This window comes from Thamnophis elegans, chromosome 3 (genome assembly GCF_009769535.1).
Source record: "Thamnophis elegans isolate rThaEle1 chromosome 3, rThaEle1.pri, whole genome shotgun sequence".
Lineage (NCBI taxonomy): Eukaryota > Metazoa > Chordata > Lepidosauria > Squamata > Colubridae > Thamnophis > Thamnophis elegans.
In genome coordinates, this window is record NC_045543.1 from 60,754,445 (window position 1) to 60,826,533 (window position 72,089).

The 72,089-nt window shown below is 42.4% G+C and overlaps 1 protein-coding gene across 1 annotated transcript; it reads right to left on the minus strand.

Moving 5' to 3' along the window:
- Positions 1–17,863: 17,863 nt before the first annotated feature.
- Positions 17,864–18,763, minus strand: LOC116506171 (tetraspanin-3-like). The gene has a single exon (XM_032213823.1). The coding sequence runs from the start codon at positions 18,761–18,763 to the stop codon at positions 17,864–17,866; it is 900 nt and encodes a 299-aa protein (XP_032069714.1).
- Between the last annotated feature and the right edge of the window lie 53,326 nt (positions 18,764–72,089).

A 72,089-nucleotide genomic window follows, 5' to 3' on the forward strand; every position in this document is an offset into this window, starting at 1 on the left:
CCTGACGACAGGCAAACAAACTTAAAAGGAACTCTCTTTATCAGTTCTTGGCTCAAACTGGCTGCGAGCCCAAAAATAACATAAATAAATTCTCTGACTAGATAACAGAATGCAAAACAAAAACTCTTACAAGCAATACACTTCTCCAAGTGTCTTCTTGAATCAGGGTTACAGAAAACAAAGCACTTTTCCAAGTGTATCTTACATAAACCACGACTGATGATCAATCAATGTTGAACGAACCAAGGAACGTTGACTCCTGCAACTAGGGCATGGCACCATCCGTCCTTTAATCCCCAGAATATGCCTCTAACGAGCCCCAGCTGCATAATTAATCTTGTATCCCGAAAAGACTCACAGAAGACTGCTGCTGAGTCACAACAGGTTGCTAAACATTTTTGCCAGTCTTGCTGGCAGTAAGTGCCACCTGTAGAACATTTTGTATAGATTTTCTTTATAAGAAGAGCCACAGTCAATTTATAATTCCTATCCCATAATCCTGTAAATCTGTCATTCTTATGCTTATAGAGCACAATTGACATCTTGCTATTTAAGCAAAAGCAGAATGCAAATTAAGAATCTTGTGATAATAAAATCTTCAGCAGATAAACAATGGAACTCCCAGAAACTCTTAACTTTCTTCTGAACAAGCATCTAATGGAATCAAAATGATTGCTTAATTTTTAAGACCAAGGCCATATTTTGGTGATGTATGCACCTTCTACTTTAATTGAGATGCCAAGATAATAATACTTGGCTTCCCAAGCTTCCAATAAGCAAATCTCATTTTTCCCTCCCTGCATTAAAATCTCTAGTCTTAAAAATGTTTTATTCAGAAAAACCTTCTCCAAAAGGAGCCTCTCCTTTGAGTTTCTGTGTGAATTACTATTGTAAATGTATTTCTCGGAATTGTCACATATGCATTATTCTTAGAGGGAACGTATCTGCTGAGTTTCTGCATGAAAAATTACTGAGAGATTGTTTTACATTGATACAGCTTCTCAGTCAAATTACAACGTGAACCAGCTGGAAATATGTAAAAGCAGAACAGTAAAAGGCAGGAGACATTCTATTCTTTATAGTCTGGCTTCATTAGACTTTTGCTTTGTTATCTCTCTTTTTTCACATCATGTTCTAACAATTCTCTGCAATGTAATGGTCTTCCATCCTTAAATATCAACAACACTAATATGTAACCGCACAGAATGCAAGCAAGACCCAATGTCCTCCTCTTGGAAAGATTGTTACTTCAGGGTGAGCTTCTTGATCTGTAAGAGATTTTCTCTTATCCACTCTTATTTTGTTTAATAGTAATGTTTTCATCCATTTCCCCCAAAAACATTTTTTGGTGCCGTATTTTAATGCCAGACTTTAAATAAAACCTCGTGCAGGCAGGGTAGTGTTCTTGAGTGGCTAGAGCATCAAATTCTTGTGTCATTAGAACTCATTAACTTTTCTGAATGTCTGAGGTTAACCTTACCCTTAAAACATGAATATAATGATTGGATATGCCATGGTGCAGGAGGCCAACTAGGCCACGTTCACCATGGCCATGCTCACCCAGCAACTGGGCAGAGAACCCCTTGGTAAAATTTTTGAAGCCCACCACTGGAATCAACCTTATTACAGCCTTCCAGTATTTTGTGACAGCTGCACACATCATGGTAGCCACTTTGTGAACAGGACAGTCCTTATCCTCAATTGCAGTTTTCTGCCTGAGCTTGGATGACATGCTCTGAAGATTAGTCTCAAAGTTGCTTACTAACTTAGCAAGACTATGTCTTGATAATGTTCAGAGAAATGTCTTAGGGAACAGAGAGAAATGCTACTATTCTGGCACTCTTAATAGATGTTCAAATCCTGCCAGTTGTTGGAAATTGCTGGCAGAAATCTTAACTAACAAAAGTATATCTTGCCAATAGCTCATACCCCAGTTACCTTAAAGTTAGATTATTGCGTTGTTGCTCATTAAGGACTTATTCTTGACAAGCATCTGGAAATAGAATTTGGAAGGGAGCAAAGCCATTAGATTGCTATTGGAGCTTGGCATTTTGATCATGTTTTTTTCTTATTTTAATTAAAACATACTGGATGCATTTTAACTGTGGGCTGACTTCAACTCAACACTCTGCTGTCAATTTTTCAAAAAGCTTTTCCCAATCTGGATACCCTACTGAGTACATAACAATTATGATAAAGTCTGTATAACTGAGAGGGACACAGGTTTGGAAGATTGCTTAAAGCAGGGGTCTCCAACCTCAGTAACTTTAAGACTTCAACTCCCAGAGTTCAAGTCCACAAGTCTTAAAGTTGCCAATCTTGGAGCTTCCTGGTTTAAAGCCACATTCATTTTGGGATTGTCTTGGCTTCTTTAAAACATCAGGTTTTTCCACCTGATTTTTCTCATGTGTTTTCAATATCTAATAAGTCAGTATTTCAAATCTTTAGGCCTGATCAAGCTGGACAGCCAGGTGTGGGTAATTTGTGAAATAATGCCCACTTTGGGGAACATTGTGCCAACTGAGATTTGTCAAGCTCCATCAGTATATTGTTTGACCTGGCATGTAAACCATGGCTTTTATAAATTTAATTCCAAGCTGCACAACTCTTGGTTATTAACCTTCTCTCAGACCTATTTCTGATGAGAACATATAAAAAGAAATCTTTCATCCAGTACACCTGAACGTCAGTAGATTCAATGTGGTGATGGACACTCCCTTGAGTCATTTTTTAAAAAGAGATGAAACAAATTCACAGAAAAGCTCTGACACCTCAGTCACAACTATTAAAGGGAAATGAAATCAAACATCATATTCCAGAAGTGTCTAGTTGCCTTCTGTTGAAAGGGGAAAAAATATATCAGAAGATGGATTCTTACTCCAGGCCAGAGTCCTGTTGTGATCTTAGCTTGGTGTTTGGCAAAATATGGTTCTGTCATTTAATATCCACCTATATTAAACCATACAGGTAGTCCTTGACTTATGACCACAATTGAGCCCAAAGTTTCTGCTACTAAATGAGATATTTGTTATGTACGTTTTGCCCCATTTTATGATCTTCCTTGACACATCTCATTGTTAAATGAATCACTGCTGTTAAGTTAGTAGCATGGTTGTTAAGTGAATCTGGCTTTCCCTTGACTTGTCAGAAGGTTGCAAAAGGTGATAATATGTCCCCCCAGGATACTGCAACTGTCATAAATATGAGTCAGTTGCCAAGCAGCTGAATTTTGATTATGTGACCATGGGGATATCACAACAATTATGTGAAAAATGGTCATGTCACTTTTTCCAGTGCCATTGTGACTATGAACAGTCACTAAATGAACTGTTGTAAGTGGAGGATTATGTGTATTGTATCATTTTACTCACCTCTCTCTCGGGTTTCTCTTAGTCCCTATTAATCCATTTCCCATTTTTCACTGCAAAACCCCATTGATTCATCTTAATCCTCCTGCTCCCCTCTTCCTCCTCCTTCTCCTCCTCCATAACCATTCCACATTAAAACCTCATCCATCATTGTTTTGTCTCCAGCTTTTTAATCAGTCCTGTGTGCATATTGGTTTGAGCATGTGGCAGTTTAATTACCCTCTTGAATACACGAAACACATCTTTGTCATATCTGCTTATATCTGAAGAGAGTGCCTTGCTATAATGCTAATTAAAGTGGGATGATGACAATTTCTCTCCATACTCAAATTATACCCCATCTGTCTTGTCCCGTGTTCCCTCTTTGGATTAATCAAGAGTTGGGAAGGGTTGTTTCCTTGGAGTTTTACCTAATGCAGGTGGGAAGATTTAATTTTAATGAAGTTGCAGGTAAAAGAGGAGGAGGAAGAATAAAAATCACGTATGCCATGTTAAAGGAAATTTTAAAAGCTTTCTTGTTATTTTTTTCTAATCTATCTGGCTATCTATCTTTACCCTGATTTCATGGGTCATAGTTTCTGAAAGCAACATAAAACAGCAGGCAATTCTTTTACCGCTGCTTACATCCATCCTTTCTAATGAAACAGCAAGCGCTTACAAGCTATTGGGGACCTACCGGTATTTATCATAAACAAAGCATCTCCAGAACACTGGCTTTTAGGCACTTACAGTATTATTAAAGGACAAGCCAGTGCCTGAACCAATAAAGAAAAGTTTTAAAGAGGAGGAAAAGAAAACCTGACATTCTTTTTAATGGACCAGACCTCCCATTCCCTTATTTTGGTTTTAGATCCAGGGATCCACTTGGAAGAGATGATCTTTTATTTTGCATCCTTGTTCCATTGAGGCTGGAGCTACATACTTACCTAATCCTCTGAGAGATAATTTGCTTCCACAGGTGGCAGCACTTGATTGAGTTTAATCTGTATCAGAAGCTAAACAGGGCTTGTTTTGGTTAGTACTCCTCTGATGGAAGGCTGCCAGGAAACTAGAAATTCTAGGTTAGACAGGGAAAGAGCTTAAATTACCATACAGATTAAAGTGCTTAAAGTTACTTAGTTTATTTGTGATGATCTATGTCGGCAACAAATTGAAAGTTTTATTTTATTTATAATGTTCAATGTTCAATGTTTATTACACTTGTATGCCGCCCTATTCCCGAGGGACTCAGGGCGGCTAACAAACAAGGTGGGAGGGGGGGAATACAACAACAAACAGAGTCAAAAACTAATACAAAAAACAAATTAAAACAATGCAACAGTCGCAACAATTCAATTCAATTCATAAATAATAGCAATAGCAATAGCAATAGCAGTTAGATTATATACCGCTTCATAGGGCTTTCAGCCCTCTCTAAGCAGTTTACAGAGTCAGCATATCGCCCCCACAGTCTGGGTCCTCATTTCACCCAACTCGGAAGGATGGAAGGCTGAGTCAACCTTGAGCCGGTGAGATTAGAACCACTGAACTGCAGATAACAGTCAGCTGAAGTGGCCTGCAGTACTGCACCCTAACCACTGTGCCACCTCGGCTCTCTACTTTTGGGGATGGTTTATTTGGAAGTCTTTTTGATAGTCCCTTGAATGGTGAAAGGTGACATATAGTAAGAAATATTTTAGATCAGTTCTTAGCACTAAACCAGTCTTGTTATAAATGGTTTTAGGGCTCTAGTGTGAAACATCCTTGTGGTTTCTAAACAAAGTTTATGGCTCATTGTGATATATGAACCCAGCTGGCAGGACTTATATAACAAAGCATTAAACAATAGCTTAGTGTGATAATGTGAAAGCCAACAGTTAAGTGTTTTTCAAACCTGACAACGTTAAGATATGTAGGCTTCAACTCCCAGAATTCACTAGTCAATCATCTGCCTTGAAGTTGCCAACTCTGAGAAACACTACAACATTTGCTTATTCAGTGGACCATGTTATATAATTATGCCGAGCACAATTTGACCTTGAAGACAATCTATTATGTATTTGATATTTTAGAATTTCACAATAAAATGTTTGATTCATCTAAACTTTAAGGATAATATTAGGAACTTTAACTGGGTTTCTGCTCTTTAGACATGTTGTCATTACTAGTAGAATAAAGGTGCCAAAGGTGTGATTTAGGGGTTCCATGTAGTTCACCAGCATCCATTTTGTGTCTTCTAAGGACTCCTAAAATGTGGTGGGGGGAGGGAGAGATGTATTGAAGAGATAGAAGTTACATTTTCTGAAGCTCAATCTTTTACATCTTTACTCAAAAATATGTTCTAATAAATTTAATGAGCAAGTTTATGGTCATTTACTTGAGAGTAAATTATATTTATTTATATTTATTTAGTGGAGTTGACATATAAAGTATGGATATAATAGTGCTTTATAAGAGGAAACTAATATGTAAAGTGATTGTTATTCATATAATAATGGTTAGTGAATAGCATATTATGGTGATAAAGAGCACCAAACATAGTTATGTTTCTTTACTAGAAACATAACTATGTTCAAGGAACTGAGGTTGAAAATTGGTGCAAGGTATGATCTATAATGGTTACGACTAGATTCCTTTTGCTTCCATTCACACAGAGATTCATATGTTAATATAACTTCATGCACCTAGAGAATACATTACCACTTATTTCAATACATTATGTCACATACACTTATTAGCGTAACTTCCCAAGGCATAGAATTTGTATACTGTTTTTACAACATAAAAATTTATAGTAGAAACAGGAATTTATAAATCATTATTTCAAATATTTCTTTCAACAATGATATAAAATGCTGTATTTGATCAAACAAGCCTAGGATTCAAGTTTTTTCACAGCCAAAAAACATGCATTTTCTGACTCAAAAGGATTACCTCAAATAGATTAACTTGTAGAATGTGTCCAAAGTCCAGGAGCCCTGGCTCCCATGGGATTGCCATTTGAGAAAGTTGTGGCCATTTCCGTGCTACCACACTGCAATAGTCAGTCCCAGTCAGCTGCAGTCATGTGATCATCATTTCCAATGCCCCCTGCCAGCTTCCTAGAAAGAAAAGTCAATGGGGAAGCCAGCAGTAAGTCAGAAGTCATTCCCACTCCCACTGCTATGTTTACTCACCCATGGACATCCTGTTTCTCTGTTTAGATAAATATCCCTGAAGTGATAGAGAAACTATCTATTGCTTCTCTAAAAAGAGAACAGAATAGGTTTAAATTTGGTGGGATGGGAAACCCACTGACACTCCCGCAAATAAAAATAGGAAGTGGACTGAATTTGGCTGGAAGTTGCATGGAAAGCAATTCCCACAATGTCCCCCTAGATGGTTGTAGCTTAGTTTTACAACTAAGGAAACTGGCATTTTTATTATGTGGGCACCTATTATAAACAAATGACAATAGAAATACATTGTGCTGAATAAATTCATTCCAGGGGAAGAAGCACTGATTTAGACTCATCAACTGCTGGGTGAAGATTTTGATTTCATGTTTAGGGCAGAGGATAATGATTTTAAAATTTGCCCAAGGAAAAGCCGCTGGCTGTTGAACTCACTGAGATATAGTTCTAGAATTGCAGTAATTTTTCACCAACGTTCTTCATAGACAAGGCTTCATCTCTAGTTTTCACTTTATCATTTCTCCAAATTGAGTATTAATGAATACATTCTTTTTCATCAGCTAAACATAATTAATGGATGCTGGAAGATCACAGATTGCATAGCTGCCAGCTACCTAGGTACAGTCATAGTTTTTGGCAGCTGATTCAGTCTGAAAAAGATTCTCTGGAAAAATTTTGGACTTCTGCCTTGATACCATTTGGACATTGGACTGGCTGCAACAGTAGTTTCATAGCAGCAGCAGGAGGAACAGGGAAAAACACTCCTTATTTAAGAAAACATAAGCAGTGATGCATTGACCCTTCTTCCTTTGACTAGGGATGCCATCATTCAATTTGGTGTTGATGCCAGAAAATAGAAACCTGTTGTTGCCCAGCAGGAGCCGTTGGAGCTGCCACCAGACTCCGACAGTGAGGGGCCCTATGAGTTGGCTTTGGAGAATGTGGAGGACCCTGGACAGGGTTCCGACTCCGAGCAGGGCGCAGAGAGGCTGGTTGGCCACAAGGAGGCTCCTGAGCCTTGGACAAGTGGGGAGGAGACAAGGGAGTGGGGAGGAGACAAGGGATGTGATCCGGATATCAGCAGTGGGGAGGAGCCTAGAAGCCTGGCGTAAGGAACAGTTACGCAGTTACAGGAGGTAATTGCACTCAGCTGGTAGTAATTAGGCTCCTCTCCAGATTCTAAAAGGAATGCTTGTGCACACGCCCCTTTTGCAGAAATCAACGCATTAGCTAATGTTGGAGAACAGTATTGTTAGCTTGGCAGGCTGGATTGCTGCCAAGGCTTCTCTATGTTGGATTGCTGCCAAGGCTTATCTGTGCTGGTTTGTTGCCAAGGGCCTGCCTGTCTGTTAATAAATTCCGTAAAGTATCTTTGGCTTGGAGTGTTTTGGTGTGAGACGAGGGGGGTCAGAACAGAAACCAATGTAAATTGAAGAGAGGATGGGATAAGGGAATGGCCAACACTACAATATACTGTAGAGCTGCTGGCGGTGGCCTAGAGGTGGAGCCAGAGGTGGGTTGCAAATTTTTTTACTACCAGTTCGGGCACACTCACACATGACACTTCTGCACATGCGCAGAAGCATCTGGCAGATGGGCAGAGCCTCCTACCGCTGCTACTACTGGTTCAGCCAATCCGGGCCGAACTGGCAGCAACCCACCTCTGGGTGGAGCTCTCGCCTCACAATCAGGAGGCTGTGAGTTCTATCCTAGGTAGAGGCAGATATTTCTCTCTCTGGGCACAATGAGTATATATCTGCTGAATGTAATCCCACATTGGCGACGGAAAGGGCATCCGGCCAGTAAACACCCAGCTCTATTCAGTTGCCCAGACTGTCCCTCAAGGGATTATTGGGACATTAAAAAGATGATGATGTGGCTGCAGTGATGTTTTCCAGAATATGATGCTGATTAGTAGTAGAGAAGTAAAGCTAAGGATTTTTGTTTTTAGACAGAAATTACTGCTTTGGACCTGGGCTTTTCTGATACAGAATTGTGGTTTTTTATTCTCATAATATTGTTGTTGCTTTATACCTAAACAAATTTAAGCAAAAACATCAGAAAACATATTTCATGAATTTTTTACATGCCCACCAAACATAATAAATGCTCCTTCTTGTTAGTTACGTAACATAACATAAAGTTGAAGAACTTTTTACACTTTTATAAAATGATGCTCATTGATTTTTCTGGTGACATGTGCCAATGATACACCATTTTATAAAAAACACTCTTTAAGTATGACATAGTCTAAATTTCAGTCCTTTCAGCCACATTCTCCCACTGATTCATGTATATATTAAAACTGAATTTTTAGCACCCTTGGCATACATTCTTTCACTTGTTCCTGTTTCATATTTCAATAAGAATATATACATTTTAGCAATAACATGATCCTCACTTGTACATAGTTCCATTAAAAATTGAGCCTTGCATTGTTCAAAACCTAAATTTATCTACTTTAAATCTTTCTAATAATAAGTGTACGTACAAAAACCATCAACAAGGAGTCTGAATTCTAAGTGTTGATTAGCTCTTAATATAATAATTGGAATTTCTGCAGAGATTGGTTCCCCCCGCCCCAATTTGTTCTTAACTGCAGAAATGCTCTTTGTGGCAAGTGACAGTTTCACTAAATTTGGTAGGCAGCATCTCTATTCATTACTTGGATATTTGTGGGATTTCAGCTTGGGGAAGATTCCCCCCCCCCCACACACACACATTGTCAACCACTGTTTCAGTCTAGTTACAGATGCTTTGCTTGGGGGGGGGTCTTGGGAAAGAGAATCTGTGTGGCAGACAGTGGGAACATAAATGATCAAACGTGCTTGACAGGTTGTTGAATAGTTTCAATAGCTCATTAAAACAAGCAAACCAACTCCCATTTATTTGAACTTTTGAAAAATGCTTTGCTAGCTGATAAGAGAAATGAGCTCTAAATTCAAAAAACAATACATGTGTGGGAATAAATATCCATTTGGGTTCAGTTCCAAGTGGGAAGAAAGACACTGGAAACATGGAGGCTGCTTGGAAAGATGGTTTAATAGTGGACAGGACCACATGGGTTTTTTGGTCCTGGGCAAAGAAAAAAAACACATAGGTGGGGGAGAGAGAGATTTATAACCTCTCTTGGGTCCCGCTTTGGTGCTTCCTGTTCCTGTGTAAGAAATGTATTCTGATTGGTTGTCAGACTCCCGTGAGACCATGCAGGGGTAACTTTGTAGTATCTTGACTCCCAAGCTTGGTTGAATCTTGCTGGGTGATGTAATCTCCCTAGGTGCCATGTGGTGAGTTCTGTGGTTAGATTGGTAGAAGACTAATCCTACCTTTGTTGGATCTTGGTCATTTGCTTATGAATAGACCTAGCTATTTCTTTATCTCTTAAGTGCTGACATCTGCTGTGGGCTATTGAGGAAGGAGGGTCTATTAAGAGTGAGTCTGCTTCTTGCCTAAAAAATCATGTTTCTCCATTTCTCATCCAGGGAAATATAATATTCTGCCTTTTTAATGTTCGCTAGAATATTTCATTCTTCTAGGAGAGAGGTGAGTGCTTACTTCCTACACATGAGACAGGTCAACCTTGCATGTCTGGTAGAAAGTAGATATTGCTTGGTTCATTATTCCAAGGTAGAAACACTTCCTAAGAGATTTGGGTGAATATATTTTTTAATAAAAGCAGCGTATCGGATTAGAAATTCAGAACAAATGAAATTGTTTCCATCTGATAAACAGGCATTATGAAAACCCTGCAACCATCTTCTGCACTCCCTTAAAAAAGAAAGAAATGTTGTTGGCCCTCCAGAAAGGACTTTAGTGGAATGTGCACACCATGGTGAGGTATATGGCTATCTATTTTTCTCCTTTCCTCATTAGCATATAATATTATCATGTTCTTAATCTTCATTCGGTATTCAAAAGGACAAAAAGCCCATTGTATTCCAAAGGCATTGGAGTCAAAAACCTAAAAACAAACAGAACTCACATCACATCGATAACAAATATTTATTTGAACATTTGAAAACTGTTTTACTGGTGAATAGTAAAATGTGATGAATTGAGTCATTTAAAAATATTAAATATGAGAGGCAGATGATTGTTCTTTAGATAGTGCTATTTATGTGATGGCTCCTTCACACATTTAAGTGAGTCACTTGAAATTGTACTCTCTATATTCAATTACTCCATTCCTCCCTCCCTCCCTCCCTCCCTCCCTACCTACCTACCTACCTACACACACACACACACATATATACACATACATACACATACATACATATACATATACATACACACACACACACACACACACACACACACACACGCATATTGCCAGAAACATAATACACCATGTGCATGTGTACTTCAATAACTTAATAAGGTCTTAAATTTATGTAGCAAGGAAGAATTGCCAGCAGTTGGCAGCATCCACATTTGATTAATAATAATAAAGTTGATAGCTATGTCAGTGGAGGCATTTTTGATTCTTACTCATTCCAGTGTTTGATAGAGACTTTAGTTTTGTAATGTTGCCTATCATGGTCAATTGTGCAAGGGGACATATTAATTAGAAGGGTAGGGCAGTGCGGCTCATTTAATAAATAGCAATAGCACTTAAGACTTATGCTGCTCCATAGTGCTTTACAGCCCTCTCTAAGTGGTTCCCAGAGTCAGCATATTGCCCCCAACAATTTATATCCTTATTTAACCAACCTTGGAAGCATGGAAGGCTGAATCAATCTGGAGCCTCTCGGGATTGAACTCCAGGCAGTGGCCAGAGTTAGCTTACAATAGTCTGCAATATTGCATTCTAACCACTGTGCCACTAAAGCTCATGATGGTGTAAATACCCTACAGTAGACACCATATACAGGTGGTCCTTGAGTTATGACCACAATTAAGCCCAAATTTATCTTGCTAAATGAGAAATTTATTGAGTCTTACTCCATTTTACAACTTTTCTTGCCACATTTGTTAAGTGAATCCATGCAGTTGTTAAACTAGTAACATGGTTGTTAAGTGAATCTGGTTTCCCCATTGATTTTGCTTGTCAGAAGGTCGCAAAAGGGGATCACGTGACCCTGGGACACTGCAATCATCATAAATGTGGGTCAGTTGTCAAACATCAGAATGTAAATCACATGGGGATGCTGCAACAACAGTCATTAGTTTGAAAAATGGTCAAAAGTCACTTTTTTCAGTAAAACCTGTAACTTTGTCACTAAGTGAAGTGTTATAAGTCAAGGACTACCTGTATTTGCTTCAAGAGGCCTATAGCAGTGGCATGTGTGCTTGAGGCATGCCTGTGCAGTGCTAAAAAAGGAACATTCTGAAGGCTTCCAAGTCTACAAAGGTAAGTAGAACAGCAATGCGGGAGGATCTGCTGTGCCACACGATTTAAATTAGCTAGAAAGCAGGGAATCAGATGATTCTAGCTAATATAAATCGTGCGGCACAGCTGATCACTGGAAATACCGATTTGGCCAAACTGGTAGCATTTTTTACTACCGGTTTGGGCGAACCAGTCTGAACTGGTAGCATTTCGCCCCTGGCTTATAACATACAGAATTGCTCATGGAACAGTGTGGATTAATGCAACTCCTATTGTACCTGCTGTTCCATTTCTTGTTCTATATACAATGTGGTACAAATCAATGTTTCCTTTTACTTACAATACAATACAATAGCAGAGTTGGAAGGGACCTTGGAGGTCTTCTAGTCCAACCCCCTGCCTAGGCAGGAAACTCTATACCATTTCAGACAAATGGCTATCTAACATCTTCTTAAAGACATCTGGTGTTGGGGCATTCACAACTTCTGGGGGCAAGCTATTCCACTGATTAATTGTTCTAACTGTCAGGAAATTTCTCCTCAGTTCTAAGTTGCTTCTCTCCTTGATTAGTTTCCACCCATTGCTTCTTGTTCTGCCCTCAGGTGCTTTGGAAAATAGTTTGACTCCCTCTTCTTTGTGGCAACCCCTGAGATATTGGAACACTGCTATCATGTCTCCCCTAGTCCTTCTTTCTATTAAACTAGACATACCCAGTTCCTGCAACCGTTCTTCATATGTTTTACTCTCCAGTCCCCTAATCATCTTTGTTGCTCTTCTCTGCACTCTTTCTAGAGTCTCCACATCTTTTCTACATCGTGGTGACCAAAACTGAATGCAGTATTCCAAGTGCTTGATTATCTTTTCCAGAATCTTTCCTAGTATTGAGGTCAGGCTGATAGGTCTGTGGTTTCCTGGATCCGTTTTTTCCCCTTTTTTTGAAGATGGGAACCACATCAGCTCTTTTCCAGTCCTCTGGTAGTTCCCTGGTGCTCCAGGATCTCTGAAAGATATAGTTCAGTGGTTCTGAGATCTCATCTGGCAGTTCCTTCAGAACCCTGGGGTTTAATCCGTCCGGTCCTGGTGATTTGAACTCATCTAGGGTAGACAGGTGGTTACTTACCATTTTCTTCCCTATTTCAACTTATGTTCCTAATCTGATTTTTATGGTGCTGTTTTTGATAGGTTGGACTTTTTTATCCCTTTGTGTAAAGACAGATGCAAAACATGAGTTAAATATAGTAGTTCTGCTTTCTCCCTGTTGCTTGTCACCTTCCTGCCACTTTCTCCCAGCAATGGACCAATTGTTTCCTTAACTTTTTTCTTGTTTTTAATATGTTGGAAGAAGCTTTTTTTGTTATTTTTTACTTTTGTGGCAAGCCTTTCTTCACTGTGAGCTTTCCTTACTTCATTCACTAATATGAATAAACTTTAAATCAAAGTATTTTGATTACATATTTAGATCAATGTAAGAACAGAAACCATAAGAGTTTAATTGTTAGCCTGGAAGGTCAGTTTAATATAGTGGCTTAAATCCCTGCCTGATTTCTTCTTGCTTTTCAAAAGTGATTTGGTGGCGGTTTTCTTTCTTTTCTACTTTTCTTTCAGAGAGAGATAGAAAAACAGGCATCAAAGTCCTTTTAATTAACATACACACACAAACTTCACAAATTCAGCAGCAAAGAAAGCAGAATTTCTGGCTAATCTCCCTGAGAAGCTGCCTCAATAATCCCAGATAAGAAATTGACAGATGTACGGCCCTAGCAAAGGAAAAAAAAAAGAATAGCTGCTGTTAGAATTTCTGGCTCTGTCATTAGGAAAAGCACTTGTTGGCAAGCTTTAAAAGATCAAATACACCCAGAAGTCTTCTGGAAATAAGCGTTTCTTTTCACGCTCTAATGTAATTAGCTACCACCCACACAAAAACCCCTTTAATTAAAAAGAAATATTTCAGAAGCATATTAGCAAGATGGCTCTCCTTGTGCACCGATTGTCCCTATTTATCAATAGCAAACCATGCAACCCTTTGAGGGTGATGTTTGTGGGAGACGGGGCTGAGAACTGCTATTACTCTGTTAAGGTCTTTCTTGATTTCATTTTCTGACTGATATCGAGCAATAGAGAAAGCTGCCTGTTCCACTTTGCATCTTTGGTCATCATAGCTAATCTACAGCGTCTTCCAACTATAATTATGCTACAATAATAGCAATAGCAATGAAAGGGCTCAGTGGGTAAGACGCTGAGCTTGTCAATCAGAAAGGTTGGCAATTCAGCGGTTCAAATCCCTAGTGCCGTGTAACAGAGTGAGCTCCCATTACTTGTCCCAGCTTCTGCCAACCTAGCAGTTCGAAAGCATGTAAAAATGCAAATAGAAAAACCACCTTTGGTGGGAAGATGTTCTGTGCACCTTTGGCATCTAGTTATACTGGCCACATGACCACGGAGACGTCTTCGGACTGCACTGGCTCTTCAGCTTTGAAATGGATATTATCACTGCCCCCTAGAGTCAGAAACTACTAGCACATATGTGAGAGGGGAACCTTTACCTTAATAGCAATGAGGACAGACCGTATGTTGCTTAGTGATGGCTGGGTAATGCTATGAAGATGCCACAGGTAATCCTCAACTTACGAGTTCTTTTAGTGACCATTCAAAGTTATGGCAGTGAAAAATAAGGGATTTACAATCACGTTTCACACTTACGACCCTTGTAGTATCCCCATGCTCGTGTGATCAAAATTCAGATGCTTGGCAACTGGTTCATACTTATGACCCTTGCTGTGTCCCAAGGTCATGTGATCCCTTTTTGCAACCTTTTCACAAGCAAAATCAATGGGGAAGTCAGATTCACTGAATAGCCATGTTATTAATTTAACAACTGCATGGACTCACTTAACAACTGTAGCAAATGTGGCTAAACTCACTTAACAAATATCTCACTTAACCAAAATTTAGGGCTTAATTTCAGTCGTAAGTCAAGGACGACGACTGAGTTAGTTCTAAGTGAGATACTAGGAATTGTAGTCCAGTTACACTTAGAGAGGATACAGAATCTCATTTCTGGTCTATCCAAAGATTCCTAGTAGAGATCTTTCTAAGCTGCATCTAAGATGCTAAGGATTGAATTTAAGTCTTTTCTTCACACTCCTCTTCTTCCCCCATATATCTTTTTAAAAGTAGTTTGTTGTTAACAATGGATTCATTTACAAGGCTTTTAAACCACACAAATCAAAGCCAAAAAGTGTACCTTTATGATGTTAGATTAGAATCAAAATTAAACATAGCACTACAACAGTTAAATACATAGGAAAAAAGAAACAAATGTGTGTGCATGTATAGAGACAGAGAATTCCACATTCAATGGACATATATTAAAACATCATTCTTCATCAGATTAAATAGTCATTGCGTTCAAGCACCACAGCCTGATAGAACAACTGCATTTTAATGGACTTTCTAGAAGTCAGAAGGAACCATTCTGATATTCAGGGGCAAACTGTTCAGAGGAGAAGGCTGCAACTAAAAATTTAAACTTCTGAGGTCCCTGCGGTTTTTGAAAGAAGGATCCCATCCTACTCAATCCTTTCATAAGGGCTGAGGTTACTAGGAGAAGACAATCCAGCAGATATTTAAGCTTTGGACTTCGATGGGCTTTAAAGATAGCAACCACCACTTGGAATCCAAGTAATAGCTAGGTATTACATGGTTATGCAATAGCACATCCTTATGTGCTTAAACTGCTGCATTCTGAATGAGGTATTGCTTCCTAAGGCTGGATGAAAGCAGCCCCAAACAGAGTATCACAATAATTTAGTTGAGAGGTGACAAGGCATTTGTGCCAACTAGCCATTAGGGTTACTTGCAATCTTCTTCATAACCCCAATGGAAAATCTTGGATGTTTTGTGTCCTCGTAATTCAAGCTACATGTAAAGCAAGTATCATGAAATGGCATTTGAAAGCCATCAATTATCCTGAAAGCGTTGCCCAATTTGAGGTAAGAGTAAACATCTTATTATGCTTACTTAAAGGCTGAAAAGCAGTGTAGGCACTTAAAAATAAATGGAAAGGAAACTATTACGGCTGCTTTATTAATAAATTGCTTTAGAAGCCAATTCAGGGCAGCCATTGCACTGTAAATGATGCAGAAATTGCCCTGATTTTCATTGGTTATAAACATTGGAAGGGCATTATGCTTGGTGTTATCTTCTGTTCTTTCTATAAAGACAGGGAATTATCTTTTTTTTTAATTGCATGTCAGAGGCTAGGACAACATAAAATTAAGAATTGAAGACTTCCAATCCCATGTGCCCCTACTGTATTCAAGCATGCATGTAGAGATCATAAAGAGAGACAATATTCCTTGATGTAAAAATAGACCTGTTCACACTCATCAGAACATTTCATATTTGTTTCAGGACCAGGACATTTTTTGATTCCCAAATACATGTGATTTCAAACGAGAACGTCCCAACCTTGTAATATTCGGTGACTTCCCAAAATGCTGGCCAAAATTATTTTAAAAAGGGTTGTTTTGTTTATTTGGTGCCCCTTCCCTTCCTTTCTCCCTCCACTAGTGGTATCCACCTGGACTAACGGGTCTCTGGTCTCCAGATTGGAAAACTTTCTCCTAGGGGCATTTGACTGGCTACTGTTGGAGGCAGTATATTCAGGTAGAGGTAGCATTATTGAGTGTTTCTCAACCTCCAAACTTTACAATATTTGGATTTCAACTCCCCAAATTCCTCAGCCAGCATTCTCCGTGCCCCAGCATACTGGTTGAGGAATTCTGGGAGGTGAAATCCAAATGTCGTTAATTTGCTGAGGATGAGAAAATCTAATCTATCAGTGCCTAGGACAGCATGGAAATGCATTATGTAAATTAGATCACACATAACCAATATCCAATTGGGAATGCCTGCTGTGGTGTGTATGTGTGTGGTGTGGAGAGAGAGGGGAAGGGAGGGAGGGAGAAAGAGACACAGCTCTTCTTCATCCCTTGATGAAAAATTCTGGAGAACACAAAATCTTTTCCTTTTTGGAGGTCACATTTTAATGGTCTAAATCAGGAAACTTGATAACTTGTGGACTTCAACTCCCAGAATTCCCCAGCCAGCCTTCTTTGCAAGATTGATGTCAACCTACCCAGGTATACCAGTTAAAAAGCACACCCAGAAGAAGCCTGCTGTACTTTAAGTCTGCATAACTTCCCAGAGACTGGTGGGAGGAGCTGCTTGTTGTAAGTAGGGAAGACTGAGAGGGAGTGCAGAGGACAACCATTTGTTGGAAGTGGTGTAGGGTTTCCTGCTTAAGCAAGGGGTTGGACTAGAAGACCTCCAAGGTCCCTTCCAACTCTGTTATTCTATTCTAACTCCCAGCCTGCCCTCCACTCCTTCATCTTCAAAATCACACTGATCTGCTGACAATGCAAACCCCAACCCAAATAATTATATTGCAATTGACTCTTATGCCACAGAGCCACATATTGAGAATTCAGTGCTTCCTATTTCGTACTCTGAATAATCTCTTATAATCTGTGCTTTTCTTCTCACCATTTTCATTCTTGAATTCTCTTGAGGGGGGGAGTTCCCCCTCCTTCTGCCTCTTTTTTTTCACTTGCCAAGTGTATGATGTACTCCATGATCCTACAAAAAGTAATTATTCTGTTTTTTCTTCTTCAGACCTCAACCTCTTGAAGGGCCTTTGAGATGTTAAATTCCTACCATTATTTCATTAATGCCAACTATCCCATACTTCCTGAACACCACAACCAGTGAAATATCAAAGACTTAATGGTCACATACACTATATAATAAACACTACTTTTCCAGTACAGTATTTGCAATTACTTAATTTTAATTTTTATATTAACTTTTAAAAATTGTATCTAAGCACACCACTTATACACAAAGGAAACTGTGTTCTTTAAGACATCAAGAGGGAAAATTTTATATAACCCAATTTTAAAAGGAGTGTGTAAAACCACCAGAAATACAGTAAGTAGAGCCAGTGTGGCCCTTTAAGAAAAAGCAGAAGAATCCATAATGTGAAAGTCTTGGGCTGGGGGTGCCTTCATTAGTATTCCATTGCTGATAGCAGCTAATATTTCCAGGCAAATGGCCAGCACACAACACCAATCCATATACTGTGTGATAAACCTCAGCCTTTTCTGTAGCTTCATAAGACATCCTTCCTTGAAGAGTTTCTCTGATTGGTTTAGGTCACCATTGCAATCCAAGAAAGTCTCTTTGCAACAGCTTTCTGGAACAAGGACGTGTCCATTCTGGAGATACTTTGGGAGCCCTTCTGTCCAGTCAGTGTAATTGTAGATCCCACAACACTTTAATTGTTTGTGGATGGCGTTCACCATCTCAGTGCTGCAATGATGTGGAGAACTCCCGTTGTATTGGTGGAAAAAGTGACCCAGACTGCTTTTCAGTTGGTAGCATGCTTTAGCAGAGTAGACTTGGGTCATGGCGACCGAGGAAGTTTCCAGACAGAACAGGACCAGCAGCAAATACATTAGAATTCCTTGACTATAATGAGAATTTCTCACAGGGTTGTAGACTGCCAACAACCCAGCTAGTAAAAGCAAAGCAGCGGTCAGGATAGCCAGCCAGCCCGGCAGAGGGAAGAATTGATTTGGAAAGAAGGCTCCATAGTTTTTGTAGGTAAGGATCACAAATATTCCTCCAAACAGTAAGAACAAGGAAGTTCCCCAAAGAAAGAAACCAACGAAAGTCAGAACAACTTTAGGTAAGGCTCTGTCCCAGGGCTCAGTGGCAAGTATCAAGAAAGGATTGAAATTGAGATTATGCCAAATCCTTCTGATTTTACAACATTGCATTATAATTCCATGTACATTATTCCTTTCCTTTTTCCTCTCTACCTCGCTCCCTCCTTCCAGAAATACCTCCATCTTTAGGCAGGTGCAGATAGATCCAACCTTGATCCCCAGTGAGGATCAGCCTCTTTTCTTTATAGTTTTGCAGTCCCCATCCTGCAAAGCTTATGGACTCAGTGCTAATTAGATATATACCTCACATAAAACATGGTTAGTCCAGTCAGTTTCTTGAATATACCCTAACTGTGATTCTTTTATAAACCACCTTAGCTGGGTTTACAAAGCCTTCTCATTTCTATTTTTTCCCTTTTTAATCCCCCTGCCTTTCATTTAAATGGTGAATTAAAGGAGAATTTGGCACATGGTTGAACTGCACCAGCAAAAAGCCTAAGAACCATAGGATATTTAATGGAAGATAAAAACACATGTTGTAGTTATTGCCCTTTTGTTTTCAGGATGCAACAAGGAACAACAAAAGGAAAGTTGGATTTATCTGACAGTTGTTTATTAGACACACTTGCATTTTGGGTGAGCAGGTCTTTTCCTGAAAAATACAGGATGTGTGACATGTCCCAGTGAAAGTAGATTACTAAATGTTCTGCAACTGGCTTGCCTTGTAAAATTGGCAGTGGATTAAACCAAGCAAACAGACCTGCCTAACTCCATTCTTATGCATGGAACAGAAGATGGCTGTGCAAATCTTAGCAGGTAAGGACTATAACAGGGTAGATTTGTAAAACTCACTGAATCACAGTAACTACACTGGCCTACCATATTTTATGACGCCCAGCCCTTAGAATGAGTTTACAGTTCAGTCTGTTGCAAAAACTTAAATTACATCTGCAAACTGTAGTTAAGTTTGTTAATAAATTCTGAGAAGAGTTAAGATTGTACAGTTTTAAGACAGGCTCTCAGCTTGTTGATAGTTAGAATATTCTGAAGCAGTTAGTTTATAGCTCATTCGCCTATATAACACTAACTGTATTGTTATTATTTGCTTTCTGGATTTATATGCCATCTTCCTGTTGGATTACCCATGATATCTTGTTATTTAAAACAGTCTGCATACTAAAATATAAAATCCCTTAATAAATACTAGAAAATTAAAATAGGAATAAAAATATCCCATTAAAGATTGTTTCAGCCAAATTTAAGTGGCATTTAATGGGTAGGGTAGTTCATTAATTCAATAAGTACATATCTGAATTTTCTACATGAAGATAAGATTTTATGCTTTTAATAGCAAAATCTCATATCTGTTGGAGTTTCCCAAAGTCATTTAAATCACATCTCCACAAATTCTATCTAAAAGTATGCGGTAATGAATTCAAATATACTTTTTCTTTTAAAAAGTAGCTTGAAAAGGATGGCACGCATGACGTGGCACACAGCATTCTCTCTGTGGGCACGCAAGTTCAGATCCACTGCTCATGCGCTTGTGCCTCCCACTGGCCATCTGGTTTTCAGGTCTCTGCCACGCATGCATGGTGGTGGTTTGGGGCATTTTTCCAAGCTCTTAACATATTTTTGTAATATGGTGACCAAAATTGGATGCAGTATTCCAGGTGTGGTCTTACTAAGGATTTACAAAGTGGCACTGATACTTCTCATGATTTTGATTCTATGCCTCTGTTTAGGCAACCAAGGATTGTATTAACTTTTTTCCACTGCTGCCGCACACTGCTCACTCATGTTTAAGTGATTGTCTGCTAGGACTCCAAGGTCCCTCTCACAGTTACCATTTTTGATCCAGGTTTCTCCTCATCTTTACTTATTCCTTTGATTTTTCCTGCCTAAGTGTAAAAGATTTACTCTGCATGTCCTCAACCTGCATGTCCTCAACCACTTTGTGATAATAGGGAAGGTATATATTAAGAAGAAAAGCAATCAGGCTTTGCCGCAGTTGTTATATTTTCATTTACTGAAACAGGACAACTAAGCTGCGAGTCAGAAACAGGTAGAAAAAGAGCCCCAGGTTTATTGGCAAGTCTTCTCTTTGGGGAAATAATTATATTGTGTTTATTTTCCCCATTTCTCTCTCCTCATAAAACTTAATGAGATATTAACATTTGAGTTACAGCTGTCTTTATAGTTTATTCTATAAGTTCTAAAAGGTATTTGATGACTAAGACAGCCTCCAGAGACATTTTACAGCCCCTCACAGCTCTTCTGGTAAGGACTCTGCTGCTTTCTCTTTCTGAATAGCACAGGATAATTTTGACACATTATCAAGGTGCCTGTCTTTCTAAATATTTTCCTGATACATAATTCACTCAGTTCTGATTCTCCGCACTTGTGTGAAACCAAGAGGTGGGGCGAGAGGAGGAGAGCATACAATTAAATTATTGTGCTTCTTCACTGAAAGAGTGAGAAGAAAAGAATCCTGAAGATCCAACAGAACCTATGTCTTGCAGTGATCACAAAATTGGTGTCCATTTATGAAATTCTGCAGATGCACTTGTGTGAACTATCACAGTTTTCTTCACTCTTCTGTCATGCACCAGTGTTCTTATCTAGCCAAGTTCTCAATTCTTAAAGATGATTCATTAAAATTGTACTACAGTAATTCAAGTTCCTGAACTACCATCTGCATCTTCCTGCATTGACTGCAGCTCCTCTAATTCATAATTGGTGGCCATTTGGTTGGGACTGATAAGAACTTGTATCTAGTGATCTTTTATCCCAACTTTAGTGGAAGGAGCACAGGGAAATGGCTGTGCTATATGTGTTTTGAATTTGGAATCTTAATGTCAGCTTTTAGACGTGATAGCAAAGATGTCTTTCATAGTTACTTGAGACTAGGAATATCGAGTCCTTGTCAGAAGAAATAACACTGGATTAAAATGAAAAAAAAATGGTTGAATTGAATATATAGCAGTTTTCTGTATTCCAATGGTCAGTTTCATCCAAAGATCATGATAATCTAATTTCAGATTAAGTAGGCCCTGTAATGGAGCTGTACTAGTGTATCACAAAGCAAGGGGTTTCCTCTTCCTTTCTCTTTTCTCTGCTCTGCTTTTTCTTAATGATATTAGTTCTCTTTCATCTGCTACCTAAGGAAAAACAGTATTCTCTTCAGCCTCCTTCCCATTTATTTATTTAAAATACTCCTTTGTACTTATTTATGTACTTTCTTGATTAATTGCATGCATTTTGTTGTATTGATGCTGTTGTGAGCTGCCCAAAATTTGTTGGAGTCAAGTGACATCCAAATTGAATCAATCAATCTATCAGTCAGTCCATCAATCAAATAATTTATATGGCCAGCTATCTAACCAATGAAACCCTAGGAGCATCATGAGGCTGATACAGCATGGGTTGCACAGGTAAACCCACCAGTGGCTGGCCAGGTTAGGTGGTCTTAATAGAATGGACCTTATAGATTCATTTTAGTTTGGCCTTTTACTCCAGTGCCCTGGAGTCCCAAAGTTGACGTTTAACTTCCTCATATTACAAATAGGGCTGAACAGTGTGGCAAGACTCTGTAAAGGAGGGGCACAGGAAGCCAGACGTGGGGGAGAGATACAACAGAGAAGTTGCAGAAAACTGTTGGTATGAATATCTGCTTTTGTATTTTTCCAAGATGTACTTCCCTGTTCTGAACAGGGGTTTTTACGTTTTGTATGAATACGCCTCTTTAAACGCCCTCTGATTGATGAAGTTTGATTAAAGGTATAAAATCACTGCCCTGGGCGTAGCCAGGCCAGTTCAGATTTTGGTGTGTGAACATGCTGAACTCGATGCATCCAATAAACCTGTTTCTCTTCCTTCGTGGTCTCAAGTCCTGATCTTTCGTAAGTAGATTACAAACCACAATCTGCTGCAACATTTTTGGCGAGCCAGCCAGGAGCTGAGGGGTCTTTGGGACCCTCTGGAACGTCCACCCCGATGTCAGAGCTCATCTTGTCAGGGGGAACCTCCCTGGCGCCAACGGACCCGTTTGATCCGAGGGACTTCCCAGCGACAGAGGGCTCTGGCAGCAGCGTTTGGCGATTCCAAGAACCACCAGAGAAGGACCAGAGACCAGGCATCTAAAAGGCATCTAAAAGGCTGGCCAGCATCGCAGGAGGGAAGCCAAGTACATGAGGCAAGTACTGTGGGAACCCTATTTAGACCCGGACTCCTTGTTGAGCCGGAGGTGAGGCCTGATCTCCCTCACTAGGTGAAAGGTTTTGGGGAGGATTGTCTAGTGTATGTGTGTGTGTGATTGAGGGGGGGCTACTGCATTTCCCTACGATAGCCGTGTCCATCCGGTATCCTGGGTCAGAAGCCTGTGTGGGGTGATTGCTAAATCCTTGTTGTCTGGTACCCTGGAAGGAGTTGGGGGGGGCAGCAGTGTTCCCTTGACCCCTTACAATGTATGTTAAATCATTTTAAAGAAGGATATGTGACTCAGGACTATGGCATTGAGTGAAGCAGGCATGAGCTTAAAAAGTTTTGTGAATCTGAATGGCCCACTTTTGGTTTTGGGAGGCCTAACAAAGGCAATTTTTGATCCCAACCTAGCTTTGAATGTCCATAGGTTAGTGTTTGATCCTGATTAAACAGGATCCGTATATTGACGTGTAGTACAATTTGTTGAGGAGACAGCTTGGCTAAAAAACAAATGCAAAAGACCAACAGTATATTCTTATGGCTGTTCGGGTTGCACACCCCAAATGTCCCAAGCAGAGACCACCAATCCTAGCTAGTGCCCCAGAAGACTTGCCAGAACAGGAAGAGGATCACCACGACCCTCACCACGACCATGCCAAAGGGGGGCTACACCTAGTAGCTCAAGAGACTTGAGGGCATCAACAAGCCGAGCATCTGTGGAGTGGATAGAGTGAGGGCTGGACGGTGTGACCTCTATGATGTCAGAAGAAAGTCCTGTCAGAGAGACAGAGGATGGGGACCCTCTGAGCTCACCAGAATTTTGGGAGAAGAAGGAAGAGGAGATAGAGCAGTCTGAAGAGAGGGAGAAGATTAGAATTGCAGTGTCTAACATTCTAAAACCTGATGTTCCTGCTCACACCAATCTGGCTGACTTTACTGAGCAACGCTTCCCTTCAAGGGACCCGAGATGGAGCCCCTATGACCCCCACCAGTTGACTCTGCTATGTAACCATCAACAGTTAATTGTAAGGGCTGTCTGGCTGGAAGGGAAGCCAGCCACTAAAATGTCTAAACTCTGCCGAAAGCCCCGAGGTTTTTATTTATGGTAACCACTAATCTTCCTGAAAATATTCGGATGCTAGCTATGGCCTTTATTTCTCAGTCATCCGACACAAGCTGTAGAAGCTGGAAGGGGCACTGGGGAAGCCCCTCAAGGAGCTTATGGAAGTAGCTAGAAAAACTCTCGTCAATAGAGACTTGTTGGAGGAGAAGAAAAAAAAATCAAAAGATGCAGAAAAAAAGCAGAAGTGCTCGCGGCAGCAATTAGGGAGGGGAACAGGGCCCCACCCTTGGGACGGAACCGATGTGCCATCTGTTACGAACATGGCCACTGGGGAGGGGAGTGCCTCAACTGGGACTGGGCTCCACCCCCTGAGGAAAGGGAAGATGACCGCCCTAGGATGCCAAGGGATCCCCCCTACCAAGCTGCCCCAGGAGACGTGAATCTCACAGGAGGCCCTTCAATGGCATGCAGAGGAAAATGGTTTTCAGTCATTGATTCAAAAGATGCTTTCTTGTTTGCCTTCGAATGCCCAGTCAAAGGCAGAAAGCAGCAATATGCTTGGACACGTTTGCATCAAGGCTTTGAAAAAACTCCCCCACCTTATTTGGAGCTGCATTAGCCATGGATTTGAAACTTTTAGACATTGCCTCACCTGATGTGGTTTTGCAAGATGTAGCTGACTTGTTGGTCACAGGCCAGACAGAGGAAGCTTGTCATGCCACTGCAGCAGCCCTACTGCTCCTGCTATGAGGCCTCTCGGAACAAAGCCCAATTAGTCCAATTGGAAGTTAAATATTTGGGCTACAACATCCAGCAGGGACAAAGAACTTTGGGCCATGAGAGGAAGGAAGCCATTTGCCAATTGCCGGCCCCACGAAATAGGAAGGAATTAAGGAGCTTTTTGGGGGCAGCAGAATTTTGTCGCATTTGGATTCTCAATTTCGCATTGTTAGCAAAGCCACTCTATGAAGCTACCAAGAGGACCGGAAAAGGAGCCCTTGAGGTGGGAAGAAGAGGAACAGAACAGCTTTTTGGAATTGAAGCATGCTGTGACTCAGGCTCCTAGTTTTCTGACTTGACAGCCTTTTCAGTTGTTTGTGGACATTAAGCAGAATATGGCCATTGGGATACTGACCCAACAGTTGGGAACATGGTATCGTCCGGTTGCATATTTGTCCAAACAGCTGGATCCGGTGGCCAAAGGGTGGCCAGCCTGTCTCAAGGCTGTGACAGGAACTGCCCTACTTACCCAGGAAGCCAATAAGCTCACCTTTGGACAGCAATTAAATATCTACACCCCCCATGCTCTTCGAGCTGTCCTAGACCAGAAAGGTCATTTGTGGCTTACCAATCCACGAATGTTGAAGTATCAGGGGCTTATCACACATAACCCCCTCATCAAACTTGTTCAGTCATATGCTTTGAATCCAGCAACCCTGTGGCCTGAACCAGACTCTGAAATTACTCATGATTGTTTGCAAACCATTGAAGAAACCTATGCCAGTCACCCAGATTTGAAGGATAAACCCCCATCGCACAAAGATGCAACTCTTTGTACAGATGGAACCAGCTTTCTACATGAGGGCGTGCGAAAAGCAGCTTATGCTGTAGTCACCCGTGATGATGTGTGGGAAGCCATGCCCCTACCACCGGAAACCAGTGCCCACTTGGCAGAACTACATGCCCTCACAAGGCTTTGGAATTGGCATGAGATCTACGAGTCAACATTTACACAGAGTCCAAATAGGCCTTCCTAACCGTCCAAGTCCATGGAGTTTTAGGAAAGAGCTCTTCACAGGAAAGAGGCCTCATCACAGCTGGGGAAAAGGACATCAAATATGGCCCAAATTGTGCATTTGTTGGACAGTGTATGGGCCCCCAAACAAGTTGCCATTATGCATGTATGGGTCATCAGAAAGGGGTTTCAACAACTGAAAGAGGAAACAACAAAGTTGATCAAGTTGCCAGAGCAGCAGCCTTGGATCCCCCTTCTCTATAAGCCACATGCCTCACTCAGCCCCAGGAAGAACAACCCCCATTGTATAGTCACTCAGGAACCCAGCAAGCTGAAGCAATAGGGGTGGAACTACTAGATGGGTGGTGGGTTCTGCCGGACACAAAGGTGTTTGTTTCCCAGCAGTTGGCATGGGATGCTGTCTCCTCCCTGCATAAGCATTTGCACTTAGGAAAAACGGCTTTGAAATAAAGCCTTGGCTCAGGGAGGTCTATATCAACAATTTTTCTAGCCTGGCAGCTGCTGTTTGCTCTCAATGTCAGGTATGTGCTGCTAATAACCCTCCGTCAAGGCCCAGTTCAGGTGGGAGAGTCAAGAGGGCAGATCACACCATAGAGGATAAGTTGGCCAAAATTTGTCAGGAAACTCATCTCAAATGGCCGGATGATGCCCACAGCATGGCGTTGCTGGCAAAGAGGTGCACTCTCACCGAGGAGTTGGGTGTCTCGCCATTTGAATTGTTGTATGGGAGGGTTCCTAATTGCGTGGCCCACAGGTGTTGCCCAACCCCAAGTTACAGACATGGTGAAGCTCAAACAGTTGCCAGCCCTGAATGCCATAGTCCACCAATTGCAAAAATATGTTTTGTCTTGTCGTTCTCATGAAATTGTAACTCCAGTCCACAACTTCCACCCAGGACAAGAAGTCTGGGTGAAGGACTGGTAGAAGGAACTATTGGGCCCCAAATGGTGGGGGCCGTATACTGTTGTTGTTTTTTCTCCCCTTGTTGTTAAGGTAACTGAAATTAGGCCTTGGATTCACTGGACCCGTTTGAAATTGGCTGCGAAAGCTTACTGGAAGGCCTCCAGTGACCCTGCCAAGCCTCTATACCTCACGTTTTGGAAACACCAGGAGGAACGCCACCTCTTCTGCGGACACACGGGAAGCTGTCGCTCTACGAACAGGTGGTGAAGAACCAACGCCCTCTGCAGGTGTCGCTCCAGGTGCCGTCGACACCCATCGCACAGGCAACGTATCGCGTCTACCATGGACACTCCGCCCCGTCCAATGCCCAGGCACAACCATGAAGACTGACTAGCGCCTACGCCGAGCTGCGTGCATTAGGAGAGGCCTGATGCCGGCAGTTCTGATCGTGGTTTTTCTCCTATTCATTTCTATTCTCATTTACTCTCTTTATCTCTATCAGGCAATCTTGGCCAGAGCAAAGGGTGAGGCCCAACAAATGGAAGCTAGGCCCCTCACCTCTATAAATGACTCCCCTGCACAGGTAACTTCTGAGCCAATGCTAGAAGAAATGGGTTCAGGGCCTTTCCCCCTTTGGCAAGACTGCTTTTATCAGGGTGAACAGGGACTGCATTTTGTGTATAATGAACGCTGGTTATTAAATTGCCATCCGGAGGAGGGGCTATCCCCCTGTTCAGAGGAGACAGGGAACTATTGGCAGTGTTGCATGAACCCCAATGTCACAACTTGGGCACCAAACAAATGATACACTTTGACCATTAGGTGCCATCGAAAAAAGCCCATTCAGAGACCCTTCCCAGACCCCTTTCCAGAAAGGACAAGGGCTCAGGTGAAGTGGGCCCCCCTTGATTTCAGTCTGAAAATGGAATATGACATAACTTATGACCAGATTCCCATAATAGTGGAGATAACTTGTCAGCTTATTGGGGATATAGGGAATCAGTGGTTTCTACAATGGTGGTCAGAGGATGAAAATCTGTCAAGCATGGATGCACAAGACCTGAGTAAGTACTGGCAGATAGGTGTAACACGTAACCATAGTGCTAAAGCCAGTCGCCTGGAGGTCTGGATAACCCAATCCAACTACTTGGAAACATATCAATGCCATGCGGGGACACTTGACAAGAACCTCAGCAGAACAGCTATAGCCACCCTAAACACACAGGGAAAGGGAATGGTGGTTCTGGAGCCACTCCTACAACAGGGTAGGAACCCCCGTCCCACACGCACCCCTCAGGAGGGTGGGAGGGGCAGCCCCAAGGGAAGGAAAAGGGAGCCCCAAGGGAACCCAGGGCCACAAGGGAGGCCATTACCCCCTCTCCATTGGAATGCACTCAATGCCTGCAGGATCCACAGAAGGACAAAAGGGGAAAAAAAGCCACAAAACCCCATCTAGCACTTGGGAAGCCCCGGAGAACATGTATTGGATTCGTGGCACATTGGCCTACGAAGTCCTCCCTGTGTTCTTGGATGGATAAAACTTTCGTTCTTTCTGTTGGCCATCCAATCACGACAGGTGTTAGGGGTCCTGGTGTATGACTCAGTAGGCCCCATCCGTCAGAAGAGGAAGGTGGACACAGCCTTCTCTAACTTTCCTTGTAAGGAACTGGCTGAATACGAGAAATCCGACATGTGGAATTCAGAGAGAATCGTATGCACCTATGGGAGGGCCACTAGGGCAGAGGATGGGTCTTGGGGTTACCGCACCCCAATCTACATGATCAACTGGATCATGCATTTGCAGGCAGTATTGGACTTGGCTGGGGAGAGGATTGATAAATCTTTGAATATCCTCTCCAGTGCCACTGGCAAACTCTGTACTGCAGTGTACCAAAATCGATTGGTTCTTGATTACCTCCACGCAAGGGAAGGAGGGTCTGTGGGAAGTTCAACTTGTTTAATTGCTGCCTTCACATTGATGAGACTGAACGTGTCATTAAGCAGCTCACCACAGAAATAAGGCAACTCACTCATGTCCCAGGGCAGGAATGGAAAGGTTTTGATTTAACCTCCACTTCTAACTCCTGGTTCCCGAAATTGCCAGGGTTTCGCCCCTCTTGATGGAGAAATGGGCCACTGCAAAGGTCCTGGCCCTGGTGGGACGCTCAGAAGAAGGACGCTCGAGCACATATGTTGGGCTCATGCTTCATGGAGAGGAACCTGCCATTTATGAAACTACACAGTAATCTTAGGATTGGGTGAAGTTTCAATAGGGGGGAATGATACAGCATGGGTTGCACAGGTAAACCCACCAGTGGCTGGCCAGGTTAGGTGGTCTTAATAGAATGGACCTTATAGATTCATTTTAGTTTGGCCTTTTACTCCAGTGCCCTGGAGTCCCAAAGTTGACGTTTAACTTCCTCATATTACAAATAGGGCTGAACAGTGTGGCAAGACTCTGTAAAGGAGGGGCACAGGAAGCCAGACGTGGGGGAGAGATACAACAGAGAAGTTGCAGAAAACTGTTGGTATGAATATCTGCTTTTGTATTTTTCCAAGATGTACTTCCCTGTTCTGAACAGGGGTTTTTACGTTTTGTATGAATACGCCTCTTTAAACGCCCTCTGATTGACGAAGTTTGATTAAAGGTATAAAATCACTGCCCTGGGCGTAGCCAGGCCAGTTCAGATTTTGGTGTGTGAACATGCTGAACTCGATGCATCCAATAAACCTGTTTCTCTTCCTTCGTGGTCTCAAGTCCTGATCTTTCGTAAGTAGATTACAAACCACAATCTGCTGCAACAAGGCCACCAAACACAGAAATTCAAGGTTTTTGTCAGATGCTGCTTCATTTAATAATCAGGAAAGAAAACCACTCAACTCCATTTGTTTGAAATTAAGTGTACTTTTACTAATTACAAACGATAAGTAGCGAAGCAAAGCTGAGTCTGGTTAATTGGGCGCAAAAGCAATGAATATCATGTATAGGTCAATCCCCTCCCCTTGGCACCCCAGTCCATAGTCCAATTATAATTCACCCAACTGTCAGGTGGGAGATATCTTCAAAAAACATCATCAGGGTGGAATGCTGGACAGTTAACCTTGGTGGGAAACTCCCTTCCTCCACATGCGCAATGCGATGGTCAGGACAGCTTCTAGAATATTCCTCCAGCACATAATGATTCCCCTCCCAAATACCATGGCCCCCTCCCCGTTTCAATGGCAGCTTGAAGCAGCAGCAAGGCAGAGGCTGACATCCGGCCCTCCTCCAGAAAAGGGCGATCAAACCTGCAAAAACAAAAGAACACAAACAAACAGACAGACAACACGACACAGAAGAGAGATATGGGAAGGGGGGGGGAAGGGAAAATTAGCAGACCATCCAAGAATAAGGGCTTGTTAGGGTAGGCAGAGTAGAACTTGCGGAGCAGACGAGGAGCTCGAACATGGGACTTGTCAGCCCATTCAGTATGAGATGGGGGAAAATGCTTCCAAGCCACAAGGTATTGGATACTGTTCCTTCGTTTACGAGAGTCCAAAATCTCACGGACCTCAATATGCTGCTCACCCTCTAACAAAAGTGGGGCGGGTGGAGACGGAAGAGGAGCCCTCAACGAAGAAGTAAGTTCATGCTTCAGGAGATTAACATGAAAAACAGGATAAACTCAGCTGAGGTGCTTAGGTAACTAGAGGCGGACGGAGACAGGGTTGATGATCTTGATAATTGGAAACAGGCCAACATATTTGGGGCCCAACTTCTTCGACTTCTGAGTCATTTGAAGGAACTTAGTGGATAAATAAACCCGATCACCAACTTTATATTCATGGGGCTTAGTCCGTTTTCTATCAGCATGTTTCTTATGAATGCGGTGTGCAGCATCTAGAGCCCGGAGTGTCAAAGGCCACACTTCCTGAAGGCGGTCACTCCACTCAGATAGTGAAGACACTTGCGGCTGCTTGTGAGGAATCTCCGGAATGGGCACAAAATCCTGCCCGTATACCACACGAAAAGGGGTAAAGCCAGTGCTACTGTGCACGGAATTGTTGTAAGCCACTTCAGCATGAGGCAATAATTCCACCAAATCATCTTGCTGGTAGTTGATGAAACAACGTAGATATTGTTCCAGCACAGAATTAGTCCTCTCGCAAGCCCCATTAGTCTGAGGATGGTGGGAGGAGCTTAACCCCTGGGCGGAGCCAATCCATTTCAGGAATTCTTTCCAGAATAGGGAGGTGAACTTAACACCCCTATCCGAAATGATGCAGTCGGGTACCCCATGTAAGCGATATATATGCAAGATGAACATCTTAGCGAGAGATTTAGCGGAAGGGATCTTGGAGCAAGGAATGAAATGAACTTGCTTGGAGAATAAATCAGTAACAACCCAGATTACTGTGCTCCCTTGACTTTCTGGAAGTTCAACAATGAAATCCATAGAGATCTCCTTCCACAGGGCTTCTGGGTGAGCTACCACCTGGAGCAATTCCTGGGGTTTTCCCGGAGGGCGTTTTGCCGCGGCACAAACGGGACAACTAGCTACATAAGTTTCAATGTCTTTTTTCAATGAACCAAAATTGCCTCTTAATGAGATGCAGAGTCTTGATGAAACCAAAGTGTCCAGCCATGCAAGAGTCATGAGCCCGTTGGAGTACGATGGTCCTAATGGGCACAGGGACGTATAATTTTGCTCCAATCCAATCCAATCCATCTTTTATAGTGCATTCATCCGTGTGTTGTTGGAACCAGTCATCCTTTGCAAGGGCCTCCTTTAGGTCAGAGATAAAGTCTTTTGTGACCTCCAATTTAGAAGTTGTTTGACTTCTAGTGACAACAGGAGCAGCCAGGCTTTTTGTGGGAATGACAGGTTGGACAACACTGAGCTTGGAACAGTTGTACTGTGGAAGTCTGGACAAAGCATCAGCCATAAAATTCCCCCCTCCCCGGAATGTATTTCAAAGTAAAATTGAATCTATTGAAATGTTGAGCCCAGCGCATCTGTTTGGGAGAAAGTTTTTTGGGGGTTCTCAACGCCTCCAAATTTTCATGGTCAGTCCACACCTCAAAAGGGTGTTTGGCGCCCTCTAGAAAATGGCGCCAGGTTGTTAAAGTCCAACGGACAGCAAAAGCCTCCTTCTCCCAAATAGCCCAACGTCTTTCCATGTCGGTCAGTTTGCGAGAGGTGTAAGCGCAGGGTTGTAATTTACCTTGGCTTGCTTGAAGCAGTACCGCCCCCACTGCCACATCACTGGTGTCAGCCTGGACCACAAAAGGTGTGTCCATGTCAGGGTGCTTCAGGACCGGTTCCTCCGCAAAGAGGCGTTTCAGCTTTTTGAAAGCAGCTTGACACTCCATAGTCCAGTCCAATGGTTTGCTAGGTTTGGGCTTAGATCCCCCTTTTGATTTAAGGAGGTTAGTTATAGGGAGAGCTATCTTAGCAAACGAAGGAATAAACTGACGATAGAAATTAGCAAATCCCCAAAACCTCTGTAATTGCTTACGTGTACATGCGGCCTCCCATTCAGTGACAGCCTTGACCTCAGCGGGGTCCATTTCTATCCCCTTGTGGGAGATTTGATAGCCGAGGTAATCAACGCTTTCCTGATGAAATTCGCACTTGGACAATTTGGCATAAAGTTCGGCCCGGAGTTTCTTCAGAACCATGTGAACAAGTTTCACATGTTCTTTACGTGTCTCTGTGTAAATAAGGATATCGTCTAAATAGACCATTATGCCTTTGTAAAGATGGTCATGCAAAACCTCATTAATCAGTTGCATGAAGATTGCCTGTGCCCCCTGGAGGCCAAACGGCATCACTCAAAATTGGAAGCAACCAAGGGGGCAGTTGAAAGCAGTTTTCCACTTGTCTCCCTCCTTAATTCTGACCCGATAGTATGCTTCCTGTAGGTCCAATTTAGTGAAAATCCTTCCCTTTCCTAGTTGGGCCAGCATGTCCTTCATCAGTGGTAAAGGGTAGAGGTTCTGGGCAGATATGCAGTTTAAGTTTTTGAAATTAATACATAATCTGAAGGAGCCATCTTTCTTTTCTCTGAACAACACTGGCACAGCTACCTTGGGCTGTGCTGGTTCAATGAAGCTCCTTTCCAAGTTTTTATCAATGAATTTTCTCATTTCCCCCATCTCTCTAGGGGTCATTGAATATATTTGGGGCTTTGGGAGCTTCACCCCAGGTAAAATATCAATGGTGCAATCTGTGGCTCTATGAGGGGGTAATTTATCAGAAGATTTTCCACTAAAAACATCTTTGAGGTCCCAATATTCCTTTGGAATTCTTTCCTCCCCCTCAATTTTCTCCTGCCCCTTGGCTGCCAGTGTGGGGACAGTAGTAGCAGACTCTGAAGCCTCTATCTTCCCCTCAGGGGGTGTGGCAGTCCAGATCCGTAACCATCCATCTCTCCAGTTAATGCGTGGGTTTCATCGGAGCCAGGGGAGTCCTAAAATAAGGGGCTGGTCCATCCCTGGGGCCACAATAAAAGTTATTATTTCCTGGTGGGTTCCCATCCACATCTCGATGGGTTCAGTAGAAAAATGAGCAGGACTGCCCCCCACAATAGAGCCATCTATTTGGCAAAAAGCAATAGGGATTTTCAAAACTTTCAGTTTGGGACTTCCGTTTCCCCCCTCCTCTGACTCCAAGCGTCGAGAAGTCTCCTCCCCACCCAAAGTGGTTTCTTTTCTCTTGCCGGGAGTTCTCTCAGGTTTCCTCTCCCTCTGGGGGGGGGGGTGGAGAGAAGTGGGTCAGCTTGACTCGGCAATTCATAGCACGGTGCCCCTCCTTCCCACAGTGGAAACAAGCGGAGGGCTTGGGCTTGCCTGTGAAACCTCCTCTACCCCCTTTTTCACCCTTTGGGAGGGGTTTTTTAGGGGGGGCGTGGAATCCTCAACTTCTCCCTCTTCCTTGCAATGAAGTCTAGTCAAATCAAGCTCAATATCTTCAGCGTTCTCATACCAAGGCTCCAAGCAGCGGAGAATGTGTCTGTTTACACACTGCTGGTAAACATCTCTATTCAAGCCATCTGCGAATCGATCCAACAAGGCTTCTTCAGACCATCCCCTCATATAAGCCGATAACTCTTGGAATTCCTGCACATATTCAGGCACAGTCTTTTTCCCCTGTCTGAGGGTCGTAAATTTTAACCTAGCTCGGCGCTCGGTGAGGGGGTCGTCAAAATGTTTCCTCATTGCTGCCATAAAGTCATCAAAATTCCTCAGGAGAGGGGAGTTACTATTATGTAATCCGACCATCCAGTCAGCTGCTTTCTTCTCTAGGGCCATTAACACTATTCTTACTTTAGATTCATCAGAGTCCAGATCAGGCCCATATATTTGCATGTAATTCCAGACCTGAATAATAAACAGCTCCAAACCGCTAGGTTCTCCATTATACTTTACGCTTAAGGGTGGGACCTTAGCCATCCGGCGTCGCCTACCCCCCTGCTCTCGGAATGTCTCTAGCCACAGGGGGAGAGGTCGGTGCTGGGTTTTCTTGCGTACAACCCCTTCGGCCCCTCCAGTCTCCCTTAAGCTAAGCAACGGGTACCTTTTCTCTAGTTCCTCTGCTGAGTCCCTTTCCATAGCACTCTCTCGAGCCTGGCGTTTGCTCCATACCTCTTCGAGGAGTTTCATGGCTTGGGACATTTTGTAATCTTCCTCCTTAGAGCCACGCCAGTCAGCAGCTGGTTTTTTGGGTCTCCTCCTCATGACTCCAGTTAGTAGTTCCTCAGGTTCCTCTTTCTGTCCCACTTCCCAAGTCCACCTGGGTTGAACAGCAGGCTCCTCCACCCTCAGGTCAGCCAGCATTTCTGTTAAAGATGGTGCTGCCATTGCACCCATTTCTTCTTCTTGGTCGCTTTCATGTAAAGACATTTTTCTTTTCCTTCTGTGAGGGCACCCCCCTCGGAAGGTTTCACTCTGGGTTGGGTGTGAGGTGAGACTCAGCTTCTTGTCAGGTGCTGCTTCATTTAATAATCAGGAAAGAAAACCACTCAACTCCATTTGTTTGAAATTAAGTGTACTTTTACTAATTACAAACGATAAGTAGCGAAGCAAAGCTGAGTCTGGTTAATTGGGCGCGAAAGCAATGAATATCATGTATAGGTCAATCCCCTCTCCTTGGCACCCCAGTCCATAGTCCAATTATAATTCACCCAACTGTCAGGTGGGAGATATCTTCAAAAAACATCATCAGGGTGGAATGCTGGACAGTTAACCTTGGCGGGAAACTCCCTTCCTCCACATGCGCAATGCGATGGTAAGGACAGCTTCTAGAATATTCCTCCAGCACATAATGATTCCCCTCCCAAATACCATGCCCCCCTCCCCATTTCAATGGCAGCCAAAGCAGCAGCAAGGCAGAGGCTGACAGGTTTTTTTTATTGGAAAGTATTAGCTTCCATAATCAGCTTTGCTTGTCCTTTTGGCCTGTAAACATCTTCCTGTATGTTATGTATTGAATATATATAGTTGTGTTAAGCCATGCTAAAGTGAAACTAACCTTTAGATGACTCTAACTGTTACCTCCAACTGTTTCAGAGGGAAACTTTGAACATTCATATTTGGGTGGGTTTTTCATACATTATGATTGGTTAAGGTCCTGTGTGCCCAAAGTATAAATTACAGGCAATTGCCTGCTGTTCCTCAGTTCCAGTTTAAGTCAATAAATGCTGTTGTTTCTATGCTGGTCTGGTTCTTGCCTACTGAAGCCCACTACACAATCCTGTACAAAGTTTAAACAGGCATGGTTCTGCTCACACAAATATGCTCTAACTAGGATTCTAACTAGCATTATCATAATGTTTTTCTGACAAGTCTTTTAGTGCGTATAGAAATATATTGATTCATGTTTACAGTAAGGGCATTCCATCAGGCAGTCAGAAGGAAAAGAGGTAGAGGCATCATCAGTTCTGTGGAGAAGTCAATACATCCAGCTCCTCACTCCAAGCACTTGGCAGTAAATGTTCCATCAGGTTGAACTCAGAAAAGAAAGGAAGCAATCAGAAGCAGGAATTTCCATCTCTACTGAGAATCTTGTAACTTCCAGTCCCTTCAAAATCTGAATGATAAGGCCTTTGCATCTAATAAAACAGAAAAACAGAAAAGCATACAATCATAGTGAAAGACAAAAACATAATACAACACAACAACATCTATGGGGATACAATAACATTTTATTCAAACACGTTTTTGCTATGTGCTCAAGTTATTACGGCTTAGAAATAATTGTCATAAGGCAAGATTTAATTTCTGGATATCTATATATATTTTAAACTATCCATCTATTACTTGGAAATTGATGCTGAGCCCAGAAATGGATTCTCCATGCTGTTCTTATTCTTAAAATGTGAATCTCTCAATTTTATGGTCTCAATTACTCAGTAGATTGAAAATCTGATATTATTTTTGGCTTGTGATATGTGATTACAAGGAAATACAGATTTTTTTTAAAACTCTGTGCTTGTGTGTGTGTGTGTGTGCTTGTGTATATACTATATGTTTATGTGAAAACACACAAACACTTGTATGAGAGCTTCCATTTTGCTTAAAGAGTGATTAAAGATATTTTGCCACAATAAAAACCCCATGCATACCCTATAATTTATACACAGTTGTATTTGGAAGTATATATTGGAGACATATTTCAAATGGCTTGATTACAATTTAAGACAGAAAGGAGAATGTTCAGCAATAATACTGACTGGTGATGGTGAAGAGGTACTTGGCATAGGAGTATTGTTAGCAATTCACTTCTTACATTGTGGATATTTGAAGGACATGCAGAGCTGTAGAAATAATGTGATAGAAGTATTACTACTTTGATTAATATCCTTGTTTGCAAATGTAATTATGAACCACAGTTCAATGTTGCAAGAACACTCTCACATGTTCTTTCATTTCAATTTTCAGTTATCCTAATAGCAGCTATGATAATTGAAATAAAGATGGGTACTGATGGGTATGAATTAAAAAAATATATGACTATTTCTCTAAGCTGTCCTTGTAACAAACCACATTTTATTTGGCTTTGAATGGCCAGGATAGTACATTATATTGTGCCACCATGTGCTTTAATGTGATACATGAACACAGCCTTTGTGGTTTGCAATCTACAGTTGTGAATTACCATTACATGGGAACATTGTGATTTATTAAAACACATATGAGTTTTGGACAATCTGCAGATCCAGTCAGTGAGAAACCAGGTAGTTTAAAATGGAAGTGAAAATTGTTCAGTCGTTTTCTTGTGCTTACATTGATGGAGAAGAGAGAATGTGTGTAATTCAGGTAAATGAAGAACGCAGCCATAATTCTATACAATTGAGTCAAGGAAAGTGGTTTTCCCTGCAGTGTGCATGTCAGAAAATTAGAGTTGCTAAAGGTAAAGGTTCCCCTCACTCATATGTGCTAGTTGTTCCTGACTCTAGGGGGTGGTGCTCATCTCTGCTTCAAAGCCGAAGAGCCAGCATGACTAAATGCTGAAGGCACACGGAACACTGTTACCTTCCCTCCAAAGGTGATTCCCACTTTTCTACTTGCATTTTTACATGCTTTCGAACTGTTAGGTTGGCAGAATCTGGGACAAGTAATGGGAGCTCAATCTGAGACAAGTAATGGGAGCTGACTCTGTTATGCGGCGCTAGGGATTTGAACCATCAAACTGCTGACCTTTCTGATCTCTTATCTGCTACCAATTGAGTGTTGAACTTTAGTTGACTAGATTGTGTAATAATCTTGAATAAATTTCCTATGGTCCTGATTCTTTGACAGGCTTTAATCCACATTGAGCTACAATCCACCTTGTTTTGTGTATCCTGCCTCATTGGTGCAAGGAATGCTACATATGATATCTTAAGCTCATAAATAAAGGCAGAATATAAATTTCCCCAAACTTTTTAAAAAGATTTCTTTTGAACGAAGTTAGGATATCAAAGATACTGTATATGTGGGAAGAAATATTTTGGGAGATAGCTGCCCAGTTATGCCTGAGTAGTTCTATTAACAAAAAGTAGTGGAAAGTTTCCCCTTCTATTCCATCTTTGGTTTAGTTTTTGTGGTAACATTGATTTTCCTGTCATTCTCGTCAGAGCTATTTTTGTCATACACCAAGATTTTATAGTCCCAGTTTATTGAATTAGATTGGGAGAGAGGGGAATCTAGACGAAACATTAAATTAGAATAGTCTCAGAATTTCCTTTCCTGTGGCAGATCATTTGAACATGATTAATGTCCTGTTTTCTCTAAGTTTGTTTCCGCATATGAAATGATGGCTGAAATTCAAATGGAAATGTAATCATTAATATTGCTTAGATAAAATATTTAGTGATATATTGCTGAAAACACAATCCTTCAAGTTAGTAAAACAGCTAGCATGACGAGGTGGGGTTTTTGCATTTACATTTACACCAATTTAAGATAAAGTGTGAAATGTTTGATAGGAGACAGAAGGTCAAATAGTTCATTAACATAAAGTGGATTTGTTTTAGAGCTTCCTTGGCCTTATTTTATTCATAAGAAAGATATTATAAATGACATCTGGACTGATTCCAGATGTTATTTCTGAGCACTATTGAAGAATGTTGATATAACTTGAAGGCAACCAATCGGGCATTTGAAAACTGTGCTTGTGTGTGTGTGTGTGTGTGTGAGAGAGAGAGAGAGAGAGAAAGAGAGAGAGAGTGTGTGTGTGTTTGTATGTATGTATGGTATTCTCTCTCTCTCTCTCTCTCTCTCTCTCTCTCTCTCTCTCTCTCTCTCAAGTATGTCCTTAGGTAACAAAAAGACCCACTAATTCAATTCTTTTCTTCCTTCCTTCCTTTAACACTTTATAACTGCCCATCTCCCTCCCTCTTCTTATGAAGAAACAGGCATCTAATCCATAAAAGTAGAGCTTCACTAGGTAACCTTACACATACTAACTTTCAAAGATACATGACAATTTTTATAGTAATAATTTACATTTATCAGTTGAGAATTCTCTTTAGCATTCATTGAAGTTGAAATATCCATTGAAGACAATAACAATTAGCCATATCCATCATGGCAATGAGGGAGTATATGAATCAATATGAATCAATTTGCTTTTATTATAAATTGCTTATGTTACTATATAAGTGTTACTGATAAAACCAATATTTGCTGTTTGCCTCTGATATGATATACTGCTAGAAATCATTTATTGGCTTCTGTTTATATTATTGTATACTGTCAGAAATTAGATGTTTTCTAGCCTAGCAAATTGTAATCTTAATATTGGATGGCATTACTGCAAATGTTATCTCACTGCTGCGTCTCGCTTCTATTCTTGGCTTCAAAATTATGGACATTCTTGAAAACATAGAAGAAATTGTTACATAGGAATATCAGGACCCATAGATAAAAGAACCAGACTAGGGAGTTTTCCTGGCTCATAAATCCTTAAAGCATTCTACCAAAAAACAACTTGGCAAAGTGGGGCTGCTACTCCCTACACAAGGCTATAGGAATTCTCCATAGATAAGGTAGACAGAGACAGGAGCTTGAACAAAAGAATGCTTTAAAGATCACGTTGGTAACGAATCTTTGTCTTTGGATAAACTGTTTGTTTCTATCTGCCTAAAATGTATATAATACTCTGAGCCACTCTTGCAGGGTATGGCTATTCCTTACATGCATTTGTTTGTGTGTTTTGGATATAGTTTTGTCACCCAGCTTTTGCTATGGCCATAAATAAAAGCTGATATTTTTGCAAGCCTCGTCTGGAGTCTCACTCTCTTTGGCATGTCAGTGGTTTGGGGAAACTGCTGGAACTTTACAGCAACACGATTTGGATCTCTGGGTCCCTTAATTAGAACAGCAATCTTACATTGAGGTAGCTTCAGGTGGCATTAGAAACAATTCTAACCAGCTATGCGAAGCCAATGTTTCATGAGAATTTATGAAACAAATGAAATTTGGTTGTGGTGCCAAATCAGAGCGGTGGTAATATATCCTATACTCTATTATTATGTTGGAAAGAAACACAGAGAGAAAATAGGATTTAATAGGAGCAGGTAATATGGTTGCCTGACATAGCCACAAATAATATATAAGTTAAACATTTTGTTTCTTTTTCTTTCCTACTCCTGATTAAAAATGGCCTGGCTATATTCAAATTATACACACAAGAGAACAGGTTTACGTGAGGGGGAAGTGTTACAATTCAGTCTATTTATGAATATGAATGAATATGTCCATTATTGCCCAGTGTGTTTTAACAGCAATATAGAATAGAACTATGACAATTCACCATATATTTCTTATTCTTAGAGAATTAATGACAGGAAGAAAATGGATTGAAAAAAGGAGATGCAAAGGTAACATTAGATAAATGCAAGAAGATATAGTTGCATATCCTTAGGTAATTTATTTTCATGTAAACAGTATATAAGCTGTTAAAATATAGCTTTTCATATCCAAAAGTAGATTTTGAGGGAAAAATAAAGAAAATATTGTGTTACAATACTGATAGTTTATATAAAGTTTGTGTTTAAGGTAAGGTCACCAGACATCCCGCTTTTGGCGGGACACCTCTGCTTTTTAATGCATTTTCCCGCGTCCCGCCCGCTTTTTTAAAAACCACGCTTTTTTTGGCGCTCGCAGCTCCCGCCCATCAGCTGCTAGCTTGCTGGGCTGGCTCATCGTTCTGTTCTCTATCCTACCTACCTACAAATTTAAGCCAGCCCAGCCTGCCGCTCACTGATTGGATTGGCCTGGACTCCAGCCAATCAGTGAGCTGGCTGGGATGGGAAATTTTCAGCAAGCCACGTGCTGAAAATTTTCCATCCCAACCAGCTCACTGATTGGCTGGACTCCGCTTAGCTGAGCACGCCTGTGCAAGTCTCCATTTCCTTTCGTCTTTTGGAGTTGCAGCTGCGCTTACTCACTGGTGAGTAATCTAATCTATTCTATCTAATAATCAGAGAATTTTCCGCTCGCCGCGGCAGGAGGAGAGGGTGGGGGCAACTGCAGCCGCCCGCAGAGAACCTCCACGCGGTTCAGGGGCTTCTGCCGGGCGGCGGGAGCCCCGGAAGCGAGAGGAAGTTCTCTGCGGGTGGCTGCAGCTGCCCCCACCCTTCCGCGGAGTCCGTTCGTGATTGGGATCGCCGCCTCCGAGAGGGTGGGGGCAGCTGCAGCCGCCCGCAGAGAACTTCCTCTCACTTCCGGGGCTCCCGCCACCCGGCAGAAGCCCCTGAACCGCGTGGAGGTTCTCTGCAGGCGGCTGCCGCTGCCCCCCACCCTCTCCTCCTGCCGCGGAGTCCGTTCGTGATCGTGCGCCTCTGCTCTGCAGCAAAAATGCCACCGCCAGCCCCTCCGGCTCTTCCCACCCAGACACCTGCCGCCCAGGAGCTGCCCGAAAACCTTCCTGCCCACCACCGGCTGCACTGCAGCTGACTCGCCCTGAGTGGGCTGGAAGGCTTTGGGCATCCAAAGAAGAGGCGCGAGTGGATGGCAGTGGGATCGCCGCCCGGGAGCTGCCAGAAGCCTTCCCTTCCTGCCCAACATGCTTGTTTTGATGAGCGCGGGGCGACTGACGAATCAGCTGAGTGATCTATTTCCCGGCTGCTTGGTTTGCTCTCTTTCTTGAGGCGGTGAGAAGCGGGGGGGGGGGGGAAGGAATCTCCGGATGAGGTGAAGACGTGTTTTCTCTTTAAAATTATTTTTTGAATAATTCTGTAAGATTTCTTTTTCTACTTGGAAGTTGGGAGGGCGGGATGTGTGTGTGTGTGTGTGAGAGAGAGATAGAACATGGAACATACATAGAATAACCAGAGCTGGAAGGGGTCTTGTCCTTGGAAGTCTTCTACTCCAATCCTCCGCTCCCTGCTCAGGCAGGAAACGCTATACCATTTTTGATCAATGGCTGTTCAGTTTATTCTTTAAAACTTCCAGTATCGGAGCACTCACAACTTCCGGAGAAAAGCTGTTGCTCTGGTTAATCGTTGTCGCTGTGGGAAGTTTCTTCTTACTTTTAAATTGGATCCAGTTTGACTGCATCTGAATACTTTCAAAGAATGCAAAGAATTTCCTTTAACAAGGAGCTGCCTGTGTGTGTGTGTGGTGTGTGTGTGTGTGTGTGTGTTTTGAATGGAGACCTCATGGTTTCGATTGCCAAGTTTCGATTGCTGCATGGCAGCGGATGGCAGTGGGACCGCCGCCCGGGAGCCGCCAGAAGCCTTCCCTTCCTGCCCAACACGCTTGTTGCTTCGGGAGAGGTTGGAATGTTTGCTCTGTTTCTCGAGGCGGTGAGAAGCGGGGGGGGGGGGAGGAGAAGGAATCTCCGGATGAGGTGAAGACGTGTTTTCTCTTTAAAATTATTTTTTGAATAATTCTGTAAGATTTCTTTTTCTACTTGGAAGTTGGGAGGGCGGGATGTGTGTGTGTGTGTGTGAATCCAGAGGAGGGAAGAAAGAAAGAAAGAGGAAGTGTGTGCACAGGAGTGGGGATTTTCTAAAAACCCCATTGAATCCAGAGGAGGGAAGAGAGAAAGAAAGAAGGAGTGTATGAGGGTGGGAGATTTCCTAAACCCCATTGAATCCAGAGGAGGGAAGAGAGAAAAAAAGAAGGAGTGTATGAGGGTGGGAGATTTCCTAAACCCCATTGAATCCAGAGGAGGGAAGAAAGAAAGAAAGAAGAAGTGTGTGCACAGGAGTGGGGATTTTCTAAAAATCCCATTGAATCCAGAGGAGGGGAGAGAGAAAGAAAGAAGGAGTGTATGAGGGTGGGAGATTTCCTAAACCCCATTGAATCCAGAGGAGGGAAGAGAGAAAGAAAGAAGGAGTGTATGAGGGTGGGAGATTTCCTAAACCCCATTGAATCCAGAGGAGGGAAGAAAGAAAGAAAGAAGAAGTGTGTGCACAGGAGTGGAGATTTTCTAAAAATCCCATTGAATCCAGAGGAGGGGAGAGAGAAAGAAAGAAGGAGTGTATGAGGGTGGGAGATTTCCTAAACCCCATTGAATCCAGAGGAGGGAAGAGAGAAAGAAAGAAGGAGTGTATGAGGGTGGGAGATTTCCTAAACCCCATTGAATCCAGAGGAGGGAAGAAAGAAAGAAAGAAGAAGTGTGTGCACAGGAGTGGGGATTTTCTAAAAATCCCATTGAATCCAGAGGAGGGGAGAGAGAAAGAAAGAAGGAGTGTATGAGGGTGGGAGATTTCCTAAACCCCATTGAATCCAGAGGAGGGAAGAGAGAAAGAAAGAAGGAGTGTATGAGGGTGGGAGATTTCCTAAACCCCATTGAATCCAGAGGAGGGAAGAAAGAAAGAAAGAAGGAGTGTATGAGGGTGGGAGATTTCCTAAACCCCATTGAATCCAGAGGAGGGTAGAGAGAAAGAAAGAAGGAGTGTATGAGGGTGGGAGATTTCCTAAACCCCATTGAATCCAGAGGAGGGAAGAGAGAAAGAAAGAAGGAGTGTATGAGGGTGGGAGATTTCCTAAACCCCATTGAATCCAGAGGAGGGAAGAGAGAAAGAAAGAAGGAGTGTATGAGGGTGGGAGATTTCCTAAACCCCATTGAATCCAGAGGAGGGAAGAAAGAAAGAAAGAAGGAGTGTATGAGGGTGGGAGATTTCCTAAACCCCATTGAATCCAGAGGAGGGTAGAGAGAAAGAAAGAAGGAGTGTATGAGGGTGGGAGATTTCCTAAACCCCATTGAATCCAGAGGAGGGAAGAGAGAAAGAAAGAAGGAGTCTATGAGGGTGGGAGATTTCCTAAACCCCATTGAATCCAGAGGAGGGAAGAGAGAAAGAAAGAAGGAGTGTATGAGGGTGGGAGATTTCCTAAACCCCATTGAATCCAGAGGAGGGAAGAAAGAAAGAAAGAAAGAAAGAAAGAAAGAAAGAAAGAAAGAAAGAAAGAAAGAAAGAAAGAGGAAGTGTGTGCACAGGAGTGGGGATTTTCTAAAAATCCCATTGAATCCAGAGGAGAGAAGAGAGAAAGAAAGAAGGAGTGTATGAGGGTGGGAGATTTCCTAAACCCCATTGAATCCAGAGGAGGGAAGAAAGAAAGAAAGAAGAAGTGTGTGCACAGGAGTGGGGATTTTCTAAAAATCCCATTGAATCCAGAGGAGGGGAGAGAGAAAGAAAGAAGGAGTGTATGAGGGTGGGAGATTTCCTAAACCCCATTGAATCCAGAGGAGGGAAGAGAGAAAGAAAGAAGGAGTGTATGAGGGTGGGAGATTTCCTAAACCCCATTGAATCCAGAGGAGGGAAGAAAGAAAGAAAGAAAGAAAGAAAGAAAGAAAGAAAGAAAGAAAGAAAGAAAGAAAGAAAGAAAGAAAGAAAGAAAGAAAGAAGGAGTGTATGAGGGTGGGAGATTTCCTAAACCCCATTGAATCCAGAGGAGGGGAGGGAGAAAGAAAGAAGGAGTGTATGAGGGTGGGAGATTTCCTAAACCCCATTGAATCCAGAGGAGGGAAGAGAGAAAGAAAGAAAGAAGGAGTGTATGAGGGTGGGAGATTTCCTAAACCCCATTGAATCCAGAGGAGGGAAGAAAGAAAGAAAGAAAGAAAGAAGAAGTGTGTGCACAGGAGTGGGGATTTTCTAAAAATCCCATTGAATCCAGAGGAGGGGAGAGAGAAAGAAAGAAGGAGTGTATGAGGGTGGGAGATTTCCTAAACCCCATTGAATCCAGAGGAGGGAAGAGAGAAAGAAAGAAGGAGTGTATGAGGGTGGGAGATTTCCTAAACCCCATTGAATCCAGAGGAGGGAAGAAAGAAAGAAAGAAGGAGTGTATGAGGGTGGGAGATTTCCTAAACCCCATTGAATCCAGAGGAGGGAAGAGAGAAAGAAAGAAGGAGTGTATGAGGGTGGGAGATTTCCTAAACCCCATTGAATCCAGAGGAGGGAAGAGAGAAAGAAAGAAGGAGTGTATGAGGGTGGGAGATTTCCTAAACCCCATTGAATCCAGAGGAGGGAAGAAAGAAAGAAAGAAAGAAAGAAAGAAAGAAAGAAAGAAAGAAAGAAAGAAAGAAAGAAAGAAAGAAAGAAAGAAAGAGGAAGTGTGTGCACAGGAGTGGGGATTTTCTAAAAATCCCATTGAATCCAGAGGAGGGAAGAGAGAAAGAAAGAAGGAGTGTATGAGGGTGGGAGATTTCCTAAACCCCATTGAATCCTGAGGAGTAGTGTGTGTGTATTTGTTTGTGTGTGTGTATGTGTGTGTGTGTGTGTGTGTGTGTGTGAGAGAGAGAGAGAGAGAGAGAGAGAGACTATCACTGTGTTGTAGCTTATGATTCTTGATGAATGTATTGTATTTTATTTTATTTATGTACACCTAAGACAAATTCCTTGGGGGTTCCAATCACACTTGGGTAATAAACTATTGTACTCTACTCTACTCTACTCATTTCTATTTCAATTCTAATAAGGAGTTTAGCTTCTCTCTCTTGAAAATGTAAGCTAGCATAATGCAAGCTAGCTTTAGCTTTCAAACAGTTCATTTAGTGACCAAAGTTACAACTGCCGATGACCATTTTTCACACTTAGCGACCATTTTTCATACTTAGCGACCATTGAAGCATCCTCATGGTCACGTGATCCAAATTTTGATGTTTGGCAACAGATTCATATTTATGATGCTTTCAGTGTCCTGGGGTCATATAATCGCCTTGTGTGACCTTTTGACAAAATAAATTTTTTTAATCAAGCCGCCGCCCCCCCTCCCCCCCCCGTGTCAATGGTGTCCCTCTTTACCAATCTGAAAATCTGGTCACCTTAGTTTAAGGGAATGCTAGAAAGACCCATTTTAGAACAATGGATTACTTATTGTTTTGTTTGAAATTATCAACATTTCAGCCAGATTTTATTTTTCTGATAAAGAAGCAAGGAAAATAACTTTTTGGAACTGTTGAATATATAAATTAATTTACATGCATTTTGTAAAAAAAAAAAAAACCCTATATATTTTTATTATCACTATTAGCATTATAGTTTCTTTGTATTTTAAAGCATACCACTTCAAAAAAGCAAGTATTGTAAAATAGATATTTCTTAAAATGTTTCCTCCTTTTACAGAAAAGCATCAGGCAATATAATCATTTTATTATAAATCTAGAGCATGCATTATTGTAATCATTTTTTTTAAAAAAGGCTCATTCCTTTGCTCAAGAATAATCTGCAAAACAAAAACAAAATCCACAGGTACATAAAAACAAATATTGAATATATAGTGTGATGATTGCTTCCTGGTTCATGTGAAGGAGATATCTAGGAAGTTAGGAAATTTGTGACCAATAATCTGGTTTCAATAATTAATTTCTGCTAGCTTCTTTTATGGTAAATCTTTAATTAGTACAACTCTACAGAAGTTCATAACCACAGTAGGAAAAGCAGGAAGACAAATGAACAAAAAATCCCATTGAAACCATGGCATATCTGATAATACAGTAAGGCAGTGGTGGGATTCAACTTTTTTTACTGTGTGCATGGTTTGGTGGGCATGGCATGGCTTGGTGGGCGTGGCTTGGTGGGCATGGCAGGGGAAGGATATTGTAAAATTTCCTTTCCCTCCACACTCCAGAGGAATTGCAAAATTCCAATTTCCTCCTGATCAGCTGGGACTTGGGACTTAGATGGTGGCGGGGCCAATCAGAAGTGGTATTTACCAGTTCTTCGAACTACTCAAAATTTCCACTACTGGTTCTCCAGAATACCACCTCTGCAGTAAGGGTATTTTTCCACCACCTAATACAGTAAGGATATTTTTCCTCTCCCCTGCTGTATGCAAATGAATGCTTCCTTCATAGAAAATATGAAGTAACTTTTATAGCGAGTCTCCAAAATTTTCTTCCAAATTGTCAGGAAGGAGGCAGTCTCGCAAGGGGTCCTATAGAGGCCAGGGACTGATAGAGTGAGTTATAGACATGAGTTCCATTAGAAGTTGTAGTCCAAAATATTTTCTATTAGAATAGAGCTGGAAACGACCTTGGAGGTCTTCTAGTCTAACCCCGCTCGAGCAGGAGATCCTATACCATTTCAGACAAATGGCTGTCCAGTCTCTTCTTAAACACTGCCAATATAAATATCTGAAGGCAAGCCATTCTACTGGCTAATTATTCTCACTGTTAGGAAGTTTCTCCTTAATTCCAGATTACTTCTCTCCTTGATTAGTTTCCATCCATTGTTTCTTGTCCTGCCCTCTGGTGCTTTGGAAAATAAGTTGACCCCCCCCTCTTCTTTGTGGCAGCCCTTCAGATACTGGAATACTGCTATCATGTCACTCCTAGTCCTCCTTTTCTCTAGACTAGGCATATCCGAATCCTGCAATCGTTCTTCATATGTTTTTGTTTCCAAGCCTTTAATCATCTTAGTTGCTCTTCTCCGCATGTTTTCCAAAGTCTCAACATCTTTTTTGTAATATGGTGACTGCTGTGTCAAGTCTTCCCTCTGGTTCATGTCTGATACAGAAGCTGCTGAGCCTTGATTGGCTGAGGAGGAACTGGTCCCACTATATAAGGAGCTGTCAAAAGCCTGTTAGCCTCCAATGTTAGCAATAAAGACTGTTAGCTTTTACCAATGGTCTTGCCCAGTGGTGGGTTTCAAAAATTTTTGGAACCTCTTCTGTAGGTGTGGCCTGCTTTTCGGGTCCACTGGTGGAACCTCTTCTAATTGGTTTGGTAGATTTGATGAACCGGTTCTACTGAATAGGTGCGAACTGGTAGGAACCCACCTATGCTCTTGCCTCAGTATGTAAGTCCCCTCGCACTGGGACATAACAGTGACCAAACTGGATGCCAGTATCCAGGTGTAATCTTACTAAGGTTTGATAAAGCGGTACTAATATTTCACATGATTTTATTTTATTTTGAGCCAAATAACATTTAAGGAGGAGGAACCACCTGCTCTAGACTCTTTTTCCAAAGTCTGCCTTAACATGGTTTGATCTTATACTGATAAAAGTGGAAGAAGGAATCCAAATGGCTGCTTGATGCCTTTCTTGAAACTGAAACAATCATTCAAATCGCTCAGAAATTGAGCTTTTTCTAACACCCTGAGCTGCAATCTTCATTGGCATAAGCAGCATTGAAACTACACATATTCAGCTTCTAGAAAAAATCATTTTTATCCTGTTTTCTTCAGCATTTTGGCAAACTGGATGTGTGCCGGGACTCCTTGATGTATGACTGCAATTGAATCCAAAATTTCTGTGGCTAGGTAAAATATTTGTTAAGTGAGTTTTGCCTCATTTTACAACCTTTCTTGCCACAGTTGTTAAGTGAATCACTGCAGTTGTTAAGCTAGTAACCCGGCTGTTAAGTGAATCTGGCTTCCCCATTGACTTTGCTTATCAGAAGATCACAAAAAATGATCATATGATCCCAGGACACTGCTATTGTCACAAATATGAGTCAATTGCCAAGCATCCGAATTTTGATCTCATGATCATGGGGATGCCGCAACGGTCATGAGTGTGAAAAATGGTCATAAGTCACTTTTTTCAGTGCTGTTGTAACCAAACAGTCACTAAGAGAATTGTTGTAAGTTGAGGACTACCTGTATTGGATATAGCCTGCATACCTCTAGATTCTGTCATTTCCTTTCCAGGGAATGAAAAGTTTTTAGAGAGGGATGACTCCTGTTCTCTGTGAAATGAAAGAAAACTGTTTTTGAGAACGATCAATGTCTCTAGTCTTAAGATCACCATCCTTGTTAAATATACATAGATTATTTTATATAGTACCTCAGAGATTTGCCTTGCAGAGGTAATTGCTACCCAAGATATAACTTTAAATGATATCCGCAGGGAAATTTAACACAAAATGCAAATCTGAACTTCATGGTGGTTTTCAAAACCGCAAGGATATATATAGCATTGCCAAGACAACCTCAATCTTACATGGGAAAAGACCCAAATATAACAAGACCAGCATATATATATAAATATATATATATATATTTTCAGGCTGGTCTTTTCGGCTTCGTGTTTGTGTGAGATACAACAACAAGATACAACTTGTATACAACAAGACCAGCATATATATATATATATGAAAATCTACAAAAACATACACACACACATACATACATACATACATATACACACATGTATGTATGTATGTATATATATATATAGACACATACACACACACACACATATATACATACATACAAACATACATATACATACATATACATATATATTTAGTGTCACAACCCCAAATATGGGAGGAAGCAGACTGCTTCCTTTCTCTATCTATCGGCTCGTCACAAGATATCATCATGACAGAAAGCCATTATTTTTACTGTTGCCTTTGTTACATTTGTGTTGCATTTGTGCTGATAAATAAATAAATAAATAAATAAATAAATAAATAAATAAATAAATAAATAAATAAAGGGAGACTAGTATAGATCTATTTCAAGCTATTTAGCTCTCATCAGCTAGCCATACCCTTACTGGGATTTGAACCTCTGCTGTTTTACATATTAAGCAGTTGTGTTAACCACTAAGCCACAAGGTTCTCCTCCTTATCAGCTGAGCCAGGGAAGTAGGGATGAAAGGAAAGAACAGAGCATTTAAATGTTTTTTTCTCTTTGCTGCCTGCCTGCCAGTGAAGAGGAAGAAGAAACATTTAGTTACTCTGGACTAAATTTGCTGTTGGAAAAAGTCAACCGTGTAGCAACAATTAAAAACAAAACCTTATTCTTTTTAGTAAAAACATAATTAGGAGAGATAGTATTTAAATTCTTACTGTTTAAATAGGTCCCAATTACAGAGCCAAGGTGGCGCAGTGGTTAGAGTGCAGTACTGCAGGCCACTTCAGCTGACTGCTAACTGCAGTTCGGCAGTTTAAATCTCACCGGCTCAAGCCTTCCATCCTTCCGAGGTGGGTAAAATGAGGACCCAGACTGTGGAGGCAATATGCTGACTCTGTAAACTGCTTAGAGAGGGCTGGAAGTGGTTTATAAGTCGAACTGCTATTAATTAAAACTACTGGAGCTCAGGAAAAAAAATGCTTGTAAAGTACCCCCCCCCATAGATTTTTAATTTGGCTGTTTCTGTTGTGACCTACCCATAGCCAGCAGAGCTGGTAGCAGAGTCTGACAGTGAGGAGGTTGGGGAGGAACATGGGCCAGTCCTGGGGGTTGAGGAAAGCTCAGATGAGGGCTCTGTGTGGGAGGCAGAGAGGGGGCTAGAGAGCAATGAGGCAGAAGAACAGCTGGAGCCTATTCCCAGTGTGTGCATGTGCAGAGCTGCCAGAAGACAAAAACAACTAAGAAAGCAGAGTCGACTTAAGAGTGAAGCCACACCTTGGAAATGATTGGCCCCTCCCAGAGGAAACAAAAGAGGAAGGAAGGGGGAGTGGGCTTTTGCAGGAAACAATCCATTCATTTGGTCCGGAAAGTTCTGTTTGTGATTATAAGAGACTCTGTGCCAGTTTTGCTTTGCCCTGTGTTTGAAAACTAGTTATCTGGCAGCGCTCCAAACGAGAGAAGGTGCATGTGGATAAACATTCCTCTGAAAGACTGTTTGCTAAGCCTTGCTGACTGTGAATGAAAGAATTCACAGTCGTGTAAATAAAAGAGGTTTTGTCGGGACCAAGACTTTGCTTCTTGCTTTCTAAGGAAGCTTAGGTCAGAACAGTTTCTTCCTTGCATCGCTCACAAAATATAAGCAAAATTACTAAAAGAAAGACATACATTCTTCAATTGTATGTTGAATATGGGCTTTTCTGAAATTAGGCAAATCTAGTACTGTACTAAGGTTTTTGCTTTCTTTTCTGGGACAACCTAGAAAAACTATCACCTTGAAAAAAAGCATGATAAAAAGAGATGATGCAGTGTCTGAAATGAAGGTTCTCAAGTATATTGTAACAATGTTCTCTACTGGAACCCTTATTTGAATGCAACATTGGGAAACATTTAGGCTGGGTTTAAAGGGAGCTGGATGATTCTCCATGTAGACCTCCAGAGGATCTTAAAATCATGGAAAAGTAATGATTCACCGTCTTAGAAGAAATGGCATTGGACTTTTTACTATAAGTTTTGTGAAAGGAGATGAAGAATTAGAATTGGAGAGGAATTCTGATGTACAGTATTATCTTATTTTTCTTGGTCAGAAGAATTTTGAGGGAAGCCCTCTTAACATTCCTTTAATAAGAACCTTCTTAAATTGTGGTCGAAAACAATCCCAAAAATACATTTTTAGATGAGAAGTAAGATAGGCTGGAAAAGGAGTGGCCTTTGCATTTTTGAGAGACTAGGCCTCAGCCAACTGGTTCTGATTTAGCATTGATGGAAGATTCAAGATTCAATCACGTTTGCAACATGCAATACTAATTTTAAGTGAGCTGCATTGAAATCAGTTCAGAAAACAGTCTGGCTATAAAAATCAAAATGCCTACTCTTGTGTTTTTTCCTGTCAGAATAAAATGGAAATATCAAGAATGGTAGACTTTATAGAGTTTAACCCTGACTATTTCCTTCAATGTTTTTTATAGTTCTTTTTGATCCCTTCAAGTCAGTATTGACTCCTTGTAACAGTAGTGGGTTTCAAAATTTTTTAGAACCTATTCTGAAGGTGTGGCCTATTTTGTGGGCATGGCTTGGCAGTCATGTGACTGGGTGGGAGTGGCCAACTTGTAAAATGTGGTGAAACTCATTTAATAACGCTCTTGCTTAGCAATCAAAATTTTGGGCTCAATTGTGATCATAAGTTCTTTTTCTTTTTTTTCTTCCTTTTTTCTTTCTTATATCTCTATCTCCCTCTTTCTTTTTTTCTTTCTTTCTTTCTTTCTTTCTTTCTTTCTTTCTTTCCTTCCTTCTTTCCTTCCTTCCTTCTTCCTTCCTTCCTTCCTTTTTTTCTTCCTTTCTTCCATTCTTTCTTTCTTGTGTGTCTATTTCCCACTTTCTTTCTTTCCTTCCTTTCCCTTCCTTCTTTCCTTCCTTCCTTCCTTCCTTCCTTCCTTCCTTCCTTCCTTCCTTCCTTCCTTCCTTTGTTCCTTCTTTCTTTCTTGTCTCTATCTCCCCCACTTACTTTCCCTTTCCTTCTTTCTCTTTCTCTTTCTTTCTTTCTCTCTCTCTCTTGCCCCTCTTCTCTCTCTCACACACACACTTACCTTCTAGTTGGTGAAAAATTCTATTTTGCCAGCTGGGAAGCTGGCAAAGAAGCCTCATTTTCCCTGCTGCCTGCAGCTCTTGGAGAAAGGAGGCAGGGAAGCGAGCCCCGGGCCTCATCTCTGCCTCCTTCCTCTTGTCACTGCGCCCTTCATTCACCTTTCACCTGGAAGCTCTGCCAGTGGGGCGCCTGCCATTTCACCTCCCTCCAGGCTCAGGAGAGACATGCAAATGGCTGTAACTCAAGGCTCCCGAGGAGGACACTGGACATTTGAGGGGGGGGGCGGTGGTGCCCCCTGCTGCTCCTTCTGCTGCTCCCCGTAATGCAGGCTTCTTGGAGAGCATTAAGTTGCAGGCACAGTGGTGCACCGATTCCAGCAGCTGCGTTTTCCCTTGAAATTTGCTGTCCCGGCAACCCGAAGGGGACATTCTCCCAGCAACATCTCAGGCGCTCCCACCCTTAGCTGGGAGGGAGTGAGGATGGCTGGGTTCAGTTTGGCACCTCCCAGCTCCCCTCAGAGCATGGAAGGGCCTTGTGCACCTGCTCGCTCGCATGGCCTACATCCTTCCAGTGGGAATGGGAAGCACAGGGATCTTAATGTAGTAGGGCGGCTGGAGTGGAAGGTTAAATAAACAAATGTGGCTTCGCTTCCTTGTGCTGCCAGAGGGAAAATTGCCTGAGATGTCCTTGGGAGAATGTCTCCTTTGGGTTGCCAGAACAGCAAGTTTCAAGGGAAAATGCAGCTGCGTCTCAGACAACTTTCTCTCTTGCCGCACAAGGAAGCGAAGCCAACTTTATTTATTTGGTTGGTTGGTTCCCAGACTGTGGGAGGCAATCTGACAGCGCTTTTTATGGCCATGGTGACTCATTTTGTCGCTTGCATCTCGCCCCGCGGCTCTCGCTTTATATTCCAGCTGATTTTCTCCCAAGCAGCGGCCGTGACCACAAGCACTGGGGAGCCTCCTGCTTCAGCCTCCCCCATCCTACTTCATTAAGATCCACGCACTTCCCATTCCTGCTGGAAGCACACAGGCCATGCAAGCAAGCAGGTGTGCGAGGTCCCCTGATGATCTGAGGGGCCGGGAGGCTCCAAAATGCACCCAGCTGTCCTCACTCCCTCCAGGCTAAGGGTGGGAGTGCCTGAGAAGCCGCTGGGAGAATGTCCCCTTCGGGTTGCCGGAACAGCAAATTTCAAGGCAAAACACAGCTGCTGCAATTGGTGTGCCTGCAAATTAATGCTCTCTGAGAAGCCTGCTTTACTGGGAGCAGCAGCAACAGCAGCAGCGGGTGCCACTGCCACCCCCAGTGTCCAGTGTCCTCCTTGGGAGCCTCGAGTTGTGGCTATTGGCATCTCTCCTGAGCTTCTCTCGGGAGACAAAATGGGAGGTGCCCCACCAGCAGAGCCTCTGGGTGGAAGGCGAGTGAAGGGCATGGTGACTGGAGAGGCAGGCCATCCCCGAAGCCAGCTCTCAAGGAAGAAGGCAGAGATGAGGCCCAGGGCTCGCTTCCCTGCTGGGTGAAGGAAGGAAACTGCAGGCTCTTTTGCCCTCAGCTATGTGACCTCCTTTCATTCTCTGCTGCCTGAATGAATGAAGGAGCAAACAGAGAATGAAAGGAGGTCACGTAGCCAAGGCAAAGGATCCTGCAACTTCCTTCCTTCACACATTCAGGCAAAATCACACATGCATCCCTTCAGAGAAAGAAAGAAGGCATGTGAGAACCCCCACACTGTCTCTCAGAGGTGGGGTGATTGGGGAGCCAGCCAATCAGTGATTGGCAGCTGGGGAAAGCATGTGTGGATGGGCGGGGTGAGCAAGCGAGCAAGCGGCGACCGGATGGGCAGGGGTAGCAGGTGAGGGGGGCAGGTGGGAGGGAGTACTGTGCCACCGGATGAACGGGTTCCAAAAGGTACACTAAATTTCATGAACGGGTTCTAGCGTACTGGTGAGAACCAGCTGGAACCCACATGTGCCTTGTAATCACCTGAACAATCCTTACAGGGTTTTTACAAAATTTCAGAAGTGGGTTGCCATTACCTGCTTTTCTAGGGCTGAGAGAGAGAAACTGGCCCAAGGTCACCCAACTGGCTTTGGGTCTTAGGTGGGATTAGAACTCAAAATTTCCGGGCTTTTAGCTTTAACCAGTACACCAAATTCCTTTAAATATGTTGCCATCATAAAAAAAATGAAAATATCTAGTGCTCCGTTTCTGGCGGGCCGCTCATGACTCTTGGACTGAATGGATAAGGAACACGCCAGATGCGGTTTCCTCGGGATGAGGGCCTCGAATGTACTTCGGGGACCTCTTTTATTAAGAAAGTTAGTTACAACGTCATCAAAAGGGCATATCAAAAGGTGTATATAGTCACATGTTACAAATAAACAAATAAAAAATTACAGCATGGCATAAGGTGGGGGGAGGGAGGAGAAAGGGCAGGTATGGGCGTAGCTTGCTCACATAGCTCACTTTACATGAGCTTGCGTAGTGAGTCCTGACCGCTAGGCTGCAAAGTTCCCAATGCGTTCCACGGCACGATGTCTCTCCATCCCTGTGTACGTGTTCCAGGCAGCCGAAGCTGCCCTGCACGCACACCCGGTGATGGATTCCAACATCTCCTCTGTTTTTGTTTTTTAAAAGGCATCGTCTTCCTCATCACTAGTAAACGTGAAAGGACGTTTTTCTCTCAGTGGGACTCGTTCCGCCAAGTCAGGACCCATATGGTTCACTACATTGACCTGTTGGTGAGCTCTAAACTTTGGAGCAAATTCTTTTAGCATGACAAGGAGGGAGGGAATGCATTGTATACAACAACATAAGCAAATAAGTAACACAACTATAACAACTCCTCCTCCTAATAAATTTCTCAACTATCCCCACCCCGGCAACCATGACCAAGGAGCGTTCGATATATCCTGAAAGTTAATATGTTCTGATGAAGAGGGTTATCTGATACCATTTGCCTCATTTTTTGAATACTTGCAGTGATGTTGGCTTCATAGTCGGATACATAAACACAACAGGTAGGCCCCACAAGAGCACATACTCCCCCTTTTGTGCCAGCATTATATCAATAGCAAAGCGTGAGTGAAGGGCAAAAGTGCGTAACTCGCTAAGTTCTTTGTTGACCAGTTCCAAGGTCTTCCTAGTTTCATTAAACATAGCAACAGTCCAATTGTTTAGTTGTCCAATATCATAAGCGTTCCACCCTGCACCTAACCCCGGAATTACTGCCTGTATAGCAATCATGTACCAAGGCATATCATATTTATTGCTACTGGTATGAATGGCGCTATGCCGGTACTGACTATGTGGGTTTGAGATGTGTGCAGGGAGTGAGGGCAAAGTGAAGGCGATGGGAAGAACTTTGCCCAGGATCATGTACTGCTCCAGTTATAAGGCACTTCGTGGTACGCATAGCGACCACACAATAGCCACCATTGATCAGGCAAGGCATAGGGCCGGTTATAGTTATCGCCGATCCAGTTGGTCATAGCTTCAAAATTGTTACAAAGTTGGCGTGCGCCCGAGCCAGCTCCCTGATAAATATTGGTTTTCACATCCTCTGGGCAATGAACAGGCAAATCAGCAATAATCACGCAGGGATATGTTCCCAGGGGGATTCGAGAACTAGAAGCATCTCTGTGGATACAAAAGGGAGCTACAGGTATCTCCATCAACAAAAGGCGTGCTGGTTGGTCAATAGAGGGATGTGATGTTAAATCATCAACAGTCTCAAGGTTTGTAGTATTTAGGGGTAGAGCTTGCAGTGGAAGGCCAAGGCGGGAGTATACGGGGATGGCCATATAGACCCAACAGTTGGTTTTGTTAGCAGATTTGCTAATTCTTGAAGCGTCTTTGAAAAACAAATTCTCAGTGTTCTGAGGTAACAGGGTGCTGTTCACAGTTATATGAAGAATGACGAAACAAGCGAGGAGAACCTGTTTATTTGCTGTTGGTATCATCCTTGCCCGCAATGTCCTGTGTTTTTGTTGTTTTTGGAAAATACGGACGTACGTGTCTGCCAGGCACCCAAAAAAACTCTATCTTTCAGTTGGATGGCAGCGTAGCCTCTTCCCCAGGTGATGAGGTCAGCAGGTCCATGCCAAGTCAAATCAGGCAGACAGCGGTAATACACTGGTGATCGTAGGGTTGCAGCAGATGAAGGAGCTGAAAAATGATGAGTCGCTGCTGAAGATGGTGGTTGACCAGTAAGGTTGAGGAAGTTCAAGGTGTAAAGGCAGAGATTAAGTGTATTTTGCACTGCCGGGAGGCCGGGGGGGTATTTTCCCCTTTATGCCAATGTGTCGGTCCAGGGCATTTTTAAAGGTTTGATTGGCGCGCTCGACCAATGCTTGACCCTGACTGTTATATGGAATGCCAAACTTATGCACAATGTCCCATTGGTTACAAAAGGCAGCAAAAGCTGCACTAGTGTAAGCGGGGCCATTGTCTGTTTTTAGTTTTTTGGGGCGTCCCAGCGATGCAAAGGTTCGAATACAGTGATTGATGACATGTTTCGTGGCTTCGCCCCTTTGGGGGGTAGCGATTATGAAGCCTGAATAGGTATCTATTGACACATGGAGATACTTCCACGGCGCAAATGGGTGATATTGAGTTACATCCATTTGCCATATTTGACAACACTCTGTTCCCCTGGGATTGATTCCCATTGGAAGAGAGTGAGCTTGTTGACTGCAAGTGGGGCATTGCTGGATTATAGTGGATGCCTCAGCAGCCGTAATTCCAAATTGCTTAATGAGCGCTTTTTTGTTTTGATGAAAGTAAGAATTACTCTCCCAGGGGGTGGGAGAGGAGACAGGACAGATGGAGGATGAGGAGGAAGCAGCTGAAGCCGCAGCATCAGCAATGTCATTGCCTTTCTGGAGAAAGCCAGGAAAAGGCTGGTGACTTCGAATGTGAGAAACGTGAAAGGGGTGAGAGCGCTCGGAGATGAGCTCTTGCAGAGTCAAGAAAAGTGAAAGTAGAGTAGGTTCAATAGAAGGAGAAAGATAGGCTTCATAGATAGATTTTATTATTTGAGCAACATACAAACTGTCGAGGATCAGGTTAAAGGGTTCATCAGAGAAGATCTGAGAAGCCAATATAGAGGCGGAAAGCTCCGCTTGTTGGGCCGATTTTTGAGGCGGAGTAATTTTGGTGCGCCATTGGCCGTCTTGTTGCCAAGCGCATGCCCCATAAATTTTGCTGCCATCAGCGAACGCTGTGGCTGCATGGGGAAGTGGAAGTGGAGAAAAAGGAGAATGCCAGTCAAGAGGGACTGTTTTCAAAAGTAGCAACCTTGGATCTGAAGGTGGATGGCAGGAGACTTCTCCTGGCCAATTGGCAAGTGCAAGTTGTAATTGGTCATACGAAGCATGCAAAGATTCCCAGACGGATAAAGAACAGGGAACATATAATACAGAGGGTTCAACCCCGGCCAGAAGCTTGGTTCTGGACCTAGCTTTTGTGATAAGAGCTGCCCTTAGTACAGGTTTCTGAGTAATGGTAGAACAAGGTGTATGTGATAGATGGATCCACTCAATTATCAGGACTTCTGGTGTCTTTTGAATAATGGCTCCAGTAGGGAGACTGAGGGTATTAAGAAGAACCACTGCAAGTGGCGTATTCTTTTGAACCCTGTCTACCCAAACTGTCCTTAAGGCCTCATTGACAATTTGCAGAGCCTCTTTGTGCTCAGTGTTCAATGTAATGTGATCAGCAGGATGTTTTCCCAAAGTTAAGGCTGAAAAGAGGGGGGCCAACTGTGAAGTCGTAAGAGCCATATACAGGTGGGCCCAATTTATGGAACCCAAGTATTGCTGAAGTTGAACTAAAGTAGGAGCTAAAGGCAACGCTATAATGGGCAACGCTGGTGTAGCATGAGAAGAAAGAACTTTATGGCCTAAATATGAAAAAGTTTGTGATGTTTGGACCTTCTCAGGTGCTATGAATAAACCTCCTTGTTGTAGGAGGTGTGTCAGCTGTGGTAATGTACTCAAGGCAGTCCCCGGTGGGCCGGGGGCAGCCACTAAGATGTCATCCATATAGTGATACACCAAAAATTGAGGGTGAGCCGCTCGATACGGCTGGAGAATTTTATTCACAAAAAATTGACACATAGTAGGATTATTGAGCATCCCTTGAGGCAAAACTTTCCACTGATAGCGAGACGCAGGTTTTGCGTTGTTTAATTCTGGGACAGTAAATGCAAACAGTTGCCTGTCTTTTGGGTGAAGTGGTATGGAAAAGAAGCAATCCTTCAAATCAATTATCATAAGATTCAGATCTCTTGGGATTAAATTTGGGTTAGGGAGGCCGCATTGCAGCGCCCCCATTGGCTGAATTACCTTGTTCACCGCTCGTAGGTCATGCAGGAATCGCCATTTCCCTGACTTTTTCTTTATAACAAAAACTGGTGTATTATATGGGCTGAGGGATGGCTCAACGTGTCCTTTACTCAATTGTTCCTTCACCAGGACAGTCAAAGCCTGAAGCTTTTCCTGTGTTAGTGGCCATTGGTCCACCCAGATGGGTGCATCAGATTTGAGGGTAAGACGAATCGGGGAAGGGAGACAAACGGGCAAAGACATTATTGCAGAGTTAATTTGGCGTTAAGTTGATGCATCAAATCGCGTCCCCACAAATTAATGTGAAGAGACAAAATGACAGGCTTAATATAAGCAACAGAGGAAGAATCGGGTGATGTTACCGGTAGCCATTCTTTGCTAATTTGGGCTGCTTGGACACCTCCGACTCCTCTCACCGTGGGGGAGGACTCGGTGGGCCACTCAGGAGGCCATTCTTCTGTCCGGATGACCGTCACATCCGCCCCGGTATCTAGAATGCCAGAAAAGCGATGGTTTCGGATGCAAAATTCGGCCGAGGGGCGGGCGTGTTGCATTGTTCTTTCTATTGCTAAAATTTGGGAAGATTGCCCACAAATAGTGGTGGTAATTGGGTTGGGTGGCACCGGTATCATAGTAGCAACAACTTGACCTTCAGGAACATACAGAGGAAGATTAGCAGTAAAGGTTAAAGCAACAGAGGTTAGATCACCAGTATCCTTGAAAAAGGAGCAGTAAGAACACCTTGACCTATAAAATCCTGGTGTGGAAAGACAAGTACCGGCATAGAGGGAGGAATCGGGATGGGAGTAGCTGGCGCAATAGGTAGTAAGTAGAGGTGCCTGGTAATGGGGCATCAATCGACTCGCTGGCTACGAGATCTATCGAGGCCGGAAAGGAGGCAGGGGATGAAAAAGTCTCAGCCTTTTGAGTCGGGCTGGCTGAGCACCCCTCCATTAGTTTCCCGACTGTGGGGTCAGGTTGGTTCGACACTGGTTTGCCCAGTGGAACCCCTTTTTACATCTGGGACACACTGTTTTTGGTTTAACATTCCCATTCCCTGTTTTGGCTGCCCACCAGGGGCGCGGCATTGAGCTTTAAAGTGACCTGGTTTCCCACAATTAAAACAATTGCCAGATCGCTGATTTGGGGCTCCTGCCTTTTGCAGGGCCATTGCCAATGGTTCCATATTATAAACATTAGTCCCTACTATTCTACAAGCTTGAATATAATCCATCAATTCTGCATCAGGTTTACTATGCGTTTGCAATCCTCATTCGCATTTTCATAGGCAAGTTTTTTCAGCAGTTCTCTTTGTGCTTTTCTGTTCTGAATTTCCCTGGCAACAGCCTTTTGCAATTCATCTATGAATTCCCTGTAGGGTTGATTTGGACCCTGGTAAATTTTTGCGAATGACCCAGTAGTCTGGCCATGTACATCATCAATTTTTGTGAGCGCATTTTGTGCGGCCAGGCTAGAGTGGGCGAAGATCACTCGTGGCATGTTTTTCTGTACATCGCAAGCTTCAAATCGTCCCACGCCTGCAATTTGCTCTATGAAAACTCCACCTCCCATTTTTCGGGCGATTTTTTCCGCTTCCCTTTTGAATTCCGATTCCCACACCACATACTGAGAGCTTGTTAGTATCATGCGGCACAATTCTTTCCAATCATTAGGTAGCATAAAGAAGGAGGAAGCAATGTTTCTAATTAATCCAAGGACATAGGGGTTTTGCAACCCATATGTAGAGACCGATGTTTTTAGATCCCTGATCAATTTCATGGGGAGCACTTCCAAATGTGGGACTCCATTCATATCATATTCTACCGGATAACAAAATTCATATTCCTCTGGTTCCAGCTCTCCTATAGCCTTTGCCTGCGCTAGAGCTTGCGCTATGGCCCCTATGGGCGTATCGGGCGATGCCGATTTTTCCTCAGCTGGGGCCGTAGCTTCCAGAGATGCTGCTGTTAATATCTCTGGAGGCATCATCTTTTTTCCTTTTAAGAGGGACAATTTATCACCGGATCGATACAGCGGTGGAGGGTCCGGCTCCCCAGCCATCCCATTTTCATGGACTTGGAGACACTCCATAACTATCCGCCATGTGGAGAGGACTTTCGGTGGCGCCCTGGACGTCTCATGAAAGTACTTTCCCAATTTTATCCATGTGGATGTTCGAATCGACCCCTTCTCCGGATAAGTCGGGCAAGTTTGATAAACATATTTGAGAAGGGAGGTCAGGTCAGATTTAGAGGGGATAGAAAGATTCTTGCCGTTGTTCTTCAAGATAATAATTGAGGACTTGGTTAACTCTCTAAGTTCGTGGAGGTGCGCAACCTGAGCCTTAGAGAATTCTCCCCCCATACTCACGATTCAAGGGAGGACGCTTCGTCTAACTCCGACGGTCCCTGAATTGCAGTAGGCACGTCCGGCCGAATGAGTCTGGGGGTTCCAAGAGATATACGGTTTCACTGAATCACGTCGGGGTCACCAGTTGCTGCGCTCCGCTTCTGGCGGGCCATTCATGACTATTAGACTGAATGGATAAGGAACACGCCAGACGCGGTTTCCTCAGGATGAGGGCCTTGAATGTACTCTGGGGACCTCTTTTATTAAGAAGGTTAGTTACAACGTCATCTAAAAGGCGTATCAAAAGGCGTATATAGTCACATGTTACAAATAAACAAATAAAAAATTACAGCATGGCATAAGGTGGGGGGAGGGAGGAGAAAGGGCAGGTATGAGCGTAGCTTGCTCACATAGCTCACGTTACATGCGCTTGCGTAGTGAGTCCTGACTGCTAGGCTGCAAAGTTCCCGATGCGTTCCACGGCGCGATGTCTCTCCATCCCTGTGTATGTGTTCCAGGCAGAGGAAGCCGCCCTGCACGCACACCCGGTGATGGATTCCAACAAAAATAAATTTTCCCTGGCTTTCTTCCAATAATGGGGAGATAGTTTATTATTATTTTGTTGCATTGAGGTTAGTTTTATGAACCTGATTTTACTTCCAGGTCTAGATTCTCCTGCAATATATTCTTCCACCCATCTTGACTTCAAGTCCATATATCCTTGGTTGCATTTTAGAAGATTTTAAAGATCCAGTTATCCAATAAAGAAGATTGATTAGTGGAAATGGCTATTTGAAGATGCCGTGAATGCCAATTGTATGTCTGTTTATTGTAAATAGCATTGGCAAAGTTAAGTGTCAAGTATGGTAGATTTAGGCTTTTATACTTCTACAATATTTTAATTCTGATTGTAACTATTACAATGTACAGTATATTGATTTTATTTTTGTGTAATTTTAATGGTTATTTCTATGTGTTAAGTTTTACAGTAGTTGGACTGTGCCTGGGTGGGGGAGTGTGTTATCAACATATTTTTTGTTTGTATGAACTAAGTGCAATCCTGCTTAGACTCTTAGTCCAAACAAGTTGTTGGCAAAAACTTTGCTTACTTTTAATGTTCTTTCTTCATCCCTTTCCCCAATGATTATATTTTCAACTGGTCATTCACAGCAGGAAAGATTTGGGTGATTGATAGTATTGATTGCATAGGCAGATAACCTATCTGGTATAAGAGAAGAAAATTTAAGAGTTTCTGCAGGAGGCAGATAGAACTTAAAGAAGAAATGCTAAAGTACAATGGTTAAAAACAAATAGCATGAAGGCTTTTGACTCTGAGAAATCTGTGAAAATGTTTCTTCTCTATTTTCCACAACAATAATTTAGAATGTCACTTTTACATTTCTTCTTCTTCTATGTATTCACAGAAAATATAATCATAATCAGAAAATGTGAAGCATAACACTCCCTAAAGTGCAGGCAGGTGTGAGACAAAACAGGCTTAGAGATATTTTAATTGTAAATATGATATATAACCTTGCCTTTAGCAAAACAGTAGACAACATTACACAAACATTAGCAAACGATTCCAACAGCAGATGGTCTGCCTTGTTGCTATAGAAAGCTTGAGCTTCCAGGAAAGACACGTCTTACAACTGAAAAGGGATTCTAGTAAAGGATGTGTTTTCTTTATTCACACAACTTTACTATTCAATTTGTAAAGCTTGCCTTGGGGATTTAGGCCCTGACTCCCATGGAAGGGAATGAGGATTGAAATCCCTAATTGGCTGATTTGCTATTTCAGGATGGATCAACACACATTCACACAGAAATGTGAGATCAACACTGCAACATTATTCACACTTATATGGGAGTAAAATGTATTTAATTCAATGGAATCTGAATTTATTTAGACATGAAAATAGAGATGAATTGCGTAGTAGAAGTAGACATACCATATATAAATTTATCCTAGTGACCAAAACCCTATGAACTTTTATATATAAGTCTCCTGGGTATACAGTGCAACTTGCTTCCAAGTAAATACATAAGACTATGTTGTAAAGCTGTGACACATAATGGTCGCTTCTAAAACTTAGACAGCACTAACCATGGTTAAATTCAGACTTACACCTTGTTTGGCTCTAATATGTAATTTACTGGGTAATAAGTCTCACAAGATTCAGCAAGATGTATTTCTGAGCATGTCTGTATAGCACTATATTCTGATTCACAATTCACACTAAGACAAAATATACTTTATAAACTTATTACCAATTCTTATGGCTTAGTATCTTCAGCAAATCTCATCTGTATGACATGTTTCATGTCCCCAGAATAAAACAAAACAAAATTGTGAGCATTTTTTTTCTTCATTCTTGTAGAGGTATTCAGTCTCATTAGCAAATTGAGAAAGAAATGAAGTACATTATAACTGCACAGTCTAAATTAGTAGATGCCTTTGAGTTGGGATTCATTGAGAGGACAAAAAATACAACCATTTTCTAGTTGTTTTGATTGATAGAAGGATTAAATCTATCCAACTATCAATCAAATAACATGTTACATGATGAAGATGCAGAAATAATGTATTTATTGCAAAAATAGTTTATAAAAACAGTGTTTTCTAATGTTGATACTACATAGGGCATTGAAAAAACCAAATTACCTTTCCAAGCTTATAACAATATCCAATGCAGTGCTAGAAATTTCAAACATTTTTCTTAGTCATACTTGTTTTAATAGACAATTTGATAATTCTTATCATTCTTCTTTCCCAAATACAATGTAAAAACAAAAGGTTCTTCCTTTCCATGCTACATTTAGTAACTGCTTAAGAAATATAAGTGTTAATCTGTCCATATGAACTTTATCTATTCTGATTGATTCTAAGAAGATCAGATTTGAGAAGGCCCTATGAATAGTTCAATATACGTAATATGAAAATATGTTATCAATGAACTATTTGTGATTTTATCATTATCTTTTAATTTATGTTTTGCTGATTTTATTCTAGTGCCTTTAATTGTTGTGAACTGCCCAGAGACGTTTAAGAAAACACTGATCAGTCACTTTTTGGAATGTTATAGGACTTCCCGTGTGTGTAGGGGGTTGGAGTAGAAGACCTTCAAGTTCCCTTCCAACTCTGTTATTCTGTTATTAAGAGTCAGATGGCATATTATTTTATAAAATACTGTCAATAAGAATGCAGTTCCACATATGCCAATGTAGGAACAGTTCCCACTGAAATTATTTCCCCATGAACAAGTATAGAACCACCCTGTGATTGTTTTTTTTTAACAATCTAAAAGATTGGTGGGATACCCCCAACTAGGTTTAACTTCCCGCACGAAACTAATCCCAAAGTTTTTAACTGTAGTTTGTTCAATAATCCATGAATGATCTTACACATTCCATTATGTATAGACTATAATAACAATACATTAAATTACTCCCCCCCACCCCATTAATGATATAGCATTCTGTGTGAATCTGGTTGGAATAAAAAGAAAACATGGATTTGAATTAGTCATTACCTTCCAAAATTAGTAGCAATACAGTAATAACCCAGAGTCTGAAATTTATCTAGATCAATGTGTTTATGCATAAAAGGGAGAAAAAAAGGTTTCTGTGTTTTAATAACTCTGTGGAAAACGGAATTTCAACAGATGCACTTTGCTATGCAAATTACTGCTCTCTGCAATTTTTAAAGGCACAGAAGCTCTGACCTTTTTTGTACCTGAGCTTAATGCCAAGTATAATTGTAAATGGTTGCTGTCTCTGAACATTTTGGATTTATGCTATTATATAAACTGGCCTTTTCAAAAGAAAGGAGGGGGGGAACCTGGACATCGCCTTGTTTTTCTCATGGTTAGGGGCATTTGACTAAAATCCATTACTAATGATAACAAGCCTGGGGACAGGTATTGGCAGTTGTGGGAGTTTGTTGACAATCATCTTATCTGCCAAAGGTCATTCTCGCCTTAGAATAATAGAAAAAGAAGAGACCACTTAAGCCATCACATCCAATTGCCTATTCAGAGCAGGAATCCTAATTAAGGCATATAGATAGATAGCTAACTAGCTTCTCGTAGAATGCAGTCATTAAAGGGGAATCCACCACATTTCTGAATAATAGGGTCTGCAGTTGAGCTGCTCATTCTATTAATAAAGATTACATAAGGGAAACACTTTCCAATATTTATGTTAGAATATGAATAAATTCAGGGGTGGGCTTTAAAATTTTTAGCAAGGGGTTCTCTGCCCGGTTGCTGGGTGGGCATGGCCATGAAGGGCATGGCCTACCCAGACTCTTGTACCAAGAGGGGGAGTGTTTTTGCTCTCCCCGGCTCTGGAGGCTTTCCTTGAGCCTCCAGGAGGGTGAAAATGGCCTCCACAAGCTCTGGAGGCGCTCTGGAGGCTGGAAACAAACTTCACGAATTTCCAGTAGGACCATTTTTCACCCTCCCCAAGCCTCCGTGTGTGCCCTGCACTTACCTCCATCCAAAATGGGTCATGTGGGACTCCTGGGAGGGGAGGGGCAGGGTTGATGGGGCCATCCAGGAATGGGATTTTGGGGTTCTCTGAACTGCACAGAATCTTAGCTAGAGGTTCTCCTGAACCCTTGTGAACCCCCAGCAGCCCACCCCTGATTATGAATTAGTATTTCTTTCATTCTAAATAATGGTTTATGGCTAGGAGCGCGGTGGCTTATGTGGTTAGGATTGTGGGTTGACAATCAGCAAGCCCGCATTTGAGACACTGGTGCTGGTCTGTGACAGAGTGAGCTCACAGCATTTGCTCCAGCTCCTGGTAACTTAGCAGTTCAAAAGTGTGCAATCGCAAGTAGATAGTTACCACTTCAGTAGGCACATTAACGGGGACATGAAATGATCCCCTAACTGGACATTTTCTGGGCAACAGTTATGTCAGTGATGATCCTTTAAACCCAGAAGTGCCTTAGGCGCTTCCAACATGAATGTGATGGTTTATGACTCTGTATGGTGAACCCAGTTACTTATGGATTGTTTAACAAACTATGATTTAACATGTGTCAACCCAATCTATAGATGCTCTCAGTTAGTTATCTATACATTTTAGGTGGATAAATAGCAATAGCACTTAGACTTATATACCACTTCATAGTGCTTTATAGCAATCTCTGAACCATTTACAGCATCAGCATATTACCCTCAACAATCTTTTACCAACCTTGGAAGGATGGAAGGCTGAATCAACCAGCCTGAGCCCATCAGGATTGAACTCCTGGCAGTAAGCAGAGTCAGTCTGCAATACTGCATCCTAACTGTTAGATTAGGGAAAGGAAGGCACACAAAGGCTCCAGTAACAACAGCTTTTTATTGCAAGTCAAGTAAACATCTGGCTGAAGATGGTTCAGACAGCATCCCCTTTTAAAGGGATCTGTCAGACCTCTTGACCAATGGGATTTGACCTCTGTTCCTGCCAGAACAGAGGACCTTGGTAGAAACCTCTATCAGTGGGAGGGATATCTAACACCCTTCCCCTCTAGGATAGATGAACCCAGCTGGTGACATAGTCATGCAGGAAGGAAGGCTTTTGCATACCTCTGCCTGACCTGCGCAGTTCAGTGTGAATGGTTTCTTTGGACAAGTCGGATGGACTTGTTTGCTCTGCAGTTCTGCCTGATGGAAGCTCCTGGAACTTTCCACAGGCCGCGGCTGGAGCTTCTGGAGTTAACTCACCCAGAGCTCGCTGTGGGCCTGCATCGTAGTCAGATAAGTCTTCCGAGATTCTCGGGCTTGAGTTGGACATGGAAGGGTTGTTATTTTGTTTCGTGTGGCTTTGACTACCTTGTGCAGGAGTTACTGTTGGTTGCTTAAGTTTGGAATTGGAAATCCAGCTACGGAGTTGGTCAATGTGACGTCTCCAATATCTACCGTCCTCGAGTTCTACTGTATGTGATTGAGGACCGGTAATTCCGATTACCGTGGCAGGAATCCACAACGGATGGAATGGTGTGACCAGGGCATGCCTGATTCCCAGAGATGCTAGGAAAGTCTCGAATGGCATGGCCGTGAATTTGAGGCCGTTGTCAGAAACCAAGACCTCAGGAAACCCTGCGTGGAGAAAAGTCTCGGTAGTACTTTGATTACTGCTTCCGTTGTGGTTGAAGTCATTAGGATTACATCTAACCACTTTGAGTAAGCGTCCACCACTATGAAGAATGTTTGGCCATGTACCGGTCCAGCAAAATCAATGTGCACCCTGGACCATAGTGCTTGTGCCACTCCCACTCTTTAGCGGGAGCTTCTGGGGGGAGGGCAGTCTGGATTCCTGACAGGGTGTGCATGTGGCCACCCATTCCTCGATTTCTCTGTCCATGTTGGGCCACCATATGTAACTCCTTGCCAGAGACTTCATTCTGACTATCCCAGGATTCCCTACATGTAATGCTTCTAGTACTGCGATGTACAGTTTGTTGGGAATAATTACTGGGTCCCCCCACAACAAACACCCGTTAATCGACAATTCAACACATTTGGCAAAATACATTTTGAAATCAGTCCCAACAGGACCCTTGGGCCAGTCCCTCCACACCCAGTTCAAAATTTGCTTTATTTGGGGGTCCTTTGCAGAGTGGCATGCAACATCACTAGAGGAGATGGGTCCATTTTCCTGACAGTCAATGAGGAGGACCATTGTTTCTGGAGTGGGGTCAGCGAGAACTTTGGGCAAGGGGCAGCGGCTCAATGCATCCGCATGCACTAAAGTGGAGCTGGGTCAGTGAATTAGGTGGTAGGAATAGGCAGCCATGAAAATAGTCCACCTGGTCATTCGGGGGGATAATGATGCTGGGATGAGGCGATCCCCAGCCAGTAACCCTAACAAAGGCTTATGGTCTTTGATCAGTTCAAAATCCTGACCGTAGAGGTACTCATGGAACATTTTCACTCTGGCCACTGGAGCCAAAGCCTCACAGTCTAATTGGCTGTAGTTCCGGTCTGCGGCGGACAATATCCTGGAATAAAAAGCAATGGGGGCTTCGGTTCCATTGGGCATGTGGTGGCCGACACCAAAAAGAGAGGCATCACATGTCAACACTAATGGCAGGGTCTGGATGTATTGTACAAGGAAAGAATCCACTGACAGAAGTCGTTTTACTGCGGTAAATGTGGTGGTCTCGGCTTTGCCCCAAGACCATTTCGCGTTCTTGGCTAGGAGGCAATGTAATGGTTCAGCAATGGTGGCTTTCTGTTTGAGAAAGACGCTGTAGAAATTAAGGAGCCCAAGGAACGCCTGCAGTTTGGTCTGATTGCGAGGTGTGGTGGCGTCCTTAATAGCTTAATTTTTGTGTGAGGTTGGGTGGATCGATCAGGTACCCAAGGAATTTGACTTTTGGTACATTAATTTGACATTTTTCTTTTTGAGGCGGAGACCCTTGTCTCTAATTCTGGTCAAAACTGTTCGTATGTGTTTTAAAAGTTGCACCTCATTTGCAGCCGATACCAAGATGTCATTGAAATAGGGGACGACTCCTGGAATCCCCTGCAAAAGTTGTTCCATGATGCTTTGGAACAGCCCAGGGACGATACTAACACCAAATTGCAGGCAATGGCATTTGAATGCATCCCTGTGCGTCACAATGGTTTGGGCCTCCATGGTAGCACCATCTACTGGCAATTGTTGGTATGACTATGCCATGTCCAATTTTGCAAAGAATTTCCCTGGACTGAGCAAATGTAGGAGGTGCTGTACAATTGGTACCTTTGTTGTAACACTTTATTAATTGTGCACTTATAGTCCGCACAGATGCGGACAGACAAGTACAAATACAAATACAAATACAATAGCAGAGTTGGAAGGGATCTTGGAGGACTTACAATCCAACCCCTTGCGTAGGCAGGAAACCCTATACCCTTTCAGACAAATGGCTATCCAACATCTTCTTAAAGACTTCCATTGTTGGGGCATTCACAATTTCTGGAGGCAAGCTGTTCCACTGATTAATTGTTCTAACTGTCAGGAAATTTCTCCTCAGTTCTAAGTTGCTTCTCTCCTTGATTAGTTTCCACCCATTGCTTCTTGTTCTACTCTCAGGTGCTTTGGAAAATAGTTTGACCCCCTCTTCTTTGTGGCAACCCCTGAGATATTGGAACACTGCTATCATGTCTCCCCTAGTCCTTCTTTCTATTAAACTAGACATACCTAGTTCCTGCAACCATTCTTCATATGTTTTAATCTCCAGGCTTGACAGGTGTCACAATTGGGGTCTCCCAGCATGCGTGATCGACTGGTCCTAAGATGCCCTGGTTCAAGCTTGTCAATTTCTTTGTCTATTTTAGGACGGAGAGCGAAAGGTACTCTCCTGGGGTTTAGCCTAATTGGGGCTATTGTGAGGTCCAAGCTAAAGGAAATTGGGATTCCTTTGTACTTATCCAGACTGGTGCTGAAAAAGTCCTCGAACCCCTTAAAGATGGGTTCAGTGCTGGTGCTGAAAACGTCCTCGAACTCTTTAAAGATGGCTTTAGCACCTTTGTCCCTCATGGAGTTGATTCTGGTCACTTCCATCCCCAAATCTTGGAACCAATCAAGCCCCAGGACGCTTTGAAGGTTTCCACTGACCACTGTCACGGGGAGATTACTGCTGAATCATTTGTAGTTCACCCGGAAGGTGCCTTGGCCCATGATGGAGACTTGTTTCCCCTGGTAGTCACTCAGGGATGTCGGGGTTTTGGAGGTGATGCTTCTGTAGCTTTGGGATCACTTGCTTGAGGACTGACCATGGAATTATGGTCAGTGACGATCTGGTGTCAATCTCTATTTCGCATGGAGAGTCCTCTATGTGAACAGTGACTTTCAGCTTTTTGGGATGCCTGGTGCGGATTTGTCTAACTGGGACAGTGACATTCAGCTTTCTTAGGCGCCCGGAGCAGATTTGTGTGACAAACGTGTGGTTGGCAATCCTATCGTCGCCTTCTGACTGTCGTGGGTACTTCTGCCAAGTCCCTGGTTTGGACCATTGTTGGTGGCTTTGTGAACCTTTGGGCTGTCTGGTGGCAGTAGAGAAGTTGCTGTGGCACACCTTGGCGATGTGCCCCTTTCACTTGCATCGCTGGTCTCAGGTTCAGTAGTCTCGCGATGCACGCAGCTACTCTACCGCATGTCTTGAGGTGAGCTCTGGCATTGTAGGGTTTCCGTCGATCAGAATTCCAGTGCGATCTGCAGAGAGGTTAGACTTATCGAGTAGCCTCCTCTGCAGAGTAATGTCTCACACACCACAAATTATGTGGTCCAGAATTAGCTTGTCCAGGTCTTGGAACTCACAATAGGCTGCAGCTTTTCAGAGCACTGCTACATACTCATTGATGGATTCGCCCTCCATCTGTTTCCGGATGTTAAATTCATGCCGGTGAACGTATTTGGACAGTTTGGGCATGTAGTGAGTCTTCAGCATTTGTTGTAGCGCAGACCAAGACACTGCTTGGAGCGGAGTTGGTTCTGAGAAGTTTTTTGCAGTTTTGAACACTTCCCGGCCACAATAACCCAGGAACATGTTCTTCTTATGGGCATCTGGAATGCCTGTGAGATCTTTTACTTCGAGGAAACACTCGAATCGTAACATGTACGATTCCCAGTGCTTGGTGGCTGGATCATATGGAATTGGTGGGGGGCGGTGCATAGCCATCCTGATTTAATTTTGTCTTCAGCGATGGTTTGCTCGATGCCACACAGGATACTCTAGGCTGGATGGCTGGATGTACTTGCAAGATTCTGATTGCTCTTTTTGTTTGCCTAGTTGCCTTCCGATCCCACCTTCGTCGCCAGTGTTAGAGCGGGTAAAAGAAGGCACACAAAGGCTCTAGTAACAACAACTCTTTATTGCAAGTCAAGTAAATATCCGGCTGAAGACGGGTTGGACAGCATCCCCTTTTAAAGGGATCTGTCAGACCTCTTGACCAATGGGATTCGACCTCTGTTCCCGCCAGAACAGAGGGCCTTGGTGGAAACCTCTATCAGTGGGGGGGGGGATATCTAACACTAACCACTTGTTTTTGATAAACACAGCATCTCTCTGCTATCAATTAAAGACGCCACATTCTTTTTAAGCTTCCATATTTATTGAGAAAGTATGCTTCTGCTGCAAACACCATCTTAATGAACTGATTTCTAAAACAAACTGTATACTTTCAGACTTACACACAACCTGAAGTTGATCATCTGAGGTCTGAGACATTTCTTCATTTTTAAAAGATGCACAATCCTAGAAAATAGCTCACCTTAAAGTATAGATTATCTTGATAACTGTCAAGTGTTCAAAAGGTTAAGGACAAGGATTCAGGAGTTTAAATTGTTCTTTTATTTCAGTTTTATGCAGGGCTGAAATGCTCTGAAGTCTGCTACCGCTTCACTACAGGTTTGCTTCATGCATGCATGTGCGCTTCTCAAGCATGCGCACCGCAGGCGCTACCATGAAGTGCTGAAAAAGGAGAATTAAGAAGCCTTTTCTGAGTCTGCAAAGGTAAGTAGAACAGGAAGGGGGGACAGTTGTGCTTCATGATTTAGAATATAAATCGCATGGCACAGCTGACTGTCACGAAGCTGATCGTTGGAACTACCGGTTTGCCCAAACTGGTAGTAAAAATGCTTTTTTACTACTGGTTTGGGTGAACCAGTCTGAACTGGTAGCATTTCATCCCTGGTTTTATGTTTAACCAAGGTTTATACCCTTCCCCAAAAGCAGTGTGACTAGAAATATAATAGAGCCCTTAAAGTTCCTTACAATAAACATGAAATTACTCTGGAATGATATTCTTACCCTCCGTTTCTCTCTTGGCTAGTATAAAAAGCTTGGAAAAATGTAATATTAGTAAAATCTCAATGTAATGGACCAATAAGGGGAGCAAGTTGCCCATTATTTCCATTTGGTTGTGAAATATAAAAGTAATAATTCCACCAATTTATTTCTTGTATAATAGCATTATTATGTAAATAACTGCATAATAAAACCTAAAGGTAAAATTAACCTAAGGCTAACTGCTTCATCCACTCTTCTTTAGTTGCAATTATCTTGTCTCTTCTTTCTGAGAGATGTTTGTAAGCTTGGTCTGTTTATATTCACAGTGCACCCACTAAAAGCAGACTCCCTAAATAGGGATTTTATCGTAAATTTAAAGACACAGAGAATATAAATCTGGGTTTTCTAGAAACTGCACAGTGATCCTGAGTTTTTAGGAACATCCCACTTCAGCGAGAAAATATTTAGAAGGATCTGTTTTGCTACAGACCAGTCCACATCTCTTTGAAGAGGCTAACTGGAATCTGAATCACATATTTCTAATAAAAGATAAGAATACTGTTACTGGAAATACAAAATAAGTAATCCTTCACTCTGAAAAATCAAACCCAAAAGCAGATTGATTTGATGAGTATCCAACAGACATTTGGCAGATGCGCTGACCTTTGAATTGAATCTGATCAACCCTATTATATCATTTACATGAGACTTCCCTTATTTTTTTTTAATGTACTGGCCATGTAGTGCTTTGTCTTCCCATGCCTCCATTCTGTTCTTCCTTTGGTCTTTCTTGCAGGCCAGTTTGGTCTCTCTGGTAGTCAGCAAACCTTCAGTAAATCTTCTTCATTGTCCTTCAGATATTCTTCCAAAGCCCTATTAATGTTATTGCTGCTGCTGCTGTTGTTACAAAGTAGTTTCTGGAGAACTTACTGGTTGCACTTATTTATTTTCAAACTAGCATTTGGTAATGAAATGCCTGCAAGAAAACAACCAAGCTCAGAAAGCACCAAGGACCCCTAATTTCAATCCT

Bases quoted from the DNA above. Each gene is read 5' to 3' on its own strand.
- LOC116506171 (XM_032213823.1), bottom strand. From the start codon at position 18,763: ATGGAGGTATTTCTGGAAGGAGGGAGCGAGGTAGAGAGGAAAAAGGAA.